The sequence below is a fragment of the Podarcis vaucheri genome, assembly GCF_965113315.1.
Source record: "Podarcis vaucheri genome assembly, chromosome: 13".
NCBI classification, from domain to species: domain Eukaryota; kingdom Metazoa; phylum Chordata; class Lepidosauria; order Squamata; family Lacertidae; genus Podarcis; species Podarcis vaucheri.
The window spans coordinates 27402835-27474257 of NC_138751.1; the positions used below are offsets into that span (position 1 = coordinate 27402835).

At 43.0% G+C, this 71423-nt stretch overlaps 7 protein-coding genes and 1 long non-coding RNA gene across 8 annotated transcripts in view; 1 reads left to right on the forward strand and 7 right to left on the reverse strand.

Moving 5' to 3' along the window:
* Positions 1-676: 676 nt before the first annotated feature.
* LOC309516601 (olfactory receptor 6J1-like) lies at positions 677-1462 on the reverse strand (the record flags this gene model as incomplete). The annotated part of the gene is made up of 1 exon (XM_082195361.1): positions 677-1462. One exon carries the CDS (start codon positions 1460-1462, stop codon positions 677-679), a length of 786 nt encoding a protein of 261 aa, XP_082051487.1.
* A 3736-nt stretch (positions 1463-5198) lies between these two features.
* Positions 5199-6188, reverse strand: LOC309516602 (olfactory receptor 5AR1-like; the record flags this gene model as incomplete). The annotated part of the gene is made up of 1 exon (XM_082195362.1): positions 5199-6188. One exon carries the CDS (start codon positions 6186-6188, stop codon positions 5199-5201), a length of 990 nt encoding a protein of 329 aa, XP_082051488.1.
* A 2953-nt stretch (positions 6189-9141) lies between these two features.
* On the reverse strand, positions 9142-23696 carry LOC309516603 (olfactory receptor 10A7-like; the record flags this gene model as incomplete). Its single annotated transcript, XM_082195363.1, has 4 exons — positions 9142-9733; positions 14273-14490; positions 19648-19814; positions 23690-23696. The coding sequence occupies 4 exons, from the start codon at positions 23694-23696 to the stop codon at positions 9142-9144; spliced, it is 984 nt and encodes a 327-aa protein (XP_082051489.1).
* A 233-nt stretch (positions 23697-23929) lies between these two features.
* On the reverse strand, positions 23930-24886 carry LOC309516604 (olfactory receptor 10A3-like; the record flags this gene model as incomplete). Its single annotated transcript, XM_082195364.1, has 1 exon — positions 23930-24886. The coding sequence occupies one exon, from the start codon at positions 24884-24886 to the stop codon at positions 23930-23932; it is 957 nt and encodes a 318-aa protein (XP_082051490.1).
* Positions 24887-31064: 6178 nt separating this feature from the next.
* LOC309517240 (olfactory receptor 5B21-like) lies at positions 31065-32027 on the forward strand (the record flags this gene model as incomplete). The annotated part of the gene is made up of 1 exon (XM_082196380.1): positions 31065-32027. One exon carries the CDS (start codon positions 31065-31067, stop codon positions 32025-32027), a length of 963 nt encoding a protein of 320 aa, XP_082052506.1.
* Positions 32028-32689: 662 nt separating this feature from the next.
* Positions 32690-50905, reverse strand: LOC309517215 (cytosolic phospholipase A2 gamma-like). Its single transcript, XM_082196348.1, has 15 exons — positions 50753-50905; positions 49351-49462; positions 48517-48659; positions 48066-48264; positions 47045-47162; positions 46026-46166; positions 45569-45622; positions 45071-45103; positions 44136-44264; positions 42774-42899; positions 42465-42506; positions 37055-37147; positions 36461-36615; positions 34957-35128; positions 32690-33929 (listed from the first exon to the last, which is right to left on the reverse strand). Exons 1-15 carry the CDS (start codon positions 50770-50772, stop codon positions 33778-33780), a joined length of 1689 nt encoding a protein of 562 aa, XP_082052474.1. The 5' UTR covers positions 50773-50905; the 3' UTR covers positions 32690-33777.
* Positions 50906-51804: 899 nt separating this feature from the next.
* LOC309517329 lies at positions 51805-54369 on the reverse strand. Its single transcript, XR_014213194.1, has 3 exons — positions 54202-54369; positions 52496-52546; positions 51805-51826 (listed from the first exon to the last, which is right to left on the reverse strand). It is a non-coding gene; the product is annotated as an uncharacterized lncRNA (long non-coding RNA).
* A 16297-nt stretch (positions 54370-70666) lies between these two features.
* The window catches only part of LOC309517231 (olfactory receptor 6B1-like), a gene marked incomplete at both ends in the record, with an annotated part of 990 nt that continues 233 nt past the window's right edge, over positions 70667-71423 (reverse strand). The window contains one exon of the mRNA XM_082196370.1: positions 70667-71423. This exon is cut by the window's right edge and continues 233 nt beyond it. Within this exon, the coding sequence (XP_082052496.1) occupies positions 70667-71423 (757 nt within the window).

Sequence of the window (71423 nt, forward strand, 5' to 3'; positions counted from 1 at the left end):
GATGGTTGGTTTTTGACCAAACAGTATACAAGTCTTGTTCAATAAAATCACATTTAAAAAATGAGGAAATCATGTATTAAGACCAACTGAAAATTTGCAAAATATCGAGCTGTGTAGAATTTGAGAAAAGATGGGGGAATCTAATGGAATCATCATCACCATCAATCATCCAGTATGGGTTAGGGAAGAAATTTCATGTTCGTTCAGTTTCCTATTTGCCAGCCTTCATTTCTCTCCATTTCTGAATCACTTTGTGACTGCTTTATTATTTTCTAAAGTTGTTATAAAACTTCATTTTGGAAAATAAAAAAGGAAGTGCAGTGAAGTCCTACAGTCTTTGCCAGTGTTTCATGTGAACTTTCTTTAATCTCATCACCAGTGAGTGAGAAGTGGAGTTACACCTTTTTGATGTCAGCATGGTATTGGGATTAGGTGAGGCAGGGGCAGAGGCTGGGCAACTCTAGATTGGTGACATACCTATAGGATGTTGCTGCAAAGCTGGAGTTCCCCTAATTTCTCCACCACACAACTCCATCCCCATCCTGGAGAAATCATTGCCAATGCACTGCCAGAACAGTAGCACCACCACTCTGCCCTGCCCACCCCATGTTATGGATTCATGAGATTGTTTCAGCCACATCTTGAAAAAAGATATGTAAAACATGTATTCCTTCCATCATTTATTTATTTTCATGTGTACATTTGAATGCAACCTTCCTTCGATTAAGTCTCTCAAGGCCTCTTTCACCTTTTCATTTCTCAGAGTGTAGATAAAAGGGTTGAGAACAGGGGTTATCACCGCTGTTAAGATGCTCAACACTTTCTTGAGATCTAGGGATGATCCCTTTGATTGGCTCAGATACATGAATATGGCACTTCCAGAGTAGATGGAAGCTACAGTGATGTGGGCACTACAAGTGGAAAAGGCCTTCTTCTTCCCAGTAGCTGATGGGATTCTCAGCACCGCAGTGATGATTGAAATGTAGGACACTGTTGTTAATACCAAAGATCCCAGAAGTACAATTATAGCAATTATGAAATCTAGAAACTCAATATGGTGTGTACTGGAGCAAGAGAGAGCAAGGAGTGGTTCAATATCACAAAAGAAATGATTGATGATATTAGAGCCACAGAATGATAGTTTTGATATAGCAGAAACAGGCCAAATCACAAAAATGAATCCTGCCAACCAACAAAAAACGACAAGCCATGAGCAGAGCCTGAAGCTCATGATTGAAGCATAGCGTAGTGGATCGCCTATTGCTACATAGCGATCAAAGGACATAACAGCCAGGAGTATAAACTCTGCCACTCCGAGGAATAAATAGAGGAAGCACTGAGTTATGCAGCCATAAAATGATATTGGTTTTGTTCTTGAGAGGAGGTTAGAAAGTGTGACTGGGGTGATGGATAATGTAAATACTATCTCCAGGATGGACAAGTTTAAGAGGAAGAAGTACATTGGCCTATGAAGACGAGAATCAACTAAAACCAGAACTGTAATGGTCAAGTTCCCCAACAATGACAATGCAAATACCAGTAAAAGCAGATACAGTGGTGCCCCGCAAGACGAATGCCTCGCAAGACGGAAAACCTGCTAGACGAAAGGGTTTTCCGTTTTGGAGGTGCTTCGCAAAATGAATTTCCTATGGGCTTGCTTCGCAAGACGAAAATGTCTTGCGAGTTCCTGCGGGTTTTTTCCCCTCCCCCCCCTTTTTCCCAAGCTGCTAAGCCGCTTATCAGCTGATCCTAAGCCGCTAAGCTGCTTAACAGCTGATCCGCTAAGCCGCTTATCAGCTGATCCGCTAAGCCGCTTATCAGCTGATCCGCTAAGTCGCTAAACCGCTTATCAGCTGATCCGCTAAGCCGCTAATAGCGCTAATCCGCTAAGCTGCTAATGGGCTTGCTTCGCAAGACGAAAAAACCACAAGACGAAGAGACTCGCGGAACGGATTCTTTTCATCTTGCGAGGCACCACTGTAGAAGAAGATTATCACTAAGTGATTGGGAACTGGGATGCCCAGAAGAACAAACTCATCAAATGTGCTGTAGTTTTCTGGGTGCATTTAGGTGCAAACTGCAAATAAGAAAGGATCAAAATGTCATGAAACAAAGGCAATTGATGAATTAATACTTTAAAAATAGAAAGTCCCACATCTTATCAGCTGTCTCACAGAATTGACCTACGCCTTCCTGGACAGCTATGAGTCCAAAATAACTCCCAGGCTGAGCACCTGGTCCTTCAGGGGCACAGTTGCCCCATTCATTATTATTTTTTATAGACATCTTTATTGGGTTTTCAATTAGTTTACAGCCATCCTTTTCATACAAATCAATATTCACAATAAACAATTGGACACTACGAACATTCCAATGTTTAACATGTATGCATAAACTAAAGAGAAATTTAATATTATGTTACTTATCTACTTATTTTGTTGCTACTTTGTTTGCACCAGATTTCCTTCCACCTCTTACTTGGGTCCTTGGACTTCTATGCTATATGCCTTTCCAATTGTATCTAAGATTCTATTTAAGCATGAAGAATCAAGCATAAACTTCTAGCACTATTTAAGAATTGTGGCAGCAACTAAATAAAGAAGTTTGAAAATAGTATGTTACAGTATGTTCTTTTAGGAAGAAGGTAAATGCTCATGAACCTAATAATTAGATACTGAGCAATTTTACTGCCTACACATTATTTTAACTGAAGTGAAGGAATTAAGAGTAGTGCATTAAACTTTAGCTTTGACTTTCCCACCCTCATTTAATAGTTTACAAACCAAGACATTTAGCTGATTTCCATCCTTCCTACAAGAATCTGGGAATGAAAATTTCCTTAGAAGCATTTTACCCTTCTTCTGAAATTAAAAGCAAAGTTCTGTGTTCTGTCAGTTCTTGGCTCAGAAACATCTCCACCTGATGAAACAGAACATGACTACAGTGACTCCAGTGTTTCAAAACTCAAACATCTAAGCAGGTTTCATCCCAGAGGGAGTAATCAGGGAATTTTACCCTAGGCAAAAAGTTGATTCACTTCCAAAGAGAATGCCAACTTTATCTTTTCAAAATTATTATTCTTTTGATTAATCCACTGAGATGTGACTACAGAAAGACATTGAACTTCTATGGAGCTGTTTCCTGAAACAATCAGATGGGATTCTGGAATTCAAGGGATTCATACTTGTTCAGTGATTCATAAAATAAGTTTATTTGCAGATATGGAAAGGTGTCTGGTTCACAGTTAAGTTTGCAAAACCAGAGATTTTGCCAGTAAAAAGTGAGAGTCAGCATGGAGCTATTAAAGTCCAATTTTGTTATGGATAGTTAGGGAATAGCAGAAACATCTGGGGGTTATATTTTAGTTAATATAAACACATTCATCAAATTTATACATAGTAAGGAAATATTATTAAAACAGTATAAAATGATATGAATTAATTGGAAACGTAAGTTTGTCATTAAATTCTACTCATAGTAGTCCTACTGAAATGGATGGACCAATTGTCATGTCTGTTAATTTCAATGGGCCTACATATGACTAAGATTAGATGCAATCCTTTAACATTATTTGTACATTATGAGTGAATAAAATTCTTTGTTTTAGGTCTCAACAATTCTAAGATACATTTTAAAAAAGAATCCGAGAAATAGGCATCTTCCTCACACAAATGGACAAGCAGATACACAGCTTAGCGCGACTCCTGGATCTAGTGCTGTCACTCGAGGCTCAGGTGGCCTTGGTGGCGCAGAATGCCTTCCGTCAGCTTTGGCTGGTGGCCCAGCTGCACCCCTATCTGTACAGGGATAGCCTAACTTCTATTGCCTATGCTCTGGTAACCAATTAGGTTAGGTTACTGCAATGCATTATACATAGGGCTGCTTCTGAAGATGGTTTGGAAACTTCATCTGGTGCAGAATTTAGTAGCCAGGTTGCTCACCAGGGCAAGACAGTTTGAGCATAGTACACCAGTCTTGAGGATCCAACTGCACTGGTTGCCAATTAGTTTCCAGGCCCAATTCAAAGTGCTGGTTTAGACCTACAAAGCCTTAAATGGCTCAGGACTGCAATACCTTAAGGACCGCCTCTCCTTGTATGAACAAACTTGGTCCCTGAGACCATCACCTGACACCTATTTTCATGTGCCTATTGCACAGGAGGTCCAGAGGGTGGCAGCACAAAATGGGTCTTTTCTGCAGTGGCTTCTCTTTTGTGTTATGCTCTCTTCAGGGATGTTTGCCTGCAACCTTCATTACATATCTTCAGGAGCCAGGCAAAAACGCTTCTCATTAACCAAGCATTTGGTTTTATCTGATTAACATTCTATGTCCTTTAAATGTGTTTTTGGGAGGGGGGTGTTATTAGTTTGTTGCTGTTTTTGTCCTTTGTTTTGTCTTCTCCTTTTTTATTTTTTCTATTGTGAACCACTTGTGATCTTCAGATGAAGGGTGGTATGCAAATTTAATAAATAAATATGCATAATTAGAAATAAATAAACTACATTTGACATCTATCCCCCAGAATTAATATTTGCACTTAACATGTTTTTAGGAGATAAAACGAAATTGTTCCCCAGCTTCTGGAAGTTTAGTAGATGGCAGACAAGCCAATTTCACAGACGCTGTCAAATTTCAGTAAAACCTCTGGTTTCATGCCACTGGGATAAGCAATCTTCATAAGTAATTAAATGGGCCAAGGAAGTGGAGAAAGCAGGCAATCAATGATATAGAAAAAGGTTTGGAATTCGCCTCTTCTTTGTTAACTTTCCACCAATAACAGGAAAACAATTTTTTAAATGTAAAGACAAAATGGTATCATTCACTGGCAAAATGTATTGTATTAACAAGTTAAGCTTCAAAATGTACTGTATTCGCCTCCACAAAAGAAGGCTTCCTTCATACCCATATTCCTGGAAAAAATGTTGGGCTGAATTCTTTGGTCCTGCTTGATATGTGTGTTTTTTTACATTAAATAATCAGGTATAACAACCAGCTGCAAATGTTCCTATATAGATCAGAACTGGCCCCGTATCCATGGGTGCCCCCCCCCACAATTCTAATGCACCTCATTAGTCTCATAGGAACATGTACAGATCCCATTGATACATACTTTCCAAATCACACAGCAGAACATTTTATCCCAAGAAACAAAAGCAAAACATTAAATATGAGAGATCATCACAGCCACATCTAATTTATCAACTAAATTGTTGTAGTTTTCCAATCTGGATTCTCAAAGGCATTGGGCAAGGTGGGCATCTTCCAAGGATTTTCCCCAAAGCTTCATTTACATCTTTGTTCCTTAGGCTGTATATGAGGGGGTTGACCATTGGAGTGAGGACAGTGTAAAAGAGAGAAAACACTTTGTCAAGATGCCTTAGGATGCTGACTCTTGGGAGCATATAGACCATTATGAGTGTTCCATAGAACAGGCTGACCACCGACAGGTGAGAGGAGCAGGTGGAAAATGCCTTCTTCCTTCCAGTAGTGGATGAGATTCTTAGGATTGTGGCTATGATATAAATGTATGAGGTCATGGTGAGCAGGAAAGGAGGCAAAGTGAATGTGCAGGCAAAAACAAAATTTGTGAGCTCCATCCAATAGGTGTCACTGCAGGAGAGCTTTAGCATGGGTTTTAAGTCACATATATAATGATCTATTTCATTGGGGCCACAGAAGAACAACCATGACATTGAAATGGTTGTAATGGTGCTGACCAAAAACCCACATACCCAAGACCCAGCTGAGAGCTGGAAGCACAACTGTCCATTCATGAGGACTGCATAACGCAGTGGTTTACAAATGGCTAAGTACCTGTCATAAGACATTGCAGAAAGGAGATAACATTCAGTTCCTGCTAGGCAAGCAAATACGTAATACTGCACAAAACAGCCTGCAAATGAAATCTCTTTCAAGCCGGTCAAGAAACTAGCCAGCATTCTTGGGAGAACAGCTGAACTATAGCAGATCTCCAAGCAAGACAGATTCCCCAAGAAGAAGTACATTGGAGTGTGAAGGCGTCGGTCAGTCACAATGAGCACGGTGATGAGAAGGTTCCCACAAAGGGTCACCAAGTAAATAATCAGAAATACCAGGAAAAAAAGACCTTGCAGTTTAGGGAGATGCTCAAATCCTATCAGGATAAATTCTGTGACAGTTGTTTGATTTCCCCATCCTGCTTTCCCCATAGGTTTCTTTCTGTGGGAGGATGAAATAAACCATCAGATCTCTTTGAGGAGGAGCAACAATTTAGTCAACAAAGCTAAGACAATGGAAGCTCAATTTCATCAGTCTCCTTCAACTGCTGCAGAAAGTGCAGAGAGAGATTTGCCTCACAGTAGGATATGTCTCTGTCTAATAATGCTTTTGTTTCATTTTGTTTTTAAACACAGTCCTAGTGCCCATATCTGTCCCCTTAACCAGGGATAGTGGGCCTTTCCTGTGGGCCTTATAGTCAACCTTTCAGTGCCCTCATACCATGTGGGACCCAGTCCCTAAAAAAAGAACCAGTTCACTAAAAAGAGAAAAGAGAAGCACTTTACCTGAATCACAAGTGTTTAATAAAAGCTGCTATGCTGTCAAAATCCCTGTACTGCAGTTTTCTGGAAAATTAGTGGTTGACATGCAGCTTGGTTTTCATGTAGGATGTTCTCTTTTAAATCACCCTTAATCTACTCAATCTGCTGCCTGCAGTTCCCATTGAAACCAAGCAACTTAAGGCTGACACTGTCTCTGGATGTGCTACAATATGCTCTAATGTTGGAAACAAACTACTTAAATAAATGAGCCCATTCCGATCTACAAGCAGAATGAAGAAACTCCCTTTACAATACTTCTACAGTGTAATTAGCAGATGCACTGTAATGATCACTGCTAATTATAGAGATAGAAAAATATTACACCTGTTGTTAAATGGCGTTTCTGTTGCAAATTTATTAAAGAAAGAAAAGCAGCAAAAGCACAGCAAAAGAAAAAAAATACAAGGAATAAGGGGGGGATCAACTTACATTAACAATACAAGAAGCATCAAGTCATCCATCTTAATTTACACATACAGATTGATGCATGCCATCCAAATGTCTCAACAGGAATCCAAACAAAGTTGGTGTTTAAACAAAGTACATTCAAATATAGTAAGGGTGTTCAGTTCTTCAGACCATTGCATAATAGAGGGTGAGTATTTATCCTTCTGGGTTCAGAGTACAAGCCTGAGGTACTAAGGTTACTATAGGAATAAAATTCATGAACATCCACAAATACTGATGATTTCACCAATACAAATGGACAACAATCACAAAGGAATTGTTATTATTAATTTTTTCTCCAAGGAACATGAAGTGGCATACATCATTTCCCAACTCCACATTTAGTACCCACAAAAACCCTGTGAAATAGGTTACGCTGAGAGACGGGGATTGGCCCAAGGTCACCCAATGAGCTTTATGACTGCGTGGGGATTCAAATCTTGTTTTCCTAGCTCATAGGCCTCAATGAGGTATTTCCAGCATTACAACTCCAGCATCTATCTGAGTTAGACAATACCTTCTTGTAGGGGCATTATGGAGTCCAGTACAGACAACCCGTTTTAGGTTGCCAGAGTAGATGTGGAACAAGGGTGGCATAGAGCAGGGTGTTTCAATTGCATGCAATTACACACAAGCACACAATTACCTGGAAAACAATCCCCACACAAAATTGGGAGCTGCCTGTACACCCAAAATATTTTTATTTTTTTGCTGAATCAGTCTCAATTTTAGAACTGAAGAAACATTTTTTATAAATTCTAAAGTGAATTCCAATTGTTTAGGATGTTCACTGTAAACAAATGCAAAATGGTGCATGTTGGGGCAATTTATTTTCTTAATTTCACATAAACACTTCCTGAAATTCTTTTAAGTGGACATGCCAGGGATAGAACATGGATGCAGTGCTGGATTTATGTATAGGCTAAGTAGGCTGAAGCCTAGGGCCTCTAAATCTAGGGGGCCTCACCAGCCTACCCGCTCCCCAGCGCGCAGTCCTCCCTCTCCCAAAATTGCAAACCCAAGACTTCATGCGAGGGCAGGTCAGCTCGGGCCTCTAAATCTAGGGGGCCTCACCAGCCTGCCCTCTCCCCAGTGCCACAGTCTCCCCTCTCCCAAAATTGCAAACCCAAGACTTCATGCAAGGGCAGGGCAACTCAAGCCCAGCAACTATGAGACTCAGGGCTAGCCAGTGGGGCTCAATTTGAAGCAGTGGGGCACAGCGCAACTTGCTGGAATTAACAAATAAGAAAGTTTTCAGAATTTAAATTCTAGATTAAAATTGATTACTTCATTGAGAAGGGGATTGTAAGAAAAACACTGGGGCCTAATTTGAATAGTAGTGTGCCTGGTATCTGGTGGGCAATCTCATCCTTTATTTCCACACTGTGGGTGCAGAACAAATCACCTGTCAGGAGAGTTATGACATTCAGGTGAGGGTCAGATGCCTTGTCAATCCCAGCAGGAATATAAAAGGATGACTGCCCTGGCCAGGCCTTCACCTGTGGTTTTTTTAAGAATAGCATTACAACTTCATTTTCCGAAAAAATAATGCTTATTCCACAAAAGGTTTACAACATTCAATTCAGTGTTAATTTTATGCACTTTTTAAAAATCACCATGGTATTTACCAGTAATATCTTATGTTGTTTAGAGGAGAAATTCTGAATTTTTTAATGTTCAAGTTATGATTCCTTTCTTAAATTACTCCCATTGTGTAAAGAATAGTTTTAGGACACATTATTAAAGCTAAGCATTCCTAAGCATTACTAGAATTCCTGCATACATAGTGGTCCCATGAGCGCTACACGTGGGGAAGGTTACTTCCACTGTCCCTATTTTGTGGGCACATTTCAATCACATAACAGCAATTTAAAATTGTACAATTAAAGCAAAGTTGGTGTTCCTTTATCTCCCTTCCTTCCTTTATTTATTTGACTTGTTAATTTCTTGTTACCCAAAGGTCTCCAAGTACACATACAAGCATTTTAAATACACACACTGTATCAAATTTGAGGTGGATTTTTAAGTAGAACAAAATGATGGCTTACACATTCAGTTTACCGCTGTTCAAAATGATGCACATTCATTTGACAACTATTTTCATTTATTCTGATCGTTAAAAGACTGGATCTGTCATGAAGCTGGTGAACTTCCTAAAACCTTTCCACATGGCTTCCTTCACTTCCTTATTTCTCAGGCTGTATATGAGGGGATTGACCATGGGGGTCAGGACTGTATAGAAAAGAGAGAAGATTTTCTTCACATATCTGAGATCCCTGGACCGTGGGAGCATATAGACAAGCATCAGCGTTCCATAAAAGAGAGCCACCACAGTGAGGTGGGATGAGCAAGTGGAGAAGGCCTTTTGCCTCCCAGTAGCGGAAGGGATTCGTAGGATTGTGACGATGATGAAAATGTAAGATGTTAATGTGAGTAGAAATGGAGGCAGTGTGAAGGCACAGGCAAAGATGAATGCGGTCATTTCTACAACATATGTGTCGCTGCATGAAATTTCTTTGATGACTGGGGACAAATCACAGAGGTAATGATCAATTTCATTAGGGCCACAGAAGGACAATGAAGACACTGAAACGGTTGTACTTGTGCTCACCAAAACTCCACTTGCCCAAGACACGGCTGCCAGCTGTAGACATAATCTACCATTCATGAGAATGGCATAGTGCAATGGTTTACATACAGCTAGGTACCTATCGTAAGACATCACAGACAGGAAGTAGCATTCAGCACCTCCGAGGCAAGCAAATATATAAAACTGCACGAAGCAGGCTTTTATGGATATACTTTTTCCCCCAGTCAAGAGACTTGATAATATTCTAGGCAGGATTGTTGAGCTATAGCAACATTCCAAGAAAGAGAGGTTCCCTAGAAAGAAATACATGGGGGTGTGAAGATGTCGATCAGTCACAACCAACAAAACAATGAGGAGGTTCCCAGCCATGGTCATCAAGTAGATCACTAGGAAGAGTAAGAAAAGAAGAAATTCCAATTTATTAAGGTCTCCAAATCCTAAGAGTATGAACTCAGCAATAGTTGTTTGATTTTGCTTCTCTCTCTTTGCCAATGGCATCATCTGGAGAAAATCGAACACAAAATATTTAACATTATTTCATTATACCAGACTCATTCTCATATCCTTAAACTCTGAACCTATTATCTCTCCAAAGGTTGAACATCAAGTCCTTTTCTTTACTCAGAAGTAACATGTTAATGACAAGTCACTGTGAACTTTCAGTATTTCGCAAACTAAAGTTTTGATTGATTGATTGATTGATTGATTGTCTTCTGCTATCTGCTGCCTGTGACATGTCCCGTGAAACCTCACTACAGATGCGAGAAAATCCAACTTTGCTGATATTAGCAGGGATCTTACAGTGGGACGTATGAATATAGAAGAGAACCAGGCTCTTTGTTTTCATTACATCAGTCTTTATCATCAAATAGAATATCTCTTCAAGAGCACAGGGAACTGCTGCCTGGGGATGCTTGAGAAATGCAACTTTTGTGAATTCTGATTAAAAAAAACTAAGCAGATCCACACAGCCCAGACTAATTTATTTGCTGGGGTTTAGTAATCCACTTGGTTTCATATTTCCTGAATGTTCAACTCATTTGAAAAGTGTGTCAACATCTATTTTAAATATGTATTTATAGAGAAAACACATTTGAAAATACATATTAAATGCAATTTTCACGTGGCTATTAATATAGGAGAGCACATGTAAAACTGACAGAGACCAAATGTAGACTTATTTATCCAGCTATATCCCTGCTGCTGCTAGAGACACAGAAAGTAATGGATGTTGCATGTGCAATTCTGCCAACAAATTTCCCTTTGTAGGCTTCCAGTCCACGAAGCCCGGAATACACCATCAACTCAGTGTTGTGAATGGTCCATTCAGTTTGGGGAAATATTAGAAATCAAAGTTACTATGAAACAAAATGCTGCAGTGCTGTTTTCATATATAGTTGGATGGTTGGTTGGAATGCTGCACTCCTCCAAGTTATTTCATTTCCATCTCGCTCCCCCATGGTGTCCTATTTCTGGACTACTAACCATCCTTGGGGGTTTGGGGGGGTCTGTTTAAGGTCTTCTCATTCAGGGTCTCTACTCCCTTCCTACAGTATTGTTTTGTATTTCTGCGAATCTTCAGACTTTTACAAGCCTGCTGATCCCTCCCTCTGCATAAGTGAAACCAGGTTGACTAAATAAGGACCTGAACTCAGAAATCACTATATTGTGGTGTGTAACACAACAACAGCTACAACAGCTAGAATAATAATGTATAAATCTATGATTCAGTCATTGTAAGGAAAACTGCAAAGTTCTGGTTTAGTTATCTAATTGGGATTAGTGTGGAGGTATAGAAAAACTGTGAATGGTACAGAGAAATAAATAGACAGAATATTTCCCCACTTTATCTCTAATTTGTTTAAGGATATTTTTTAATTCCATGTTTTTAAGTGAACCAAGCTGATTGGCACTTTTTGGACTAATGAACAGTTTAGAACTCAGTTATTTGTCAGTTTTCACAATTCTCTGAATTTTGTGATACACATCTTGGCTCAAAATGCATACAATCTAAAATTAAAATATGTACAAAATATGTCTTTTAGGATACAGTGTGTTCAGAAATGCATTTTTTATGGGAAATACTTTAAAATGTGAAATTTTTATGCAGTTGACAACTGCACATTGATATGGAAACAGGATGGAATGGATGCATGACTGAACACATGCAAAACTAATGCAGAGAGAAAATAGTTTGATTCTTCCATCTATATGTATATAACATTAAAATTCAGGGTCATCTAATTAAATTGATTAGCAGTACATTCATGGCAGACAAAAAAAAAAGCTCCACTGTAGAAAACAAATTATTAATTCATGGAATATGCTGCTACAATGTATGCTGATGGCCACTTACTTAGGCTGCTTTAAAAAGACATCAAGCAAATTCTTATAGAACAAGGAAGGGGAACCTCTTTCAGCCTGGTCACATTTTCTCCACGTGTCACATACAAATGGCAAAAGTAGGAAGGACAGCAGATGTGTCTTTTTTCTTTGTACAACTGGTTTTACTCTAAGCTATGTACAGCCTAGTGAGAGATGGTATGGCTTGAAGCAAGGCTAAGGGCTAGGTGGAAATCTCTGAAAGGCTGCATTTAGCCTCCAGGCTTGAGGTTCCCCTACTGAGATAGTTAGTCAGGGAAAGTGTAAAAGAAGTACCCACATATGAAACTTTTTTTTTTACCTTAATGTTGAATTTATATCATGACAGAAGGATTTATTCTGTAACTCAAGGCTGCATTGTATTCTTCTGTTCTCTATAGAAACACTCATGACTTGGTTGATCTTGCTCGAAATTAATCTTCATTGATTCAGTGTAACTTACTTCCAGGACTGCAGTCATTATCTCTCATATCACCGCAGTATATGAGCCCAATAATACTGTATATAAATTGATTCTGATATAGTCCTTAACATTCCTTCCCCCTTCTGTCTTCCCACACTATTCTGCAGAGTTTTGCTTTGGTAGCTGTGATGTCTATGTAGTGTCACAATATGTTGAATGTCTCCATTGGGTGGTTATTTATGAACCACACAGAAAAAGAATATCCCTTGACTATTCTGTTAATAGGTATATCAGTCTACAGAGGATAATATTTTCAGAAGGAAATTTTGCATTATCTGACGCAGAGATACATGTGTAATATATGTGATACTCTAAAACACTGTAGAAACAAATGGGGACTCAACAGCTGTAAACAAAAGAAAAGAAAAAGAAAAGAAAAACCATAAAGAGCTGTTTAGGAAAAAATGGAATATTTTATCCCCCCCCTGTTTCCATTATATAATTATTCTCAGCTGATGTGATCTCCTTCGGTAGTTGTCAGTGGTTTGAGACAGAGCCCTTTGGATGCTTGCTTAATTTAAATAATGCATCTAACTATGAAGAAAGGCTTCAGTTCATTGGTCTGCCCACCTATATTGAGTTAAGAGAACAGCTAATGTGGAATTTAGAGTGAAACTGAGGATTCTGTCCTCATGGATCTGGTGTTACTTTTGGCATCAAAGCTAGCCTGGTGTCTTATTTATCAGTTTTGTTTGATACGTGAGCTAGAATCCTTTTTTTAAAGAGGGGAGCATGCACCTACTTACTTAAGTAACCTCTGGCTCCAAGTGGATGCTGTGGCCCACCTCTTAGGCGGCGTGAAATATGGGAACATATACAACTAATTGTATGCAGCCACACAGGATACCAAATGATTCTAAGAACAATTCAAGATGCCCGTTTTTGAACTACAAAATCACCTTTGACCTGCAGTGAAGAGACTATCTCACCCTGGAGCACTCTGTCTATATTAAACTATGAAGATAATGAAGAGAAATATTAACCCTTGGGCCACTTCCCCATAAATAAATCCATCAATAAAAGAGCAAATAAGGTTTTCATTTTAGTCATAAATTTTAATAGATGATTGCAGTTGGGGGGAGACAAGCAGGAAATAAATGTGTCTGCATGTTGCAGAAATTAATTGCAGGGATATCAAATATGAAAAAGTGGAAACATCTATCCAACGGATACAATTGATTCACACCGTAATTGTTCTCCAGTTCCATTACAACTTAAAACATGGTGTTCTAAAAAGTTGAATAGGCTGTGAACTTCCTAATAACTCTTTGTAATGCTTCCTTCACCTCTTTGTTTCTCAAGCTGTATATCAAGGGATTGACCATGGGAGTTAGGACAGTATAGAAGAGAGAAAATATTTTCTTCGTGTATCTGAGTTTCCTTGATCCTGGGAGCATATAAACTAGCATCAGCGTTCCATAAAAGAGGGCCACCACCGTGAGGTGAGATGAGCAGGTGGAGAAGGCCTTTTGTCTTCCAGTGGTAGATGGGATTTTGAGGATTGTAGCGATGATGTAAGCATAGGAGGCCATTGTGAGAACAAAGGGTGGCAGGGTGAAAATGCAAACAAATATGAAGGCAGACAATTCTACTAAGTATGTGTCAGTGCAAGAAATCTGTTTTATGTCTGGTATGACATCACAGAAGTAATGATCAATGATGTTGGGGCCACAGAAGGATAACTGTGATACCCTAACAGTTATGCCTGTGCCAACCACGAGTCCACTTACCCAAGATCCAGCTGCCAACTGCAGGCACAGCCTACTGTTCATGAGAGTGGCATAATGTAATGGTCTGCACACTGCTAAGTACCTGTCATAAGACATCACAGACAAGAGGTAGCATTCAGAACCTCCCAAGCAAGAAAATATAAAAAATTGTGTAAAGCAGGCTTTTATAGATATAGTTCTTTCACCGGTCAGAAGTACAGTCAACATCTTGGGCAGAATTGTTGAGCTGTAGCAGGATTCAAGAAAGGAGAGGTTCCCTAGGAAGAAGTACATGGGAGTGTGGAGATGTTGGGCAGCCATAACCAAAAAAACAATGAGGAGATTCCCAGCCATGGTGGCCAAGTAGATCGTTAAGAAGAGCATGAAGAGAACAACCTGCAGATTGAGGAGATCTCCAAATCCCAAGAGTATGAATTCAGAAACAGTTGTTTGATTTTGTCCCTCTCTGCTTGCCACGGGCTGCATCTGGAAAAAACAGAATGCACCACTTACAACTGCAAGTTGGTGTGTTGTCTTGCAAATCAACATTTTAAACCAGAGGAAACTCTTCACAACACTGTTCACTCATCCTTTTAGTGGAAGTGGTTTTGTACTTCCTCGCCTCATTTTGGGCAAAGGGAGATGGGAACACATGGAGCTAGACTCCTGACGCTCTGGGAACTTGACCAATAGGGGAGACCAGGATGAATGCCTTTAAAATGCCTGTCACCACATAGCTTATTTCAGGCCATCACAGCATCCCTCCCAGCTAGCCTTTCATATGAGTAGAAAATGTTTGGCTGTTCTCCGACTGGCTTTGAGTTAATCTCTACTTTTCTGTATAATGAGCATGACAAATTTGTGTTTTGACTTATTGATTGTGTTAATTTCTTGTTTGCAACATGGAGATAGTGTACATTGCATATATTTAAAGTACACGCAGACCCATGGAAACATTTGGAGAGACTTATTGGACTAGATACTTAAAATGCATCATGAATTTGTTCTTATTATTTCTGACCTTAAGTTTCTGTTGTACCGTTTCCTAAGAAATGACAGGTCAACTGCTATTGTTGCTTCCTGCATTTTAAATTATGTTTATTGCATGTGTGTGGGGGGGAAATATGATATTTTTGAATCACAAACACTCAAAAGAATCCTTGGAACACAGCTACAATTCCCAGCACTCTTGACAAGCAGTTTCCAGTTTTTGTGTTTTGAGGGGGTGATGGGCTCTAAATGAATGCAGTCTTAGACTTTAACCAAGGAGCCAAGATAAAGTCTATAGGTAGCAAAAGTGGTTGAAAACAATGATAATTAATTATGCAGTCTATTGGTTTTTAATGGAAAGTAGAAAGAAAATTAAGGCCACAATCCACACCCACTTACCTGAGACTAAGCCCCATATACTTTAGAGTTAACATGGTTAGAATTGCAGCTTTATTGCATGCAGGTGGCATCTAGTCACAAAAACTTACACAAAATCAACAAGCACTTTAGAAAAAAGCGAAGTGATGAGGCGCCTATCAGAACACTGGGAATTACACATCAATGTCTTTCTAAACAATGCACATTGCAAAGTAATTTCCCCCCTTTTTTGTTACAGATAACTAAGGCAAAAAGCATTCATAGCAAGAAGAAAATCCACTTAATATCAACTTTTCAACTGATTCCTCTGACTTACTTAGTTATAAGATCTTACAGGTATATGGCATGATGACCGTCCTAGAAAACAGCTATTGCATTCTGGGATTGCACAAAATTTTGGAATCACTTACTCTATGTCCTGTCTCTATCCCTCTATTAGAAACTTTTTTACCCTGCTGCTTCTTTCACAGAGTCCTGCCTTGTTGCTTGCAAATTCATCAGTCCATAATGAGATCATCTCTACAGAATTATTATTTATAATCTACCCAGCAAGGTAGAAAAAGTCCCTTGGCAGTTCTGATAACAAGTGATATTAATGCATGGATAAAGCAAAGGAACAAAAGGAATCAAGAGTTTCAGAGAAGAGTAAACCCATGTTATGTTACCTCAACAACAGAAACCTCCATGATTCTCGTTAGTGGCACCCAGGGGTGGAGGAAGGGGGGTGCAGTGGAGGCGGGCCGCCTTGGGTCTCACCCACTGAGAGGGGTGACAAAATGCCAGGTGGCACTCACTGCAAGGCCTGCAGCGCGCCCGAGCCACGTGTATCTCCTGGGAGTGACGCGGTGGCTTGGGTGCCAGCAGGCTCCGTGCTGCCCCAAGCGGTCCACTCAGTGCCTCCCCCCCCCCCAGCTGTACGGTGGCTGAGTGGGAGGAGGCAGGCAGACTCCTCGGAGGCCCCGTGGAGCATCCTGCCCCGGTTTGCCCCACCCTGTGGGTGGCTGGCTCCGCCCCTAGGCATACACGCTGCCCCAGGCACCCGATCTGCTTGCTCCACTGCTAGTGGCACCCTTGCCCCTGAGATGTCAAGGAAATAACTACATAACTTGTAGAAGACATACAAGGGCAGCCCTGTATTGGGAAGTGTTTAATGTTTGATGTTTTACACTATGTTTTATATATGCTGTAAGCCACCCAGAGTGGCTGGGGAAACCCAGCCAGATGGGTGGAGTATAAATAATGATGATGATAATGATGATGTCACAAAGACAAGTTTGAAAGAGATGGTTATAATTCAGTTCTTGTTTCTGTGTATTTCAATTAATTCTGCCCATTTATTAATTATATATCTTTACTCTTAATCCACTTAAATACCCAAGGTTAGTGCTGACAATTTGATATACTGTATATTGGATTAAAAGTACATTTCATTTTCCTTCTGAGTGTGGACAAAAATATCTTATAGCACAGTGGACAATACTATTAAAATACTTGTTCTGCAGCTTTAAAATGACCTGTCAAAAGAAAGGAACTTGGTGACATTTTTCTGCCACACATGTTAAAATTGACATATGGGGTGGGGATGGGGGTGGGGCTTTTGCACCCATTGCATTCAGCGTAGCTTCTGAATAAAAGCCCAACAAGTATAAAGGGTTTGTGCACTGGTCCATTTGCACAGCTGGGCACTTGTCACACATATGGAGCCTAAATATAATGAATTTAGGTTGTTCCAGAAATTATGCTGAATGCATGTAGGTGATGAAATAAATGATAGCAGGGGTGATTAACAATTACATGTAGTCATCATGACATTTGGAAAGGGTTTGGGCCATTAGACGGTAGCAAAATAACCATCGTTTCACAAGACTAATTGTTTTTAATTTAGAGCTTGGCGCTGGGTGCTGTTGCTATCACTTTGCTGTTGAATCTCACTACAGTGGCACCTCTGGTTGCGAACGGGATCCATTCCAGAGGCCCGTTCGCCACATGAAAAGAGTTTAAGCCGCAGTGGCGTGTCTGCGCACACGCAGGTTTCAATTCACCGCTTCTGCACATGCACGTGACGTCAGTTTGCACTTCTGCACATGCACGAGTGGCGAAAGCCAGAAGTAACCCTTTCCAGTACTTCCGGGTCGCCACGGGATGTAACCTGAAAGAACGTAACATGAAGGGGACGTAACATGAGCTATGACTGTATAAAGAAAGGCTTCAGTTCATTGGCCTGCCCACCTATATAGAGTTAAGAGAGAATCTAATGTGGAATTAAAAGTGAGAAACTAAGGAAAGTTGATACTGCTTCTTAGAGTTGGTAGAAAATACAGAATACATACAGAAAACACCAGGTCTTAGACAGACACCTTTTATTACAGAACACACACACACACACACACACCCTTTCCTCTTCAAAACATCAAAGTTGGAAACATGACTATCTCAGGTACCGGTATATTAATTTTCCTGAGTATACTTTGTTCATAAGAAGAGCCTGTGTGATCATGCCAGCGGCCCATCTAGCCCATCTAATCAGATGCCTGTGGGAAACCCACAAGCAGAACCAAGTACAACAGCTCTCACCCCTCCTGTAGTTTCCAGCAACTGGTGTTCAGAAGCATAATGTCTCCTGCCATGGAGATAGAGCACAGACATTGAAAGCCTTGTCCTCCATGAATTTGTCCAGTCCTCTTCTATAGCCATCCAAGCTGAATAGCCATCGCTGCCTCCTGCAGGAGTGAGTTTCATAGTTTAACTAGGGGTTGACTAAAGAAGCACTGTGTTTTATCTATCCTAAGTCTTCCAACATTCAGTTTTATTGGATGGCAATGAGTTCTAGAATTATGAGTGGGGGGTAAAAAACAAACTATCCACTTTCTCCATGTTATGCATACTTTTATAAATGTCTATCATGTCACGTTTTACCTTTTATCAAAACTAAACACTCCCAAATGCTTCAACCATTCTTAAGAGGAGTTGATCCAGCCCCTTGATCATTTCGGTTGCCCATTTTTCTGAACCTTTTCCAACTCTACAATACCTTTGGTAAGGCGAGGCCACCAGAACTACGCATCATATTCCAAATGCAGTCACACTTTTGATTTGTGTAAAGGCATTATAATTCTGGCAGTTTTATTTTAAATCCTTTCTCCTAAGAATCCCTAGCCATTATATATCCATTTCCTAACCAAAAATCCATTTGATAAAGGAATCTGTTATGTGTAAAACAATTAGGAAAGAGCAAGAAATAATTCTCATAATTGCCTCATAATTTAATTTAGTGAGCATATGCATGAAGTGTGCATGTGTGTGTCAGTGTCATGCTGTAATGTAGAATAGAACCTTCCTGAAGCCCATTTTCAGGGACTTCTTCACTTCCATGTTTCTCAGGCTGTATATGAGGGGATTGACCATGGGGGTCAAGACTGTATAGAAGAGAGAGAAGACTTTCTTCATATGTATTAAATCCTTTGACCGAGGGAGCATATAGACAAGCATCAGACTTCCATAATACAAGGCAACCACTGTGAGGTGAGAGGAACAGGTGGAGAAGGCCTTTGTCCTTCCAGTGGTGGATGGGATTCTGAGGATTGTGGCTATGATGGAAATATAGGAGGTTAGGGTGAGGAGAAAGGGAGGTAGGGTGAAAATACAGGTAAATATGAAACCTGATACTTCAAATAAATGAGTGTCACTACAAGAAATATGTCGTAAGCTAGAGCTAACATCACAAAAATAATCATCAATTTCCTTGGGACCACAAAAGGATAACCATGAGAGTGAAAAGGTTAAGCTTGTGCTAACCAAAACTCCACTCGCCCAAGACACAACAGATAACTGGAGGCTCACTCTGCCATTCATTAGAGTAGCATAGTGGAGCGGCTTACAAATTGCCAAGTACCTGTCATAAGACATCATAGCAAGGAGGTAGCATTCAGCACCACCCAGGCAAGAAAAGATGAAAAACTGCAAGAAGCAGGCTTGAACAGATATACTTTCCCCCCCAGTCAGCATGCATGACAACATTTTAGGCAGGATGGTTGAGCTGCTGCAAGATTCCAAGAAGGAGAGGTTCCCTAGGAAGAAGTACATGGGGGTGTGAAGATTTCGATCAGTCACAACCAGCGCAACAATGAGGAGGTTCCCAGCCATGGTCACCAAATAACACAATAAGAAGAGCAGGAAGAGAAAAATTTGTAGTTTAAGTTGATCTCCAAATCCCAAGAGTATGAATTCAGAAATAGTTGTTTGATTTTCCCATACTTTCTTTGCCATGTGTGCTGCATCTGGAGAAAATAGCATGGAGAGTAAAGTTAATGGCTTCACTGTTTTAAAGTAAACTTAAAAGAGTCTTACATTTAAGTAACTTGCCTATATAGTGAATAGGTTTTTTATTTGACCATTTCTATAGTCAGACATTATTATTACTACTACTACTATTACTATTATGTCTTATTTACACATCTCATTCACACTTCACACAACTAATGTTGCTTAGAAAAGAAAAATACATAAAACACACTGCAGTCCCATTGGTAAAGAAAAAAAGGTTCCTTACTAACAATAACTGCATATTCACAAGGATGGTTTTGGATTCACAAGGATGGCTTCATATTTTGCTTAGATCTATCTGTAATGGGATCTATTTTGCTTTATCTTAACAAAGTAAAGTTTTCCACTGTTTTTAAAAAGTGCTATTTTATATCAATCTGCAAAAAGGCTTTGAAATATGTGTTCCTGCTTCATCTTCCCCCCTCCAGCATTTAGTGTTTTTTCTAACAGAAATTTTCCTACCTCTCTCTGACCCATCAAAAGAGTTCTGTTTTTGTTTTACGGATGCCAAGGCCTACATTAATCCACAATAAGGTGACTATATAGAATTGTTTATACTGTATTCCGCATCATGAAGTTGAAAGTGTCCCCAGACATTTATGATAATGAGCCTTTTACTTGTGGGTAGAAGAAATGCATTTAAAGAAGCAAGTTTTTCCAAGGGGAGTAGAGCCCTTTTCCCTCAACCACTTCCTTTGGGATATGAGCACATAGGGGAGACACAAGGACAATTATTATTGTTGTTGTTGTTGAAAAAGATGGTTTCACTTAATTTCAGGTTCCATATCTTATTTCTCTTTATCATGCATATAACTTGCTCTCACAGAAGGCAGGGATAAGACCACCGGCTTGGATGGCTGAAAAGAAGATTAGACAAATTCAAGGAGGAAAAGGCTATTGAGGCTACCAGACATGATGGCTATGCCTCACCGCCACAGCTGGAGACAGCAATGCGTCTGAATATCAGTTGTTGGAACCTGCAGGAGGTGAGAATGTTCTTACGACTGGGTCCTCATTGCAGGTTTCAGTAGCAAACAGAGCTGTACACAGCCCCCCAGTCTAACACTGGACCACATAATGTGTTGACCCAGCAATGGCCAAACCAGGGACCACCAGCCCAACCCCAGATATGTCCCTGGAGACAACTGTGCTGTGGCTAATGCTTAGTGAGGGTTTTAAAGCCCTAATTACACATACAGTCGAGAGATGCAACATAACCTTCATCTATCCCAGCTGAGAGCAGGGCCTGGGTGCAGGGAAGGCTTTTGCAAAGCAGCACCCACAGCATGAAACACCCCCTGCTCTTGCTCAGGAGAGGAAGTAGTGTTTCCCGTCCCTCCTTCAGTCTTTTCAAGTGTTGCTTTCCAATAGCCTTCCTCTGATTTACCTTGAGAAGCAAAACCCTGAAGTCCACAGAATTGAATCCTCCACTCAACAGCTGTGGAGAAGACTGCTGCAGTCTTGATCTGATTCAGCCCTAGTCCAGATTCACCCCCCAATATATATATATATATATATATATATATATATATATATATATATATATAATATTATATTATATTATATTATATTATATTATTGCCCAATTTGGTCAGGATGCAGACTTCAGCCAAATGTAGTGCACAGCTGTAGTAATAAGGATTAGGGTTCTTTTTAGGCCTAAAGTGGTTCTTTCCTATTGTTATAGAATACTAAATACAGGAAGAAGGGAGAGGGTGACATGATGGAAATTTAAGAAAGTGTTCCATTGCTGGTGAATTTCCACAGAGCCTCTCCATGCTCTTGGATGTTTGTTTGTTTTTGCAGGTTTATTGGCAACATGGCATTGATTCAATATTAGTGTGGTATTTGTGGATTAACAATGGGTTGTACACATCATTTCTCTTTATTAGTCATTCTTCTCCAATGCTAGCGTATTATTGATGTTCTGGAAGGGCACTTTTGCAATATAATTCAACAAAAGTGGGACAAAAATAAATAAACCCTGCCCTGGAACACACATTCTATGAAAAGTTACAGGATTTTTTCAGAAGGCTATGGGACATAAATGGATTCAAAACAAGACATTTATATCCAGCCCAAACCAGTGTTGAATTTAACTGCAGATTTGAGTATTACATATAACTGCCCCAATGTGATCATGAGCAGAAAACAACATGAATGCACAGATAAAAGGATGTCTAAATGCAGAGTAGTCGGTGAAGTTAGTGTTGTGTACAGAGATGGACAAATACCAAATTGCGAAATGGATGTATTGAAATAGACAAAGAAAGAAGATAGGTTAACGACACCACTTCAGGTTTCAGTGGTGAGGTCAGGTTTCACATCAAAGTTCACAGGCTTGCACTTTGATATATTCAATATTAAACTGCAAATAAGTGCATTTCTCTGAAATCATCAGTCAGACAGGGTTGGGGATATAATTTGTATTATTCTCCAGGTTTGTTAACTTTTTTTCTAGGGCAGTGTTTTTCAACCACTGTTCCGCGGCACACTAGTGTGCCGCGAGATGTTGCCTGGTGTGCCGTGGGAAAAATTGAAAAATTCGAAAGATTTTTTTTTTAAAAAAGTCACATTTTCGCCCACTAGGCGGGCGCTGGACTGTGTCACCCTATTTCCCATACATCCTGGGTGGGGATGGGATCGGATGAGAGCGGACAGGCGGTCCGCTCTCATCCGATTCCCCATAGAGAGCAGCGGGGCTCTGACATCTCCCTCTCCGCACACAGTGGTGGTGTGCCTCATGATTTTTTTCATGAAACAAGTGTGCCTTTGCCCAAAAAAGGTTGAAAAACACTGTTCTAGGGAGTCCTAGAAAGAAAGGGAGTTCATCTCACTTCACAGCCATTTCTATTTCATAAACAAATAGCCCTTGTGCTGTGGCATGCTTCACTTATGGGTGCTTTTATAATTGCTTCTGCAGTGTTTTGTTTGTGCAGAATGTCTGCCTGATGAACTCTTTCTCCCCCCCCCCAACCCTACAGTGTGAGCGTGTGTAAGAGAGAGGGCAGGAGATGGAGGGAAAGAAACTAAGGTGTCTTCTGCTGTCATAATTGCCATGCTGGTTATGCCACTGACTACTGCTTCACATATCTACTTCTTGGGAGGGTATGCAGAGAGAAATAAGCCCAGATGGAACCAGGACTCAAGGTTCTGGGGCCGGGGGTCAGGATAATCACAGCACAATTCATTCAGAGAATAAACTCAACTGCATTTTTAAAAAACAAAACAGGACAATCAATTGATTCTTAATGGAGTAACTTCTGTTGCAATCCTAAGGCAAGGCTGCTAAAAAGAACACACACACACTGCATATATTTCTTTTCAAATTATTTGGAAAATAAGAGCAGGATATTTTTAAAAAAGCATGTTGTTGCATTAAGGCATTCACTTTGTAGTACATATGTTACTACAGAAATGACACGAATATAAAACTAGGAAATCTAATCCTTACTGCATTATGTGCACTGCTAAAGGTTACAAAGCTGGAAATTAAACTGCTCACAATCCTGTGGGGAAAAATCCATGCATGGAGGGGGACAGTGGTATCATACTTACTCTCACTGCTGCAAACATCACATGTCCCAGATTTTGTTTGTATAGGCGAGTGAAAGAGTGTCAAAAGTCAGATACCAGATACAGATGTACAGAACTGTATTAAAGTGGTACTTTATAGGCATATTATTTTATACAGGTCAGACATCTTAGGCAAGTTAGTAGAATGACATCAGGATTCCTAAGAAGTATACAAGAGTCAGGGACAGACTTTGGTCTTTCAAATTTCAGTGGCACTCTGTGCAAGGCCAAAATCTGGCACCCCACCTCTTACCTTCCATTCTGCTCAATTGACTACATCATAGTTGCAATGCCTGTCTCACTGTCCTAAATCTTCCTCTGTGAGAGTCCATGTTCTTCTTCCATAAAATGACAAACTTCTAAGCAAAAATATGCTCTGAAAGGGGCTCAAAACCCCAGAGACATAAAGGAAGGAACAATAAATATTTCAGTATATTTATGAGTACTGTAAATTGTCAGGTCATTTAATCTGCTGTGCAGATTTATATTAATATCATGGTGTGATGTAGAATATAAACCCTCTGAAACCCTTTTTCATGGCCTCTTTCACTTCTGTGTTTCTCAGGCTATATATGAGGGGATTGATCATGGGGGTCAAGACTGTATAGAAGAGAGAGAAGACTTTCTTTATGTGTTTTAAGTCTTTTGACCGAGGGAGCATATAGACAAGCATCAGAGTTCCATAATACAAGGCAACCACTGTGAGGTGAGAGGAACAGGTGGAGAAGGCCTTTTGTCTCCCAGTTGTGGATGGGATTCTGAGGATGGTGGCTATGATGAAGCCATAGGATGATATGGTGAGGAGAAAGGGAGGTAATGTGAACACACAAGTAAATACAAAGGCTGATAGTTCAAAGAAAGTTGTGTCACTACAAGAAATATCCCTTACATTAGAGCTAACATCACAAAAATAATCATCAATTTCATTGGGGCCACAAAAAGATAGCCATGACGCTGATGAAGTTAAAATTGTGCCAACAAAAAATCCACTAGCCCAAGACACAACAGATAATTGGAAGCTCACTCTGCCATTCATAAGAACAACATAATCGAGTGGTTTACAAATGGCTAAGTACCTGTCATAAGACATCATGGCTAGGAGATAGCATTCAGTTCCAGCCAGAGAAGAAAAGATGAAAAATTGTAAAAAACAGGCTTTTATAGATATACTTCCCCCCCCAGCCAGGATGCTTGACAACATTTTAGGCAGAATTGTTGAACTATAGCAACATTCCAAGAAGGAAAGGTTTCCCAGGAAGAAGTACATGGGAGTGTGAAGATGTCGATAGGTCACAACCAACACAACAATGAGAAGGTTCCCAGCCATGGCCACCACGTAGATCACCAAGAACGGCAGGAAAAGAAGAACTTGTAGTTTAGGTAGATCCCCAAATCCCAAGAGTATGAATTCAAAAACTCTTGTTTGATTTTGCGATACTTTCTTTGCCATGTGCGCTGAATCTGAGGAGGGAGGGGACAGAATAATACAGTTCATGTCTTCATTGTTTCAAAGAAAAAAGCAAAGAAAGAGACTCACATTCACCTAAACTACCTGCACAATAAGTAGAATTCTTATATGAACAATACCTAATTTAACCATTTTAATGGTTTCTGTGAATGTTTCTTGCAAAATGTTAAAGAATTACACTTAAGAAAGTAGGCTTCAGATTTTCAGCAAGATGTTTCACTCAGTGATGGAGAACTGTTGTTTGACTATAATTTTCATTATCCCTAATCCTTGGCCATGATGGCTGGAGCAGAAAGGAGATGCTGTTCCACAACATTCTGGCACCAATAGGATTGTAAACCCAATGGGAGCAATGAGAAATAAGAAAGAAGCATGCTTGAAGAAATCCAGAGGGTTACTTGAGTACAAATAGGTATTAAACAAACAAACAAACAAACAAACAAACAAACAACTCTTGAAGAATTTTCTTCCAAAAACACAAAACAGCTTGCTAGGTACTGACAAAATTTATAGCTATGAAATGTACAGCAGCAGTTTGAAAAGAAAAATGGAACATGGATAGGGGGTGGATAGTGGAATTCCCTGCTTAGAGAGAATGTTTAGATGGAATTGTGAACAGGAGCATTTGTTTTAGGAGGAAGGATAAACCACAACATTTTTTACAAGTCATATAAGATAATATTTCTAAGTGGTAGATCACATGCTGAATAATATATGTTTAAAATTAGGGTGTCCCCTCCGCTGAATCCATCTATAATGGGGTCTATCTTTATTTTTTGACCTTATCAAAAACATGTTGCTAGTTTTATCTGGAAATAACTATTTCATTATCACATTTTGAAAAATGCTCCCGTTCCCCCCCGCCGCCTTTAGAGTTTCTTCTAACAACGATTTGCTTACCTCTCTCTTCCTCTTTGAAAGAGTTCTGTTTCATGGATACCAAGGTCTGCATTAGTCCAAAATAAGGTGACTATTTATATAGAATTGTTTATATCCTGCATCATGAAGTTGAAAGTGTCCCCAGACATTTATGATAATGATCCTTTTATATGTGGGGAAAGGAAAGGCACTTAAGGATGCAAGATTTTCCAAGGGGAGTATGGCACTTTCCCTTCAACTGCAATAACTTCCTTTGGGCTAAAGCAAATAGAATGTCCCTATTTTCATGCGGAATATTGGAGCAGTCCCATTACTACCTGATGCCGTTTCCCACTCCCAGGATCTCTCTCCCCTCTCAACACCTGTTGACAGAAGAGAGTGATATATCAGCATGAGGGTGGTAAAGAGAATTGCCCCTGCTCCTTGTGGGTCATCACCCCCATGCAAGATCTTCCTCCATTTCTCCCCCATCTATATATTTAATTAGAGTTTTAAACCCTTAATTAAACATGAGCCCCACTCCCAAACTTCTTCAGGAATGGATACTGAGGGGGAGGAGTGATGGTCCACAGATTGACCCACACGGTGGGTAGGGTTGCCATATTTCAAGAAGTGAAAATCCAGACACAATTGTTGAGCTTTTTCTATATATATATACAGTGGTACCTCGGGTTACATACGCTTCAGGTTACATACGCTTCAGGTTACAGACTCTGCTAACCCAGAAATAGTGCTTCAGGTTAAGAACTTTGCTTCAGGATGAGAACAGAAATCGTGCTCTGGAGGCGCGGCAGAAGCAGGAGGCACCTTTAGCTAAAGTGGTGCTTCAGGTTAAGAACAGTTTCAGATTAAGAACAGACCTCCGGAACGAATTAAGTACTTAACCTGAGGTACCACTGTATCTCTCTCTCTCTCTATATATATATATATATATATATAAAATTCCCAAAGTGGCTGAGCCACTTTTTTTTGGAAAATCCAATCAATTCCACCACTGAAATCCCAGTAATTTCAGTAATGGCACCCTAACTGTGGGACAACCTGATGTCTCCTAGATTGGAGCTAAGGATGCTGTGCACAGTCCTAGTCTTTCCATAATAATATCATCATTGTTTCCTTTCATATTGGCTCTTAAAGCAGATATGCTTCATCCCTTCAAGGACTCTGTGGGGTTGGGGTGAAGCCTCCATCTGCCTGAATCTTAACTATGCCCATACCATCAACTGTCCCAGAAAAACCAGAACATACCATTTTTTGTGCAAAAGTGCAGTGGCCATTTTGCCCACAGAGATCTCACCCCACAAAAGTGTTTTTGGGGGGTTACGGTTTCACGTGGGTCACTTCACTTGCCCAGGAGCACTGCCCAGAAGACACACAGCCCAGTTTCTGGCCTGGAAATGTTGGAGGATATGCATGTCTACTAATGGGGTTTACTCCCAGGTAAGCCTTTGAGCATACTGTGCCACTCTTCAGTACAGTGCATAACTATTGTGTGGGCCTCCTCCCGTTGTGTGACATCACATACAGGCTGCCTGGCCCCCACCCAATGTTGGGTGGAACCCAGAGCGCCTGCTTCTATTCACCATATGGGAACAGTGATCTTTTCCTCACTGTCCGTGAGCAATTGGGTAATGTGGGTGTAACTCCTGGGAATTGGTGGGCTGCATGTGGTTGGTAGGTCATGAATTCCCTTCCCCTGCCCTAAAAGATGATAAAAGATTTCTCACTTCCTTTAAATTTTGAGATGAATTTGTCAGTCTAGCAGAATTTGAAATAGATGTTAGTTCTGTGTCCTACAAATAGGACTAAGGTTTCAACTGCCCTCATACAAACACAATCACTTGTTGCTCCCAACCCTTCCAAATGAGACTTGGAGAAATGGAGTCAGTGAGTAATATGCATATACAAAGACTTCTAAGTCCTATAGGGCATACAGGACTCAGGGCTCATCCACACCTCCATTTGCCCCACCACTGAATTGGAACAAATGGCAATTTAGGTTTTCTGTGGATTGCTGTTTGTTCCGATTTAATGCTAAAGAGTAGGTTTTCAGGGGGAAAGTGGCAGGGCAAAGGCAAAAATGATTGGACCAATGTCTAGAAAGCATAGGACAATTGGGAAAGGTTAGGAAAGAAAGAAAGGATACATATGTGCTGCTTTTTGAAGTCCGGTTCAGCTCGCAGGAATGCATAACTGAATCTTCCTGGTAAATACAAAGATTAGTGCTCTAATCTTTTCTGCAACTTTTACGATCAGAATGTTAGTACCTCTTTCAAGTAATGTATGAGATAGGAGATGTACCAGGCTTACAAATAGTTCATAAGTTACTTATTAAACTTATGTCAGCTACACTAATGCCACGATCCATAGAAATGAACCATGTAAGAAGTCCAGACTAGCAGCCATCATTACAAACCACCCCACCCCCCACAATACACATGCACCTTTGCATGTCATGAATATTAAAGAAAAAAATGTTCCATCAGCAGCCCAGAAAATGCTGTTTAGCACTCTCTTATTCCACCAGGGAGGTGAGACTTAACCCATCTATCAAGTATCCTCAAGTAGCTTTTCCTCATGTGTAGAGGAAAAGACAGAAGGGTAAAGGATCCATCTTACACCTGTTGCCACTAGTTCCCTAAATAACACAACTGTGAACAAAAAATGAAAAACCAAACAGTATTCATCTTTCTTGGATTTGGAGACCTCTGGGAATGGCACATCCACCTCTCCCTACATTTTCAACATGACCGGGAAACTTTCTGGGAACAAGAACTCACTATTCAATGTACGTTTGCAGCCATCAGCCTATGCTGCTTGAAGATATGGGGTGACAGAGAGAGATCCATACAGTCCTGCAATCCTAGAGAGAGCAACCACTTTTGGCTCTGACTCCATCCACCTTCAGCTCTGGCTTCCCATACCATCAGCTGTGTTGTGTCCTATTGAGTTCCCCCCTGCATTAATGACCCTTCATAGTGAAAAGGTTTCCCACAATGGCTATATCCTCTTTCTTCCTTATACTTTTCCCCACACTCGCTTTCTTCCTTGCACTTGAAATGCTGCTATTGTCAGGAATGTGGCTCACCAGAGCACAGGGGAGGAGTCAGACTCAGAAGTTGAGCTAAGTGAGAGAGAGAAAGACTCTGCAGATGAGAGCTGGCTGACAGAGCCGAGAAGGGGCAGTTTGACCCCCCTTCCCGAAGAAGACACTGTTAGCTATCATGAAGTGGGAGAGTTGGGAGGCAGCCAGAGCGTTGCTAGGCAATCAGCAGATAAGCAGAGGACTGAGACTGTGTCAGATGAAAGTTGTGAGGGGCAAGGCCAGCCTCTCAGCCCCCGTTCTAGGAGACTGGATAAGATCAGATGACAATGGAAGGGCAAGAGGAGAAGGGCAGAAATTTGGCTTTCTTTCTGCTATGGAAATGGCTGAGTTCAGACTGACCAACTATCATCAATGCGAGCAGGCGAGAAGCTGTGCTCTAGATGTGTTGTTTTTGTAAATAAACGTGCATAAAACTGCCAGAGAGTCATTACTTCTTATTGGGGCTTGCTTGTCTGCCTGAGATCATTACAGCTACAATATGATAGAACTGACAGTTCTAGGTACACTGGAAATAGCAATCCTTGGAAACTAGTTTCTCACCAACTTTCTCTCAGCAGTATTCTACCCACTGCAGTATTAAAAGACCCTTTACTGATCTGCTAAAAGAACAGACTGTTTCTCATGAGAGGACAAGTAATTAATCCAGATGGGAATTAGTGCAACAATAAGTGAAGCAATGGGAAGTTAGCTGAGGATAAGAACAGTACCAGGACAACAGAAGTCCATAACATCATATTTGGTTGAATGAGGTGACATCAGAGATGTGTATGGGAAAGGAAGACAGTTGGCATTGATTGTTCACTCCCTTTTAGTGAAGGAATAAAAATACATCAACAGTAGACCTGTTTAAGGTAAAGGTTTTCCTATTTCAGTGAATGTTTTATATAATGACCCAGAGCAGAAAAGAAAGCCATGTCTTGCCTGGATAATGGAGCTTCAGATTTTCAAATTGTAAGGTGCATCAGATATTCAAATAGCTGAGGTCCACCTCCAAGGGTCTTCTGGTGGTTCCTTCACTATGGGAAGGGAAGTTACAGGGAACCAGGCAGAGGGTCTTCTCGGCAGTGGTGCCCTCCCTGTGGAATGTCCTCCTGTCAGATGTCAAGGAGATACAGAACTACACAACTTTTAAGAGACATTTGAAGGCAGCCCTGCATTGGGAGGTTTTTAATATTCGATGTTGCATTGTGTTTTTGTGTTTTGCTGAAAGCCACCCAGAGGGGCTGGGGAAACCCAGCCAGATAGGTGGGGTATAAATAAATTATTAGCAGTGCTAGTATTAGTATTTTAGTATTATTACGGTTGGATCCAGAGATGTTTCCCCAGACTGATTAAGCTTCTCAGGATTCAACCCATATTAAAGGGGGCTACCAAGACGGAGGCATCTTATGCATGATATATAGCTTTAATACAGATGGTATAGAATATAGGAAGGAAAGAGTGAAAGCCAGGCAATAACATCACCTGCAGAGGCCCATAAACCTCTGGGCAGTGGGAATAACGTGTGTAGGAGAAAAAGGCAGAGAGAGACCAGCCATTAGTTCCTAAACATATTTAATTTAATTTATGGCATCTTCCACAGACATAAAGGTTTTCATTTGTTTTTGTTTGTTTGTTTGTGGGAGAGGAAGAATACAAATGTCATCCTATCAATGCTTTCTGATCTACAGCATGCATGCGACTGAAAACTAAAGGCTTTTTCAGAGACCTGGCAGAGTACAGTTGGTTTTTGTCTGTCTGTGTTCACCATGATGTCAATCATTTCTATGTCTGCTGTAGGTAAACACTGCAGGAATGCTGCAGAAACTGCGGCTTGGGTGAAATATATTCAGAGCACAATCACACTTACTCTAATGAGTCCATCAAATATTAATTATATAAAATTCTTAGACCATCAACAACACTGTGATGATGTGGAACAATACATCTAAACTATCTGAAAATGATAGTTCATAACTTCTCTCTGTATTTGAAATGAATGAAATGGGGGCAAAGAATTGATTGGATCCTGACTTGGTTCAACTAAGGGCCTACTGAAATCACTGGAACAACTTAGACAAGGCTCACCTTTAGTCCCATTTATTTCAGTGGCAACTAAGTGCAACTACTTTAAGCATATAGATTTGTAATTATTTTTGAATTCTCTTTGCACATACTGTTTCCCTAGGTAATATTATGAGAGATATGGAAATGAAAAACCAAACAGAGGTTGCAGAATTTATTCTTCTTGGATTCGGAGATCTCCGGGATCTGCAGATTCCCCTCTTCCTGTTCTTCCTTTTAATCTACATTGTGACCATGGCTGGAAACATTCTCATCATTGTACTGGTTGTAGCTGATCGACGTCTTCACACCCCCATGTATTTCTTCTTAGGGAACTTGTCATGCCTAGAGGTTTGCTATAGTTCAACCATCCTGCCCAGGATGCTGGCCAGTTTCCTTTCTGGCAATAAAATCATTCCTTTTAAGGGTTGCATCATACAATATTTCTTCTTTGGTGGCTTGGCTGGCACTGAATGCTATCTTCTCTCTGCAATGTCTTATGACCGTTACTTAGCAATATGCAAACCCTTGCAATATGCAGTACTTATGAATAGAACGGTCTGTCGACGTCTGGCTTGTGGATCTTGGTTCAATGGCTTTCTTGCCAGTGCCATAGTAACATTGTTTATGTCACAATTAACTTTCTGTGGCCCCAACATACTCAACCATTTCTTCTGTGACTCTTATACTATTCTAAAACTCTCCTGCAGTAATGCACAACTTATTTTTACACTAATATTCCTTCTGTGTTCTGCGTTCACTCTTCCTCCTTTTCTTCTAACATTGACTTCTTATATCTGCATCATTTCTAAAATTGTGAGAATTTCATCTGTTGCAGGAAAACAAAAGACCTTCTCGACATGTTCTTCTCACCTGACTGTTGTGACCATTTTTTATGGGACACTCATAATTGTGTACATGTTGCCAGAAACCAAAGACCTGGTAGACTTGAACAAAGTCTTTTCTATGGGTTACACTATTCTTACACCTTTGGTGAACCCTCTCATCTACAGTCTGAGGAACCGAGAGGTCAAGGAGTCAATGAGAAGGGTTCTTCATAAGTGTTGGGTACAGCATGGGTTGAATAAAAACTGATTAAAAAGCAAACAAACATTGGGTATTCTGTCCATTCTTTTTGAAATGTTTTGTATGGATATATTTAAGATAAATTTATGGTTCAAAATTAACTACCACCGGGATTTCAGTTAGTGGTCTTTGGGAAACTAACTATTATTTAAGATTGTTTGCCAGGTAATGTGAATGAGCCAAATGGGCCTAAGATCCAGCCCAAATCCCCACTCTCTGGTCTCTCCCCCAACCCTTTGGGGGATTTACACCAGCATTGGCTCAGCCAGCTAAGTCCGAATGAGCAAGCAGAGTACCTGTGGCTGAGCCAGGGTTGGGAACTTAACCCTAGTTGAACCCCACTGAACCAGGAATCAGCTGGCTGATCCAGAGATCTGCTATCTCCTCAGCTGCTCATCCTGGCAGACTTCACCATAGGATTCCCCCCATAGAAACTCACTTCAGTTAAGTGTTTATATGGCTTTTGAAGGTGAAGCTGTTTAAAAATGAAAAATGAGAAGGAACTGTCAATTTAGCAAGAACTCTGTAGTACTATTCGCTGTGGAAGCCATGGGTGATGATTTTGCTGCCATCCTGTGGTCAATCATGAGATAGCTGCCTATTGAATTGTACCAAAAATCAGGGTTCCTTTGCATTGTTTTCGCATCAGCTCAGCAACAGATTGTGTGGATTAGAAACTTTATTTGCATTAGCCACAAGCCATTGCAATCAGATAAAATATACTGGGGATAAAGCTAAATAGTTAGCTATAAAAAATACATTCTTGAGGTTTACATCAATACGAATGGCAGAACTGATACATGATCCTTTAGCCACAGATTGTACATACCACTGCTGGTGGGAGAAACAAGACAGCAATAGATATTTGCTTATTGAAAGTTGGAGTTTTAAAATTCAAATTGAAAAATTCTGTATTTTGGTATAATCAAACTTCTGTATAAGCTCTGTGGAAGCAAACATGAATATTCAAGAAATAGGTCATTTGGAGATTCCAGTTAGGAGACCAACGAAGTGGATTTGGATCAGACATTAAACCAAAACAGACTTTGACTAGTCTCATCACGAGCACACACAAAATTGCAATGAACAAGAATTCTTCATTCCTTCTGTTTATTATGCATATGGTGCACAATTTTTGTTCACCTGGTGCAATATGAAGAAATTAATCAGCAAATTCTTATTAGTACTTAAAACAGAAAAAATATACTTAACAGAAAAATACTTCAACAAGATAATATCTACTTTCCTTCCCATGACAACTGAGTGAAAAGTATTAAATTTCATAAAGCAAAATATTACTTTTTAATTTTAAAGGCCATTTTTAAAACCTACTCTCTGTATGCTTTTAAAAAAATCAGAAAAGTTTTTGTATGTTATAAATGTCTTTTTGTAATTCATGTTCCCTGTATCCTTGATGACCTCTTGTCATCAATTCTGTTGAAAAACTTTTATTTTTAATAATATGTTTTCTACAAAGACAAGGTTAGGATTAAGAAAAGTGGGGGGGGTACTCTTTATAATACAAAGAAGAATGTGTTTTTAAATGTGAAGCAGCTGAGAAGGAAAAGGCAACATGCATGGCAAAATACAATAGTTATTGGGGGGGCAAACTTTTTCTTTAGAAAATACTGTTTTCTAGTGGAGACATTAGAAGCATGCTGCAAAGAATCATGTAGTGCTGAGTAGTTCCCACTTAGAAAAGAGGTGAAAGGAAAATGTTGACCAGAACCTCCAAACTCAAAATTGGAATGAAAGGCTGTTAAGGAGCCTGCATGCTTTTCATTGCCTGCAGGATTCTTCCTTTGTTATTCCTCACATTTGCTTTTGCTGCTTCTAGGAGGTTTTTGACCTCCTGCTCCTTGTAAGACACTTTGAGGGTGGAATATTGTTCTCTCCATTCAGCTACTTTATCTTTAAAAGAAAGAGGATGTACATAAGCAAGTGCCTTGCTATTCACTTGGAAACACTTTGTATAACACTTAACCACACATGTTCTTCAAAGCACCTATTACATAAACAGATGGGGCAGGAACATGTCCAGCTTATATTATATAGGCTGAGCTATTGACTGTGGAGCTAGTGAGAACTCCAACGTTAATCCCAGCTATCTTAAAAACAAAACAAAAAAAACTTCAGTAGAACTTGAACATGGAATCTGCCCCCCTCAATTTTATAGGAACATAAGATTCCTGCTGCATCAGACCAAAAGGCCAGCATCTTCCTACCAGGGCAACCAATTATAACAATTATTGGGTGAGCCAATTTCAGAAGGTAGCAATTTGGCCAGAGTTGCCAGATTTATCTTCCAAGGATCAGTTAGATCCAAGGAGATCATTAGCCCACGCTAAACAATGAAATTTGTTTTTAATTGTCTGTAATGATCTTTCATTGCTCGGTTCGGTCCCAGCGCCTGCCAACCTAGCAGTTCGAAAGCACCCCCGAGTGCAAGTAGGTAAATAGGGACCTCTTACTGGCGGGAAGGTAAACAGCGTTTCCGTGTGCTGCGCTGGCTCGCCAGATGCGCTGGCCACGTGGCCCGGAAGTGTCTCCGGACAGCGCTGGCCCCCGGCCTCTTGAGTGAGATGGGCGCACAACCCTAGAGTCTGTCAAGACTGGCCCGTACGGGCAGGGGTACATTTTAATGATCTTTCTAATGCCGTAACCTGCCCTGGGACCTTAGAGTGAAGGTTGGACAATAAATAAATGATCAAAAACAATAATAAATGCATGCCCCTTTCCAGTGGCATAGCGTGGGGGTGCAGGGGAGGCCGGCCGCACCGGCCGCAACATCTGGGGGGGGGGGCGCTCGCACTCGCAGCTCTCTGCCCCCTGCTAAAATCCATGGGCTAGGGGGCACAAATTACTTGCCTTGCCCCGGGTGCTGACAACTCACGCTACGCCACTGCCCCTTTCTAAGCAATCCCCAAACACAATATACCTTTGCAGTTCACTGTATTGAAGAGTGGGAAATGCATGACAGTTGGAGAATCATGTCCTTGGAAAATGTAGCAGTCATGGGGACTGTCTTTACTTTTGTCCAACTCTGAGACATCAATATCAGGAAAAGGAAGATGATTTTCCTTGCAGTACAGGACTGCTTCTTTGACAGTCTGTGAGGAGAAGAAAACGCAGGAAAGGAATGTGGAAATTGTTGTCTGAGCAAAACACCCCACTGGCGGTTGCCCAGGAGAAAAATTGTTAGGGGTGTAAAATTTCAACACATGGTTCTGCCCCAATACTTCTGTCATTGGGTTCCATTGAAAATGGCTTCTCCATATGAACCATGGAAGTGGCCTCTCCAAACAATGGAACAACTCTTCTTATCTCTGCAACTGCAATCTCGTTGGTGATGTGCATGCCAGTAGGCAGTTGGATGCATATGTGTGCTCCATCCATTTCCCTCCCACAACCTCAGATGCTGGCAACCCATGCTACACCACTGGGGCACCATTGGTGATATGGCTCTGCAGAGAGATGTCACCTCTACACAGAAAAGACTTCTGATCTTTCCACTTAAAAAGAAGTAGGTATAGCAACCTTGATCAATGCAGGGGTCCAGATGCCTGGCCGCAATGCCACCCACCAGAAAAGGTGAGTGGACATAGCAGCAATATCAAGGCACAGCAATTGCCTGTTGTCTAGACTAAACCACCCTTACTCAAATTCTGGTGACCCATCAGAGGCCCAGTAGCCTTGAGTCACCTGTGTGGCTTATTACACTTTGTTTCTTCTTTCCACGCCCAGAACACCACTATACCTGCTATACTAGCCAACTAACAGAGACTTAAAGCAGGGACAAAGGCAGCCTTTCAGATTTCTGTATCTGGCATTTGCGAATCCACCCCTTTTGCATGTTCTTTTTTTGTCTGGCAAGAATGCTTCCTTAAACTCTGACAATGCTTCTGGCTTGACTAGATGGAGGCTGGAGAAGGATTGTGTGTGTGTGTGTGTGTGTGTGTGTGTGTGTGTGTTTGCGTGTGCATGTGCATGTGCATGTACAGGGGGGGAAAACCCCTACCATGTAAAGACAAAATTAATGTTTCTCATTCCACTTTTGCTACTGAATCTGCTCACTTGCCTTTTGGCAAGTGTAGTGTAGTGGTTGTAAAGCAGGTGACCCCTGAAAAGTTTTCTACAAGGGTATTTATCCCCTGAGCTGTAAAAAAAACCAAAAAAGGTCACCACCTCATTTAAATTGAAGAAGGGAGAAAGAAACAGGGAGCAGCATGAATGGGAGAAAGAGAGGTTAGGGATTGTCTGGATAAATCAGGAATTATTCTCCAGCTGAGATATAATGTGCAGTATTCACTTTTTTTCTTGGAGGTGAGCATTACAAGCCTTTGCATCTCATCACCAATCCTGAGCCCAGTGAGCTTTGCTGCCAGCACTGATACGGTAATTAAAAAATGAAATCTCATCATGACCCAACGCAACAAACCTACCTCAAAAGGATTTCCGCTGCTAAAGTCAAAGGAAAGAATGAGTTTCACTTCCCGTTCAGGACGGAGGACAAGCGGATAAGCAGAATTCATGGCTATACCAGCATCGGCCAAACGAAGTTCTTCCTTGCCTGTGAGATTCTTGTCATTAAGGCTGGCTAAGGGGAGAGAGTTGGGTATTACCTTGATAATTTGTTTTCAGGAGTTGTTTCATATGCATGCATTCCCTGCCATCTGGAGAGGTGTCAGGGCAAACTAGACACAGTGTGTGAAAGCCTCTTGCACAGATTCTATGGCCAAGGCTATACAACCCCGCCCTCCCCCAATGACCTGGCCAGCCCTATGTCCATGTTGTAGTGTCTATTTATTTTTGGCTGCTAAGCAGACAGTCTAATGCTTGCTGGGTCCTCTCCCCCCCCCCGGTACTCCATTTCTTTCTATTCTGTCCTCCAAGAAATTCAAAGGGTGTTTCTGGTTCTTCCCCTCCAAATGTATTTTTGTAAGTTGCTTTGAGACATATTTGTAGAAAGTGATGAACAAATAAATACTAACACCACCATCATTACAATAATTAATGGTGTGTCTGGTTTTCCTTACAGTATTTGTAAGTATAGTTGGAGATGGTCCCCCATTTCCATTTGAAGAGGCAATAAACAGTTTTTGACAGTATTCTCAATGTATCCCATATACCTGCAAAATAAAAACTAGATTAGAAATGAACACAATGTCTGAGAATTCTATTATTATTATTATTATTATTATTATTATTATTATTACTTTTAAAACACATTGAAAGCATGTCCCCCCCTTCAAGGAATTTGTAATTTACCCCTTAGAGAATTTAAATTCCCATAAGCCCTTCACAAACTACAGTGCTCAGAATTCTTTTGGAAAAAGTCCTTAAATGTGCTTTAAATGCATAGCATATAGGCAACCTATATGGTGGCTGCTTCACACAGCATGTGGTACAGCTCATCCCTGTTAGATTATCCCAGTTGTATAGAAGGCTACCAGTTGTATAGAAGGTGGTAACTGAAGCTTAGCTACATATTAAATGCATATCAGTGTCCTAGGGTCCTTGCTTCCTTCTCCAGGCTTATTGCTTAGGACTACACACACATTGGTCATCACGTTACTTTCCCTGAACTCTGCCAGAAGGGGTAGGGATCTCAGTGTATTGCCAGCTACGTTCCTTCACTGACAGGGGATGAAAATGCCGGCATAGAGAGAGAACAGATAAGAGTAGAAGGCAGAGGGGAGGGAGAAGAAGCAGGGAACGGCCATAACTTGATCCCTGGACACAGGGAAAACAAAAGAGAGAGCCAGAGTGAAAGAATGCAATGTATAGGCTCAGACAGTGAGACAGACACAGAAATACAGGGATTGCCATTTCCAAAATCTTGTAGGATCATGAGACTGGCCGAGAAATGCAAAAAGGACAGGAAGTGAAGGTGGGGGTTTTCCTGTTGGGGGGAAGGGGGCGGAGCTCAGTTCCAGCAACTGTGCTATCTGAGGATGATGGAGATTAGCGGAGCTCCAACCAGGGCTTTTTAAATTGGCTAATAAATCTGAATAATTAACTGCTGGAGTCATCTCGCGTGTGTGGGAGAGACCCAAGCCTCACATGTATATGATTCATTCACCTAACGGTACCAAAACACTACACCACTTGTAGGAGATTGTGGGACTGCTGATCCCTGTGGTAAGTGTATCGTGTAGCCCAGCTTTATGGGTAAAAAATGGGAAGGGTGACACCTAGTCCTATTATGAAGCCAATATGGTGTATAATGGGTAAAAAAAAGGGACCCCTGACCGTTGGGTCCAGTCTTGACCGACTCTGGGGTTGCGGCACTCATCTCACTTTACTGGCCGAGGGAGCCGGCGTACAGCTTCCAGGTCATGTGGCCAGCATGACTAAGCCACTTCTGGCGAACCAGAGCAGAGCATGGAAACACTGTTTACCTTCCCGTCAGAGCGGTACCTATTTACCTACTTGCACTTCATGTTTTCGAACTGCTAGGTGGGCAGGAGCAGGGACCAAGCAACAGGAGCTCATCCCGTTGCGGGGATTCGAACTGCCGACCTTCTGATCGGCAAGTCCTAGGCTCTGTGGTTTAACTGCTACAGCATAAGAGGCCTGAGGGAGGCCTCCGGGACACGGCTGCTGTTGCTGCTTGTATGAGTGCTGGGAAGACCGCTCCCTCTCCTGCCAACTCCATCCGGCCTAGGGGGCGGGGCCTGCACTACCACTACAGTTTCGAGGCCTGAGGAGCTACCGGCAGCAATGGACAAAATGGTTTTAAATGTTTTAATTGCTTTTAATTTGCAGCACCTTAAACGGTGCTTGTTGTTTTTTATATTATATTATTTCATTATTTTATTTTTGCTTGGGGTGGGATAAGCATTTAGTCAGCACTATTGTTTCTTGCTTTGTTTTGTTTTGTTCTGTTCTGTTCTGTTTTGTTTTATTATTATTATTATTCTGTTAAATTATTATATAGTTTGTATTTTGCTTTTTAAGGGGAAGAGTCATGGCTGCCTGGGAGTGGGCCTCAGCCAATAGATTGGGTGGGGCAGGTTCCACAGGGGGGGGTGTATTGGGACACCCGATCTCAGTGATCATGGGCAGGAGGAGGAGTTATGCTAAGACCAGACCATGTCATTACCGAGGAGGCAGGTTTAGTCATTGTTTGAGGACTATCCCTGCCTCCAGGTCTGGTCCTGACCGGAAGGATACAGTAATCAGCAAGGGAAACCCACATGACCTGAAAGTGTTGCTGTGCAATGCCAGGTCAGTGATGAATAAAACCACTGCCATCAACGACCTGATTGTGGATGGAGGATTTGACCTGGCATGTGTGACAGAGACCTGGTTGGATGAAGCAGATGGGCCTGTCCTTGCCGCTGCTTGCCCACCAGGTTTCTCTTACGCACAGCAACCCAGGTCATGTGGGCGGGGAGGGGGGGTTGCAGTGATTTTTAGGAAGTCATTAGTCTGCACCAGGCATCCTATTGGGAAGACCCAGTTTTCTGAGTGCATGTTCTGGAATAGGGGCAGTACAGGATTCCTACAGTACATGTGCAATAGGGGCAGTACAGGATTCCTTTTGGTGTACCGACCTCCCCACTGCACCAAGGATTCCCTGCCCGAGCTGCTTCAGGTCGTGGCGGATATGCGCCTGGAGACACCTAGCTTGGTTGTCCTGGGGGATTTTAACATCCATGCCGACACGACCTTACAAGGGGCCGCTCGGGACTTCATGGAAAGCATGGCCTCCATGGGGCTGTCCCTGAATAAGTTTGGCCCAACTCATAGCCATGGACATGCCTTAGACTTGGTGTTCACCTCTATGGATGTTGGTGATCTGACACTAACTAAAAGCGAAACAAAAGAAGTGCCATGGTCAGATCACTTCCTGGTGCAACTGGACTTCTCCGCAACCCTTCCCCTCTGCAGGGAGGTGGGACCGATTCAGATGGTCCGCCCCCGCCACTTAATGGATCCAATTGGCTTCCAGAGAGTGGTAGGGGATGCTTTATCCCAAGTTGATGGCCTTTCAGCTGATTCCCTGGTGGCACGCTGGAATGCGGAGTTAACCAGGGCTATTGACTGTCTGGCCCCGAAGCGCCCTCTCTGATTGCATGGAGCCTGGACAGCCCTGTGGTTTTCCCCGGAGCTGAGGGTGATGAAACAATCGTTGAGACGGCTAGAGTGCCGGTGGCGGAAAACTCATTCTGAACCAGACCGGACACGGGTTAGAGCTCAACGTCGAGCCTACCAAGTGGCAATGGCGATGGCGAAGAGGGCCTTCTTCGCCGCCTCCATTGCATCTGCAGAAAACAGCAGCAGGAGACTTTTTCAGGTGGTTCGCAATCTATCGGAACCACCTGTACCACCGGGGCCTGGTAGGGACCCCAAGATCTCTTGCAATGCTTTTGCAAAGTTTTTTGCAGATAAAATCGCTCAGATTCAGAAGGAGGTAGACTCCACCGTGGGAGCAGGGCCAGGGCGGGAGAGTGCTAGATTTCTGTCTGGTCCTGTTACATGGGATCAATTCCAATCTGTTACCTCTGAGGATGTGGACAGGCTGTTTGGACAAGTGAAACCGACCACCTGTCTCCTTGATCCTTGCCCATCCTGGCTGATAAAAGCGAGCCGGGAAGGGCTGGGCGATGGGCTCTGCGGGGTGGTGAATGCTTCCCTCTGTGAGGGAGCCTTCCCAGACCCCCTGAAAGGGTCATTAAACCGCTTCTTAAAAAAACATCTTTAGACCCGGCCAATTTGGCCAACTATCGCCCAGTCTCAAATCTGCCATTCTTGGGCAAGGTGATTGAGCAGGTGGTTGCTGAACAACTCCAAGCACGCCTGGAGGAAACCGACCATTTGGATCCCTTCCAATCGGGATTCAGGCCTCACCATGGGACTGAAACTGCCTTGGTCGCGCTGGTTGATGATCTCCGGTGGGCTAGGGACAAAGGTGAGAGCTGTTTCCTAGTTCTGTTGGATCTCTCAGCGGCCTTTGACACCATCGACCATAACATCCTTCTGGACCGTCTAGAGGGGCTGGGAGCTGGGGGCACTGTCATACAGTGGCTCCGCTCCTTCCTCCTGGGCCGTGTCCAGAAAGTGGTGGGGGGGGATGAGTGTTCAGACCCCTAGGCTCTCACTTGTGGGGTGCCTCAGGGTTCTGTCCTCTCCCCCATGCTTTTCAACATCTACATGCAGCCGCTGGGAGAGATCATCAGGGGGTTTGGACTGGGTGTTCATCAGTATGCAGATGACACCCAGCTCTACCTCTCCTTTAAATCAGAACCAGTGAAGGCGGTGAAGGTCCTGTGTGAGTGCCTGGAGGCAGTTGGAGGATGGATGGCAGCTAACAGATTGAGGTTGACAAGACAGAAGTAATGTTTTTGGGGGACAGGGAGCGGGTTGGTGTGGGGGATTCCCTGGTCTTGAATGGGGTAACTGTGCCCCTGAAGGACCAGGTGCGCAGCCTGGGAGTCATTTTGGACTCACAGCTGTCCATGGAGGCGCAGGTTAACTCTGTGTCCAGGGCAGCTGTCTACCAGCTCCACCTGGTACGCAGGCTAAGACCCTACCTGCCCACGAACTGTCTCGCCAGAGTGGTGCATGCACTAGTTATCTCACGCTTGGACTACTGCAACACGCTCTACGTGGGGCTACCTTTGAAGGTGACCCGGAAACTGCAATTAATCCAGAATGCGGCAGCTAGACTGGTGACTGGGAGTGGCCGCTGGGACCACATAACACCGGTTCTGAGAGATCTGCATTGGCTCCCAGTACGTTTTCGAGCACAATTCAAAATGTTGGTGCTGACCTTTAAAGCCCTAAACGGCCTCGGTCCTGTATACCTGAAGGAGCGTCTCCACCCCCATCGTTCAGCCCGGACACTGAGATCCAGCGCCGAGGGCCTTCTAGCGGTTCCCTCATTGCGAGAAGTGAGGCTACAGGGAACCAGACAGAGGGCCTTCTCGGTAGTGGCGCCCGCCCTGTGGAACACCCTCGCATCAGATGTCAAAGAGATAAATAATTACCTGACATTCAGAAGACATCTTAAGACACCCCTGTTCAGGGAAGTTTTTAATATGTAACGCTGTACTGTTTTTAACACTGATTGGGAGCCACCCAGAGTGGCTGGGGAAACTCAGCCAGATGGGCGGGGTATAAATAATAAATTATTATTATTATATTATTATAACCCACAGTGCCACCCGCGTCCCATGGTGTATAGTACATACTGATAAATGTGTGATCATTCAAAGATATTTTGACTATTTTTATCGTACATGGCATTAATAATTAAATGAGTTCATGGTTTATAAAGACCCTTATAAATAAGTATTAATAAAATTAAAAGTGAATGGATATAAAACAATATGCATACCTTATAATCTTATTTTCACATCTGCAGATTCTCATCACAAACCTTTGTGATATACAAAATGTTGGTTTGAAAATGATGTATAAAATGTGTGAATTACTTACTTCTCTTTGTTTCTTCGTGATGCGTGAATGGAGATGTCCTAGCTGTCAAAAGCAAAGCATCATAGCATTGAGACTAAGGGATAAAATGCAATAAAACAGGTGCACTATAAGACATCTAAACTGTAAAATGGTTACAATATGCTTCTTGTAAATGGAGCAGAAGTTGATTAGGGTTCCAGTCCTTCACATTTATGTAGGATCAAACTCCATTGAACACAGTGGGGCTTATTTTTGAATAAAAATGTGCATATCTAAGATTGCTCTATAAGAGAGTTCTTTGGAAGTTTTGAAATTCATAGCCACACTTACCTGCAAATTCTTGAGTAAACATGTCAGCCAGGGTCAAAAACTGTGCCACTCTTCCAGGCTTGTCTAGAGTGTTGTGTTTGTCCTTCAATAAACTGAGGAAGTTGTAGGTGTTGCTGCCTGCTTGATCTATCAAAGAACGTAAGATGAGACTGGAATAATGAAAAAGCATATCCATCTAGTCTAACCAGATTAAAATTAAGTTTCACAAAACTAAAACTTTTGTAACACTTGTATTTCACATTTTTAAGATTTCAGCCTTCATTCTCAAATACTCCTCCTCCAATTATATTTGGAGGAATTCCAGTATAGGGAAGAATTGCATTGCACTGCCACCTAAAGTGAAGGCTCAAGGCAGTCGTACGGTATCAGGGGTACCAACCTGAATAAAATATTGAGGGGGCCCAAGTAAGCCCCACCCCACATAATTGATCACATGAATGGCAATTGATCATTTGAATGGCAATGTCCATCAAATTTGGGGAGGGTGGCCCCCTCAAATATTTTCTTGAGGGGTGAAGCCCCCTTGGCCCCAGGAATTGGCTCCACTGTATAGTACAAATATGTCTCAACTTTATCGATTAACCTATAGAGGAGGGGTAGGGAGTCAGCAGCCTTCCAAATATTGTTGGAATCTTACTCCTATGATCCCTGGCCAGTCTGCCTGAGGCTTTGAGGAGCTAGGGTCCAACAACATCTGGAGGACCATAGTTTCACCACTTTGGTAATACAGTGATCAAACTTACTAAAGACTCAGCTACCTGCAGGCAACTCCTCCCTCTGTGTTCTCACATGGGCAATGCCACCCAGCAATGGGCCTGATGTGGGTTTTCTACTGGCAACTTACCATGAAGATGAACGGAGGGGACTCCTCTAAATCCCCGCCTCACACACACATACATAGATGACAGCACATGGCAGAACAATGGTCCCAGGTCCCAAGAGCACCTGTCAACACATACCCTCTTGAGCTGGGTGGCAATGCAAGGTTGGCTGCTCAAGAACCCCCTACTTAATTGGTACCTACAGCAAACCTTGCAGGGAAACATTTTCTTTGCCTGCATGGTTTGAAATTAAATTACACAGACCGAGGAAAATGCTTAACCTGACACCATGGCATTGCCAAGTGATTGTCAGGTGGTTGCCCCTGCCCACCTGCCAAAGTGTCCCTTGAGTGTCGAAGGAGATCTGAATCTAGCTGGTTGGTAAGATTCAATTCTCCGTCATTGATTTAAGTCATGGGTACAATTTTCTGCCATAATCATAGTCCTAATCACACACACTATACACTTTGAAGGGGTTGCTGGGAGCATGAAGATCTGTGTAGGAAAAATAGACACCAGTCATTCCTCAGCTTCCTCTTACCTTTAAGAAGTTCCATGATGTTTGTGATGTTTTCATCCTGATGTTCATGTGTCGTCCCTTCCATGGCATGAATCAGGAGCTTTATTGCATGTGAAGCAGCCTGACAATATATACAGTGACAACTGGAAGCTTCAAAAAAAGCCCCAAAATGCAAGCAACAAGAAAGGAATAAAGCTGGTTGGGTTATTCCAAAAGTTAGGATGCAACATATTGTAGGGAATGTGACAGTGCTGATAAAAATGGGCAGGGCAGGCCAGGCTTCAAAATACAGAGAGAATAACATGCTAAATGAGATATGCCTGATTTATTGGATCATCCCTGAAATCCCCCCCACACATGCTGGCTCTAGTCAAGAAGCCCCAGCTCCTAGATGTCCCATCCTTATGTCACTGCTGGAATAAATGTATTGCCTATAAGATAGGTGAGCCATGACATCACTGACAGATTTCTCCCTTGGGAAGGAAACGTAGCAATAAAAAACACCTCAATTCAAAAAGTTATGCAAATGCACCTTAAATCCATTTCTTTCTGCAGCCTTTTCTAACTACCCTCCTCTAAACCTTTGATAGCTATGGGAAATGCAGAACTTGTCAGGGTTTCTATAGCATTGGATAACCCTTGCTGAAACACAGCCATAAGTCAAATGCAGACCTGCTTTTGCATAATACTTCAGGAGACAGCGATACTTCTCTTCCAGCCCAACAAATCTTTCCTGATAACAGAATGTTTTTCTAACTTAAATAGTGGCTAAGGCTGCTTCCACACAGGCTGACCTTCCTACCTTTGACCCTTTTTTTCAGAAACTACTTTCCATTTTGTGTAGAGCAAACATGTGCATATAGGTTTGCAAAGTTCCTGAATAAAGAAGGCATCAACAGATGTATCCTTTAGAGACGGGCTGATGGCAAAAAATTCAAGCAATGTCAAGGACTTACCTGAAGCTTGTTCTCCCAGATGTTTGATATAATCTGAAAATGTGAGAAGTACATTATATTTCCATAGCTATAGGAATATTTTATTAGATGGGGAATCTGTGTTCCTCCAGATGTTAATTGGGCTGCATTTTCCATTATCCATAATCACTGGCTATGCTAGCTGGGGCCCACAGGATTCCCATCCCTGTGGCAGAGAGAAGAATTGTGGTCAGGGTGAAGTGGCCCAGAGGAGCAGGGGACCATGGACCCAACCACTCCCCTCAAAAAAAGTGTTGCTGTGTACTAATACAAGTTGTCAAGTGTTGGCAAATTAAGTGAGGGCAGTCTGGCCGCAGTAGCATGTTAGTGTTGTAAGGACAGAAGGCCAGAGGATTTTCTTCAGGGCTCCACATAAGCTATGCAACTACTTCCAAGTGTGCACACATGGGCTGTGCCTTTGGAATCCATACCAGGAAGGAATGTTCCCTAGCTGGGTCCAATAGGCTAAACATACAAAACCTTCTATTTCCTTGACGTCTTTTTTGCGATCTGCAAATGAACTTCCCCATAAGCCTGAAAGAGAAGGAAGGAAATGGAAATGACATTTTCTAGGAAATTTGCAGGACAGCACTATGTTTAGTGGCATACATTAATCATAATTGTATGCCACTAATCATAGCAGAGGGAACATGCTCGGTCAGTGGCGTAGCATGGGGGGTGCAGGGGGGGCCGGCCGCACCGGGCGCAACATCTGGGGGTTAGGGTTAGGGGGCGCAAATCCACGGGTTAGGGGACGCAAATTACTTGCCTTGCCTTGCCTTGCCTTGCCCCGGGTGCTGACAACCCATGCTACGCCACTGTGCTCGGTTCAGTGCGGGAAGGTGGGGAATCACTGAGCATGTGAACTAGTCTGAGGTTTGGATACTGCTTGAATCTGTCGTGTTGCTGCCTCTTCCCCCTGTCAAGTCAGCAATACCTCTCAAGTAAGAAATGCTTTTTTCATTCTTCAGTATTCTCAGCACACCATTCTCAAATGTGCTGCCCAACAGCCTCATGTCAACAAATGCACCAGGGTGAAAGAATCCAGCATCATGGGGTGTGAATTCAAACCAGATACCTTTAAAAAAAGAAAAAAGAAAACCAGTGTCAGAAAGTGTGGGAAACAATTGCTTACACACATAGACTTCTTTTGCCGTATCAGCTTCTGTATTTGTCATGTTTCTTTTTGATGTCTTACAAACTATTGTTTATAGAATTTTCTATTTAGTTAATTGGCTGGCTATGTTCTGTCTCCATTCTGTTTTAAGCATATGCGGCACCGGGGTGCAAAGATCCACCTGGTACCCCCCCCCCAGCTTGCCAAGTCCCAGGCGTGCAGGAGGGTAGAGCCAGCTGGCCGCCTCAGTGTCTTACTGGCTTGGTCACCCCCAAACTCATGGTGCAGAACTGCCCGCAGCAGAAGAGTCCACCACAGTACTCTGACCAATGGGCTGGCTCTTCCCAGACTCAACTCTCAGGCCCTGGACTCTTGGCCTGGAGCCTCTGAGAGCCGGGAGCCCGGGTGCCCCACACCCCTAGTGCCTATGGGTAAGATGGCCCTGCTTGGAGGCATCTGTTCAGCCTCTGTGAGAACAGGATGCTGTTCCAGGTAGTCCTTTGGTCTGTTACAGAAGGACTCATCTAATGTTCTTATGTTAGTTCAGCCCACTGTGTCAATTGCATTGATCCAAGGGCAGTCTCCAATAACAGCTGCACATGCTCCTTGGATACGTTTAACACACATAGAGATTATTGATGGAAGAGTATAACAGTTGGGTTATAGGCTATCTTAATCAGGCTCCAAGGAGACCCAATGGACAGTGATTTCAAGCACAGAGAAGGCCCACAAACATATGGATAAGATCCAAGCCCTTTTAAGTTGTATTGATTTCAAAGGGAACATTAGGCATCATGAGAAATGGCCATATATAGTTGCTGATTTGTTTTGTTTCTTACCTGGATGGGTTTTACTGGTGTCATCTAATTTGTTTGAATCCACCGCCGCATAGATGGGGTAAGGAACTGCCCCATTAAATGAGACCATCCTTTCCTTGGACAAATGACCATAATCTAGCTGTAGAGAAAGCGACTCGTTAATGAGGGAGAATATTGTCCCAATGCAAATAACAGCTTCAGAGAAGGGATTTTTCCCAGTTCCAAGCAAGGAAGGCAAGTGTTAAGTTCCTCCTCTGTACCTGCTGCGATTTTGGTAAGTTATAAGCCCTGCCAGCTGATGCTATTTGCATTTAACAATAAACAAATAACATTTGAAAGCAAACACATTTTTGATCTCATGTGTAGCTTGACACGCACAGTTGGCGAGAGCTAGCAGGATTATAGCCTGAGATAAATTGCTATTCCTACTGAGTATGTCACATTTAGAACAGCAAAACTGATCACTTGGGTACTTCTGCTATGTACCAAGATGAATCAAAAGACTCTGGACTACCGTAGTTTTTATACTGTATTTTATGCTGCTTCTATGTTGTATTACAATTAAGTGTTTTAAATTTGTTGTTAGCCGCCCTGAGCCCAGTTTTTTGAACCAGTAAGGGTGGGGTATAAATAAAAAAATATTATTATTATTATTATTATTATTATTATTATTAGAGTAAAAATATACGTTGCTTGCCATTTTTGGTGGAATGATGGAAAATCTCTACAAGGCTTCCTGTAGGCAGTGCCTTGCTGACAAGCTGCACCATAAACTGCATCTGGATCTTCCTGCAGCCTCTAAATCAGTTTACTATGAGATCTGGAAGTGGTTGTGTTGCAATTGTGGTTTCTCAGTGGGGAAGAAGGAACATTGGATATACAAAAAGAGTTGGACTGTGGCATAGGTGTGTATGTTTTTTAAAAAAAGCTTTAAAAAAAGCATATACAATGCTTTTCAAGTCTCCCCCCCCCTGCAAAAAAACCCCCAACAACAATTCTGTGCAACCACAAAGTATCTGTGGAAAGGAGGTAGTATACTTGCCTCATGCAACATTGCATAGAGAATGACACTGCCCCAGAAATCGGTCAAGGAGTATGTCTTCTCTTTACTTGGTTCTACAAGGGCATCCAGGGATTTGCTGGGATCCCACGATTGATTTACAAGATTGTCACACATCTTTGCTTCCAAAATAGGAAGCTTTCCCATCCATTCCTCATGTTCATAGATGAATGACATACACCTTGGAGAAAAGGCAAAGCATTGTGAACAAAGCTTTGAAGAAAGACTTTTCCTGGAGGAACATTGCCAATCACTGTAGATAATGCTGAGATGGATATACCAAAGGCCTGAATCAATATGATACAATTTAGCATGTTCCTACGTTGGGCAGAGCTTTCTTTATCAAATCCTTTAGCCATTAGAGACAACCTAGGTTCCTACTTCTTCAAATGGTTATGCCAGTCATCACTGAATATAGTTTGTGTCCACTTACCAGGTAGAACCTGATACTCCACAGAGATACATCACAGCACCCAACAAATCCTCTTTCTGAAGTTCTCCCAGAATCCCTTGAAGTGCAATCATGGCCCGCAACCCTCCACCAGACCCTAACAGGGCAACATTAGGAACAGAACTCTAGGGAAACAGGGAAAGACAAATAACGGTCATATTTTGAAATATGTAATCACAAATACTTTTTACAACGTAACACCAAGTGGTGAAACTAGAAACAGATGGTGCATGGTAGCAGAAGACATGGTGCTATATTGGTGCTTTCCTAACCTGCTGTTTAACACCCCTCTCTAGCCACCTGTAAGCAAAAGCAATTTGATCAACAGGGAGACAGGAGACTGCTGCCATCCCAACCTGCTGTCTGCTACTGGTGAAGTTAAGTTCTGTAGGGAACAGTATATTCTCTTCCTTTATGAAATATTGATTGATTGTGTAGCTTTCGGAAGAACAATGGGAAATCAATTGCTGTTAGTTATTGCAATTTAAGCTTCCATAACTCAACTCTACTGTATCCCTAATTTCCTCTCCAAATTCTGCTTTCCGCCATCTTCTCTCCCAGCCTCCCATGTTTTAGCCACCCACCCACTCACTTTGCCTTTTGTCTATTCATTTTTTCAAGCCCCTTTGCCTTGGTCATTTGCCTGCATTGTCCATTTAGAGCACCTGAGCAGCTCAGCCAGTGACAGGCTGCCCCCTTTCCCCAAAATATCAGGGCTTTATGTACATCACTGGCAGAGATTGTGTCGCTATTATCCAAAGTGCGAGCACCGCCGCATCCCTTAAGCATATTGCAATATAGACCATTAAACTTTACCAGGGTGGTGTTGACCCCAAGCTTCAGAAAAGAATTGTGCACTTTGATTTTTCTTCTGCCAACAGCTGTTTTTTCTTCATCAGATACATCTCTGGAAATCCGGATCACATCACTAGTTTAAGAATAAAAGTCAACCATTTCAAAGTTGCTCATTCAAGTGGGAGTCTCTACCCCAGTCATCTGTGGAGCACATACAGACAACCCGCCATTTTGTGCTTCAAGTTTCATAGAAACATAAAGTCCACTCACCCCTTCCAGGTGACATGAAGATTGTGGCCCCGTGCCAACCCCGCCTCCATCCTCATTTCCATGGCTTGGTCTCTGGCTGCAGCGGCTGTCGGGAGGTGCTACAGCCTCTCCCCCCAGCCGCAAAATTCAAATTTGTTTGTCTGCAATTTTGGACCAGTCATGGGTTGGCTTGAGAGTGTGGCCATAGAGGGTTACACTCATGGAGTCTTCACTCAGGTCCACTCCCCAGGGATAAAAGCCTTTGCCCAGGACTGCAGTCGGCATCAAAGTAGGAGAAATAGTCACACTACCAGTGAATTTGTTGGTCCTGCCCAGCTTCTAGCCCCCTACAGCACCACTGAGTAACCATGTGGGGGAGAAAGCCACTGCTTTAGTGCTGGTATCAGGGTGTGTGTGTGTTTTGGGGGAGGAGCATGGGTGGGATAGCACAGTGTCAGTGATACCACCACCACCCAAATGAGGGTAGAGTAGGGTAGAGGGGAGCTGAACTTGGCTCACATTCAAAAGTGGCACCACTATCTGCTTCTGAAAGCATTTGGGGACCTGAATGGTGGAGTGGCTAGGTCAGCCTGGGGAGAGACCTCTATGACCTTTTGGGCAGTGCACAGCCTGGTTGGCTGCTGACAGGCATGCACCACCATCCTTCATGATTACTTCTGAGTGGACTTACCTGGCACGATCTCCACTACTACCAGATAAGCCAGCAAGTGTGTGAGGGCAAGATTGCAGGTGCATCAGCACTGCTGTTGCAGGGGTGGTGGTAACTGGTAGCAAGTATTGAGGAGGCTGCTGAACACTGGTGGGGAAGCTGAGAGCAATCGTCCCTGGGGCCCTGCAAAATCTGGAGCTGGGCCTGTTTAAAAGCAAGCTCCTTGGACACCAGCAAGAGCATGTTTCAAGCTACTTTCTGAGACAGCTGTATATTTTTCATGTCCCCCAGTATTTACAAGAGTGTCAGACAAATTAGTGGACCCTTCTGCTACATCTCATGCTAGAGAACAGTTCTGAAGTTAGGAAACATTTCTGCAATCCTACAGGGTTTCCCCTTTGTTTTTTCACAAAGGCAGCCCTCAGTTTCTTCACACAACCATCGGTTTTGCAAGAACAGTTCTGGTAATCGTTAGTTAGCAAACAACATCTGGATAAATATTACCTTTGGTTTGACCCAGGCATACATAACCTGTGACCTTTCGAGCTGAGTGAAGTTCAATAGACATGCTTGACAGTTCAGAAAGGCTATATTGGCTGCCTGTGTGGGGCTGCAGAAAGTGGATTTAAGCACTCAGAAGTCCACATTACTTGAGGAAACACCATAGCTCAGTAACAGAGCATCTGCATCTCCTGCATATGTAGCATCTCCTGAAAGGGCCGGGAAAGAGAACCCTCTCTAAAAAGTCTGGAGAATCACAAGTTGCTCAGTGCAGACAGTGCCAGATTAAATCTTGTGAAGGCCCCTCGGCTGTCGAAATCTTGGGGGGGGGGGCTCGCAAATTATCTCCTAATACATTTTTTGTTTTACCAAACAACAATTTTAATAAATCAATTTCAATATTATTTTGATCTGTTGTCATGGGGGCCCCTAAATGCTCTGTCTATCTGGCACTGCACTAAGCTAGATGGACAAATGGTTTGATTCAGTAGGAGGCAACTTGCTATGTTCCTATCACTGACTGGTGAGCTGTGTTTTGTTTGATAGGACCCACATTGTATTAGCCATGCACCATCCACTGTTACACGTTAGTGCATGCATAATGAAAGCAGGAGGCTCCAACCCAAATATATGCAGGTCCACTGAAGAGCCAGAAAAAAATCCCCACATACACAAACCATGCATACAGCTCAATGCACAGAGGGAGTACTCTCTGACTGATGACATGCATAAGTAGAGCCAGTTTAGAGGAGCATTCCTGCCATCTGATCGTGCCCCTGACATCCTGTGGGCTCCCCAGTATCAGCACCCATTCTCAGTGGGATCACCAGGAGTGGTGGCAGCCAAGCAGAAGTGCTACGAGCTGCAAGGGAGGGAGGCTATGATCCACTCAGCTTTCTCTGCTTCCCAAGCAGACCTTTTCTTGCAGCTCTTCACTGCAAGGTAAACTGCAACCGGTGGGCCCAAACCAGACAATATGTCAACACTGGCTGACCTTCAGCACCTCCAATGAATTTGAACTGTTTTGCCTTACCTTTGTTTAAGAGACAAGCTTTCTCCATTAATAGCCTCGTTTTCCTTTAAGAAAGGAAGAAACAGAAAGAAAATGTGAGTCTATAATGATTCAAAATCGGGGTGTGGGACATCAGTTCCTGAGGCCTCAATGTGGCTCCCCAGGCCTCTCCCTTGACCCCAAGCTACACCCCACTCGTTAGCCACCCTTGCTCTTCAGACACACCCCTCACTGCCCTTCTTCAGGTGGTTATTGCCTTGCTGGACTGTGTCATTAACTCTTACAAGGCCTCTCGCTTGCCTGGAGGACGGAGAGGGGTTGTGTGCAGAAACGAGCCACTGTACAAAGGCACAAATTGAAATGTGTTGATATTTTGTCTCTGGCCCTACCTACCACTGTCATGTGGCCCCAGAAAGTTATCTCAAAAGGAATGTGGCTTCAGGTCCCGTCCCCTCCAATATACTTATTTTCACCAATCCTTCTTGTGCATTGACAGTGCCATGTTGATTTCTTCAGGAATGACATTCTGCTAATGAATTTGCTGTTGTAGTATAGGATTGGTTGTTGCTTTTCTCTCTCCTTTCTTGGTCCACTACCCAGGTTTTGCTCACTTGCTCTGTATTTCATTGTTTCACATAAAATATGATTTCATGTTTTTTAAGGTCTCTAACAATTCAACTGATTTGGAAAACAAGAGGGAGAGGAGAATGTTCCATAATGGATAGATTTCTTACCATTTCTCTTCCTGCTTTGTTTATTGGGTAACCCACAGATTTCAGTGTTTTCTGTGACAAAGAAACAATTTCACAAAGTCTTCAGCATTTGTCTTACAGGATGTTTTCAGATGACCAATTTATTGAACATTCATGCTCATTTGTTTTCATGGAAATTAGACCATGGATTTGCACTGGCTTGTTTCCTCATTAATTTAGAGGAGTCCACACAACATCTTCCTCCTCCCATTGTTGACCCATAACTTTCCCCCTTTAACTCCAGACATTTTTGCTCCATGGAAACTTCCAAAATGACTAGGTAATGCACGCTTATCATTAGGGCAGGGGTGGTGGTGGTGGTGGTTTTGCCCTGATTTTCTTTTGGCAGCTCTTACTTCCCTTTGTTTTACCTTAGTCAGTCATCATGTAAATTTCGAGCAAGGGGCTGCTTCTGAAGGCTTTTGCTCTGATATTCTGATTTACGCTAAACTAATCAAGAGTTGAAATGACTATTGCACACAAATTATTGTTTATATAAAAGGAAAATGGAAGATAGAGAAGGGGATTCTACTCAGCTGCTTTTTAGCCATTGCCAAAGCTTGGAAAGTGAAAAGGGAGGTAAATCTCCTTCTGGGCTCTGCAACCACTAAAGAACTGTTAATTTAAAGCTTCTCTCCTCCTCCCGCCTAAAAAAAGTGAACTAATTTGTGCACAATTGGGATTGAGTTGAGTATGTGAATGGGTCCTTCTTTCATATATTAGCAAGCTGAAAAATTGCTGCAAGAAAACATGGGAACTAGAAGCAGGAGGATGGGTGTATGGGTTAGCTAGTAGTTGTAGATAAAAATGTGATGGAAATAAACTGTTAAAATGTCTCTTGCTGGTGACCCATCTTCCACTTTTACTCAAATGGCTGAAAAGCAGCTGGTCACAAGAAGTGGGAGGGAGGGAAAAGGACATGAGGCTGGAAATGGGGAAGGGTATGGATCTGGAAAAAGGAGCAGCAGTAGTCACCCACCCATATCACCTCAGCCCTAAAACCTTTGGGATGATTGCATAGAAATAAAATGATGTTGCAGCTGCTACCAAAGCAACCGTATTTCTCAGCCTCAGTATTTTATTAGGAGAATCTTACAAAAATGTACACTTTAGTCAAAACAGCAGACCAAAATGTGCTTATTAGAATAAATTCATACTTAAATGCTGAAGCATTTTCATGAGGTTTTTTTTTAAAAAAAAATCATCATAATTTGCTGTGGAAATGTGGTGAACTAAATTTAACATTGGAAAAACTGAAAACTGAAAGAACTTAATTTGACAAAGAGCGTGAGAAAAGACCTCTTGTATCAAGTCAATCCTTCTTCCCACAGTTGTCATCCAGGTGTGTCTTGGAAGCTCACAAGCAAAGCGTGAAGGCAATAGTCCTCTCCCCCACTGCTGCTCACCCATAATCTGTAAAAACTCATTGGGTGATGACCCTGGGATTAGCTCTTCATTAACAACCTTACAGATTGGTAGTGGGATATGATAACAAACACACAAGCATGCAGGATAAATTTGTGTGTGAGTCTAACAGCACACTTGCCATCTCTGAGGTGGTGGCTGCTCTCTTATTATAAGAGAATATTTTTTTAAAAACCCTCCCATTGCATATCATTGTGTATAATCCTCTATTTGCTTGAATCTATTCACGAGGAAAGACAGCAATCAGAAAGAGCTGTACTTACATTTCTATCCTTTGGAGACTGAGAGTTGGATGGACCACAGTGTTCACCTGGGGTTCAGTGCAATGATTCTCCACTCGGCCTGAATAGGTGTTGTGGAACAAGGAAGATATGTGATTGCACAGAGGACCTGAGTCATTTCATGTCTCGAGTGGCAGTAGTTTCTTTACATATAAGGTAAGAAGTTTTGCAATAGTTTCTGAAGAGTGACGAGCTATGTGCGTATTCATGCATCACTTCCATCAGCACTTATTTACAAGGGGCAGCCCCCTTTTTTTCCTGGTACCTGTCTTTTTGGGTAACTGCAGTTTCTTATTTGTCCTTTTTTATCTCTGGGAATTAGTTGGGGATTATAGAGTTTGACCTTGAAGTTATATCTTTAAAGTGTGTGTATATCAGGGTTGCATCTTGTTCTTTGTGCATTGCATACATATAAACTAGCAGCCACCATTTCTCCCCAGAGGCCCATCAGAATGATGCTACAGCATGTGATTCTAGTGTTGATGTCATGTTATCCCAATGGCTGGGGGGGGGGGAGTATGACAGCCGCAAATGGGCAACTGCCAGGAGAAAACACCACCGCTACCAACAGTAAGCTCCCCATCTTTTGTAAAAATGTTACTCTCCACTCTCTTGGCTCCCTCAGTCTAAAAGCGGAGATAAGCACCACACCACATAGTCGAATTTGACTGGACTTAACCATCCAGGGGTCCTTTACATTTTGACCTTTACTCTCCCCTCCAATCAATTAAAGGTACTGTACTCAGTGTTTGCAACCTGAGAACTGCATTGTAAATTAGGTAGAGGACTTGTTTCAACACTTTTACAGTATATGTGTGCATTATCTAAAAGAAATAAATCATTTTTCTTTCAAACGATTGATTTTCTTTCATTCAGATTGAAAAAGTTAACTGAAGTATTAATAAACAAAAACTCATACGCATAATGAGTTAACTATAAAACACTGTGCAACTTTATTCGAAAAGTAAATCACAGCTATTTCAATAGGACTTACTTTCTAGTAAGTATACACAGTGTTGTGAATTGGGGGGGAGGTGGGGAGGCTATATGCCTGAGTACCTTCAAATTCCTGGACCCAACAAAGATTCAATAGCTGATATTGGTAATGGCCCCTAAGTATGGTTTGTTAAGGTAACAAAGGAAGTGACTCTGTGCCATAGGCCAAGTGGGTATACCCTCTCCCTCGATTCTCTGGTAGTTAGAAAGACAAAACACCAGAGTTGAGGTGTGAGAGCTAGAAGCTAGAAATTAGAAGCAGCCTGGGCAGCTGAGAGATGGAGTCATGTCTGATTTCTGCTGGAATCCAAAGCTGTTGCTATGGGAAAAGCAAGAACTTCTTGGGGTGCTAATGCTGGGAGCCCCTCTATCATAGGCTCAGGTTATATATATGTATATATCATATCCTATATCATATACCATATCATATACCATATATCATAAAAACACCAGTCTTCACTGTTCCTTGTTACAAAAAGAAGCACTGATCCTGGGTAAGTTCCTGCAACCCCTGGAATCTCGTACCGCTCAGAGATAGGGGTAGTGTGCAACAATAGGATTGTAACACGGTTGCTGTAATCAGATGGCTATTTTTCCGTCTATATCGTATTGAGGACACATTGAAGGGTGCATCTAACTGAACAACAGCGGATAAAGGTAAGTGGGTTTCCTTATCCGAAAGCATGGCAAGGGAAAGTGGGATGAAATATCTACTATCAACTGTGCAGTGGGAAGGATTCCAGGAGAGGGGATGTCAAATGAAGACCGCCTCAGGGCCTGTTCCACCTGCCCTCACCCCTGTTCTACCCTGGATTCTGTATCAGCTGTGCTGTTAGAAGGCTTCCATGGGAGAATGAAAGGTCTGGTAGGAGGGGGTAGTATCTGGAAATAGCCCTAGCTTTTTCATATTCCATTTCTGTAGGAAGGATCCTGATAACTTTTAAATGTGTTAATATTGTTTGCTGCTTGGTTTGCTTTAAAAATGCAGTTTTAGGTTCCCTTGTTCACTGGCTTGGAAGTATCTGTATCCTGAACAGCAGGTCATATATTAAATTGCAACAAAGTAATAATGGATAATATAATAATATATTTGCAAGGGGGTCAAGCAAAGTGAATGGGAAGGAAGCAATCTGCAGTTATGTCATAGGCAAGTATTGTATGGCTCTTGATGGGGGGAAATGGAATTGGAGGGGAGTGAATATGAAAGCGAATATTATTTATTGTGAAAAAAATTCTACCTAGCATTTTATCTATAATAATCAGGAGGCAATATCTGGTACATCAGGTAAAGAAGCAAAAAACATACAAGTTCAGTATTAACCACCACCTTTTTATAGACACACAATCTGAGCACTTTCCATCCTTCCCACTAAAAACTTTGCCACGAAAGGTACAGTATTAGAAGGGCTCAGGATTTAGTGCCTGGGGGCAAGAAGCCATGAAAGAGTGGTGCTTTCCTGCTACAATCTTGACTTCAAGAGTGAGTATATGTATGTATGTATGTATGTATGTATGTATGTAAATGCAGGATTGCAGCTCCTTTACTTCTGGTGAAATACGGTAGTTCACATGTTGGTTACTTCATATGTAGTATCCTGCACTAACCACAACAGTGGTGTACTTGACGGTGTATAGGATGTGGTTCATTGCATTACTGTCAGTGGCGCCACAGCCTGGCCACTTCCACATTGTTGAAACAATCAACAATAACATCCGTACACTTCTCTTACTTTTGGAGATGACGGAGGCACAGGCAAATAAACTACTAATCTGTCTACCACAGGACATGAGAAGGCCTGAACAATGGGGCTGTTTCTGTCACTTCTTATTAATTAGCATTCAAAATGGTAGATTATCTGTTGTCTGTTGTGCGTTTGATTTTGTTCTACATGTGTAGCTCACCCCCATGTGAAATATGTTGCTACTGACAATTTAAAATGATTGTGCTTATTCCCAAAGGATGCAACAAAAATCCTTACCAAAAGAATGCTAGTTATGAGGATGAGGAATTCTCTCTAATACAGCACATTTGGGGGGTGGGGACTACAATTAAACCGAATGCTGTCAGCTATAATATATACAACCCAGATGCAGTCTACTGCACTTAGCTTCTTCAAATTCTTCTCATAGGTACAAGTTTGCTGAAGACTTTTCTAAAAATGTCTTTAAACTCTCTGTTCCTCAGGCTGTAGATGAAGGGATTGAACATGGGAGTCAGGATTGTGTAGAAAACAGAGAAGACTTTGTACATATCCTTCAGTGTGTCAGTCTTTGCTAATATGTAGACTATGATAATGGTACCATAGAAAATGGTGACCACAATAATATTATAAATATTTTGCGTCTCTATGTTGGGTCAAAATAATGATCATAATATAGATACCAGATAGACCGATAAAAATGGCCATGTTGTTGAACATAATCAAAATGTATGTGAGCAGAAGTGGGGAACATAAACAGAAATTGGCAACATCACTCTGAACACATTTCCTGCTGTTGCAGTTCATTTATTTCTAGCTTTTATGCCTGATGACATCAGAAGGTCAACACTCTATATAATCTTCATTCGATTTTAGTGAAAAGGCAACTTAGCAATGCCCTCTATATTATTTCTTTATTTGCTCTTGTTATACCAGTGAAATTGGCTTAATTCCTACAACCTTAACACACACAAAGAAACACACACACGGGGTGTGGAGAGACAGATTTATCTGTCACTGTTTCCTATTATTAGGGCTGTTGTGCCATATGAAGAAGTTTACAAAATGAGGACAGACCACAAATTAGTCAATGGTTGCTAAAAAAAATTTAAAAAAGAAAGTGTCTATGAGGAAATGCATATGGAGACAGAGACAGAGATTTGTCAAATATGAACATACCTGGTAGCATTTGCTTATGTAAATACATGCATGTAAGGCAGTGGAGATAAACCTTTTTTCTCAAGAGCTCTGCATCAAATCTGAAGTGCCTAGTGCTTGGCAGAAAGTTTTGACCGTCGGAGCTGCAACATAAGATTTGTACAATTCTGATGTATTTACAAACTCTGACTCCTGAAAAATGAAATGAAAGTTTGACAGATTAAACTTCTTGGTATCATCTCTGACCGTTGGTATCTTTCCAAGACTTTACCTTCCATTGCTTCCACAAATCAGTGGGAGTTCATTCAGGTATGCTGTGTAGGGATTTCAGACCAAGTGGCATATTATACAGTAGAAATATGCTATAATATGTAAACAACAAAGTAAGGCTTAGATAAACATCAGGAAACACCAGCTGCTGCCACCACAAATTTTATGAGACTAGTTCAAGCACAAAACCAAATAAAAAAGGAGAGAAAACTTTTATGCATTACAGAACACAGCCTTGAACACCTAAAACAGAATACATCAAGGGAACACTAATTTCACATTGCTTCAGACTACTGAACAGTCCAGTCCAGTCTAATTGTCAGTAGCTCTTGAGCACCTCAGGTGGGTTGGGGTGGGGGCTGTCTCTGCTCTGTCACTTGAATAGTTTCACCTGTAGACTGAATCTTGGAAGGTCTACAATCCTGAGTTATATCCAATGATACAGGGGTGCCAACTTAATTAAAATATTTTTTTGGGGGGGAGGTAAGCCCCACCCAGCATAATCAATCACATAATGCAGTGCATGCACACCATTTGAACAGCAACACCCATCAACACTGGGGGCCCCAGCCCTCTTAAATATTCTCTTGGGGGGCAAAGACCCCCTTTGTACCTAGGGGTTGGCTCCCATGCGATGATAGTTCTACTCAGAGTTGACACATTGAAAATAATAGCCATGACTATGGTTAAGCAATTTAGGTACTTAACTAAAATGGTTATACTCTGAGTAAAACTAAGTTGAACACAACCATTTGTCCCTTGCCTTATAATGAACGAGTACCCATATTTTGCAATGTTTAACCAGTCCCATAAAGGATCTCCTAGCCCCTGTACTATAAAATAGCAGAATATTTGCAGCAGCTACTGAGAGAGGTCAACACTCCATCAAATAGTAGAATTGGAAGGGACCCTGAATGTCATCTAGTTCAACCCCTTGCAATGCAGGAATCTCAACTAAAGGATCCATGATACATGGTCATCTAATCTCTGCTTTAAAACCTCCAATGAAGGAGAGTCTACCACCTTCCAAGGGAATCCGCTCCACTATCAAACAGCTTTTGTAATATCCCTAGAAATCTCCCTCTCTTTCAACCTCTCACACACAAACCTTTGTACCTTCAGGGATGTGCTCCCCATCAGTGCTTTGACCTCTTCTTTCAAAGTATCAGGACAGCTGGATATAGATCCGTTGGTACTTTTCCATTTCTTTCCTCAAACAAAATGTGTGACTACAATAAAGGTCTGCGCACAGCATTCCAACCTACTTTCTCTGACTACATCTTGCAGTTCTTTATTTTTACTCTGTGAAGATGTAAATTTTCTGGGCAGTTCTGCCAAAGGGAGTTCTAAGTCAAGTCTCTGGTGAAAGTTCCTTTCAGAAAATAAAAGGACAAAAGGGACCTTTCAATGGAATGTTTTACATTCTCACACTTCCCTCCCTCCATTCTATAGAACGGAAATAAGCATCATGGGGAAGGGAAAAAAATATGCCCAATTATATGTGACACATGAGGCACTGCATCTACCAGGGAGATTGCAGGCCTACTGCAGGCCTGGCAGAGTTGGACGGGGGAAAACAACTTGAAGAAAGAGACAATGCATGTGCTTTTGTAAACGAGGAAAATCTTTAATAAAAATTATTTGTGGAAGATGCCTGTGACCTCCCTAGCTTGCATCTTTCCTGCAAGGTGCATAAGTGTACCCTTGATAGCAACTTTGTGGATGCTTTCACTCTCCTAAGGTTCCGGCTTCAGGGGGCGGGGGTCATGGTGTTACGAGACAAGGGCAAGTTCTCTTGGCGACATAGCCTCAAGAAGCATGTCAGGAGATCCTCTGATAACTGGGTGCGGGGTTATCAGGTGTTCCAGAGCGTTTTCCAGGTGGCCTACTCCAAACAAGACTACTGGCACCTCAACAACCACATGGGTGTTTTTCTCAAGGCTCAGGTACTGGCTGGGGGTGCTGTAGCTATTGCCTTTGATGAGGCATTTTGCCAGCAGGCACAGCACAATCAGAATTCATAATGGGACCTCCATAATAACAAGCTCTGACTTGTTCAATCCAAAATATACTCAGAGTCCTTTGTTTCTCAACTCTATTTCTGCCAGCTCAGCATATTTCTTAGTGTCTCCTCTCCATCCATGGTTTCCTTCCCCTTCTCCAACATCATAACTCCACCATTGGGTTTGTTGTGGGATGATTAGCTGCTTGTGCGTAAAATCGTGCTCCCTCAGAGTTTGCGCGGCTCCACAAACCTCTGTGTGTGACAGAGCTCCTCAAACATGTCTGCTCTAGTCACTCGTAGAGTCCGACAGTGGCTGTCTGCGGAAGCGCTTCCAGCATAGAAGCTCCTTAACGGAAACGCGTCTCCTGGACTCAGGACGTGGCAGCTTCTGGCGAGGCATGGGTCTCCCTATGGGAGCTTCTGACACCTCCCCGCTGTTCTCGCTGGACGTGTCCCTCATCCCTCCCTCTTCCCTGCTAGTTCCTGCTTTGGCTGCTGCGTCTCTCTCAGCATTCATGAGATCCTCCTCCAGAGTACCCTCTCTCCCCCTGCTGGTCCCTGCTTTCGCTGCTGACTCCCTCCCAGCCTCTGTGAGCCCTTCCACCTCCCTTTCTTCCGATGTCAGTTCCCTGACATCCACCTCCCCTCCAGGGCCCCCTTCCCCCCCGCCCATACTCTCTCCTCTGGGCGGTGAGGAGATAAAACCCCGAAAAGAATCCTCTTCATCTTCAGACGTCTCGAACATTACCCTCCATCGGTCTTCGTTCCGGCTCGCTGAATCCTCCTCCTCCTCGGAATCAGAGAACCCCTCCAACTCTTCTTCTTCGTCGGTGGTGGCAAAGTATTCCCTCCGGAACCTCGCCACTGGCTGAGGTTTACGTCGGAATCTCTGATGAAAAGTTTCTATTAAAACCTCGTCATCTACATCCTCTGCCATGACCCAAGTGTTTTCCGACTCCGGCTCCCCTTCCCACATTACCAAATACTCTACTTGATCTCCCTTCCACCTGGAATCGAAAATCTCCGCTACATGGTAGCTGTGTTCCTTCTCCTCCATAGCTGGTCCCCTATTGACCCTCCCTTCTCTGTCCCCTTTATACGGTGACAGCAACGACCTGTGGAAAACTGGGTGCAGCTTCATGTGGTTCGGTAACCGCAGTCTGAAAGCCACTGGGTTGACCTGCTGCGTGACTTCAAATGGGCCCAGCCTTTTGGGTCTTAACTTCTTACAACCCCCTTTGAAGGGTAACCCTTGGGTTGACAGCCACACCTGGTCCCCCACCCTAATGCTTTCACCTTCCCTTCTGTTTTTGTCTGCCTGCCTCTTATATTCCTCCTTAGCCCTGTTTAAGTTAAGTTGGAGCTGGCGATGGATCGCTTCCATTTCTTCCACGAACTGTTCTGCAGCTGGAACGCTCCAGTTCTCCCCTTCCCCCCCTGGGAAGGCTCGGGGATGGCACCCGTGATTAGCCAAAAAGGGGCTCATCCCCGTGGACACGTTCTCTGCATTGTTGTAGGCAAATTCTGCCAACGCCAGCTTCTCCACCCAATCATTCTCTCTGTCATTCACATAACACCTCAAATATTGCTGGAGGACACCATTAGCTCTTTCCGCCTGCCCGTTGGTTTCTGGATGCCGGGCAGTTGAGAAATTAACCTCTACATGCAGTAAGCTCATGAGCTTCCTCCAGAACCTGGAAGTAAATTGTTTCCCTCGGTCTGAAACCACCCTCAAGGGGGCGCCATGCAACCTAAACACATTTTCTACAAACAATTTAGCGGTTTCTTCTGCTGTGACCGCATGTGAGCAGGCTATAAAGTGGGCCATTTTGGTTAACAGGTCTACCACAACCATGATGGCTGTTTTCCCTCTGGACCTTGGCAGATCAGTCATGAAATCTATTGCCACTGTTTCCCATGGTCTTTCAGGTGTGGGTAGTGGTTCTAATAAACCTGCCGGTGCCCGCCTCTCCCCCTTGGCTCGTTGGCATTGGTCACACCCTCTCACATACTCCCGCACATCTTCCCTGACCTTGGGCCACCAAAATTCCCTGGTAACCAGCCACATGGTTTTGTGTTGCCCAAAATGCCCTGCTGTGGGGCTATCGTGCAGTTGCTTGAGTACCTTCTCCCTCAATTCACCTTCAGGTATATATAATGCTCCCTTGTAGTACAACGCCCCGTTTCTCTCCTCAAAACCCCCGGGTTTGTCTCCCTCCCTCCTGAGACCCCTGAGTTTGTCCTGGGCGTATTCATCATGCACCGTTCCCTCTACCAGTTCCCTTTGCCCCACCAATGCCACCCCACACACCCAGCGGTCCTCTGGAATGACATGGGTCTCTTCGGGTGCTCCCTCCCCCTCCAAATATTCAGGTTTGCGTGAGAGAGCATCCGCCCTAACGTTCTCTGGGCCTGGCACGTAACAAATCTCAAAGTTAAATTTGGAAAACTCCTGGGCCCATCTCAACTGCCGTTGGTTGAGCACTCGCGCAGTTCTCCAATACTCTAGATTCTTATGGTCCGTGCACACTTGCACCTTATGTTGTGCACCAATTAGCAGGTGCCTCCATCTCCGGAAAGCCTCATGAATAGCCAGAAGTTCCCGGTCGTACACCGTGTAGTTCCTCTCGGATTTGTTCAGCTTTCGCGAAAAGAAGGCACATGGTCGCCACTCTGACTCCTCCTTCCCTGGCTGCAGAAGAAGAAGCACCGCCCCTATGGCTCTGTCAGATGCGTCTGTTTCGACCCTCAGCTTTTTTTGTAAACCCACATGCAGAAGTTGTCCTTCAGAGGCGAAGGCCCTTTTCAGTTCCTCAAACGCTCGCTCCGCCTCCGCAGTCCAAACAAACTTCTTTTTACTGCTGAGACAGTCCGTAATGGGCGCCGTCAGGTGGGCGAAGTTTCAGATGAACTTACGATAAAAGTTTCCAAACCCTAGGAACCTCTGCACATCCTTCTTGGTTTTGGGTGTTTTCCATTCCAGCACTGCCTGAACCTTGCCGGGATCCATGGCCAATCCCTTGTCTGACAGGCGGTACCCCAGGAATTCCACCTCCTTGGTATGAAACTGACACTTCTCCAGTTTCACCCACAGCCTGTTGGCTTGCAGCCTGCTCAACACTTCTCTGACGTCTCTCACATGTTGCTCCTCATTCTCCGAATACACCAACACATCATCTAGGAAGGCCACGCAATTCTTGTAGAGCAAAGGACCCAGTACGTGGTTCATAAACGATTGAAAGCACGCTGAGCCTGCTTGTAATCCAAAAGGCATAACGAGATATTCAAATGCCCCCAAAGGGGTGAACATGGTGGTTTTCCATTCATCCCCTTTCCTTATACATATCAGGTTGTACGCCCCCCTTAGATCCAGCTTTGTAAAAATCTTTCCCTTCCGCACCCTGGTCAAAATATCATCAATCCTGGGCATAGGGAAAGCCACTGGTTCTGTCACTGCATTTAACCGCCTGAAATCACATACAAGTCTCGGCTTGTCCGTGTGCTTTTTATCCACAAAAAACACTGGGCTGCCCCCCGCTGCTTTGGACTCTCTGATGAAGCCTCTCTTCAGGTTCTTGTCAATGAACTCTCGCAACTCCTGCATTTCTCTGTCTGACATGGCATACAACTTGCCTACAGGAAGCTGTGCTCCAGGGAGTAAATTGATCTGGCAGTCAAAGGGCCTATGCGGGGGTAGTTGGTCGGCTTCCTTCTCGCTGAACACGTCGCTGAGATCTGCATACTGTGGTGGTACCTTCACCTTCTCCATTACTGCAGTCCCTGCTAGGGTGGCTTGGGCCCCTGCTGAACCCTTTTCCCCTTTGCAGTGTTCTAAGCAATGTGCTGAACCAAAGGAAACCACTCTTTGATGCCAGCCCACCAGCGGATCATGTAGCGCTAACCAACTCATTCCCAAAATAATGGGAGCGCCTCCCAAGGTGGCCACATTAAACGCTATCAGTTCTGTGTGCCTTGCCACCCTCATTATCATTGGGACGGTCTGCAAGCTGACTCCTCCTCCCAACAACTCCCTGCCATCGATCGTGGTCACCTGCAGGGGGTTGCTTAAAGGGATCGTCTGTATCTGGTGTTCAGCGGCAAACTCCTTGCTCATAAAATTGCAGGAGCTGCCTGAGTCCAACAGCGCCTTTATCTTTAGGGGGTGTCCATTTTGCAGCTCTAGCGACACTTCAATCACTAGAGCAGGTTGAGGAGCTTCTGGCACGGGCACTTTCACTGCTCTTTGGCCTGGCTGCAGTGCCCCGACTGTGGCAACCAGGCGTTGGCTTTTACCTGCTCCGTTTCTCCCTGCTCTCCTCCCTCAACAGCTCCCACCATCCCTTGCCATTCCTTCCTCTGGGGGCAGACTCTGGCAAAGTGGCCTGGCTGTTGGCAGAGATAGCATTTCCGGGCGCCCTTTCCCTCCTTCTTAGCCCCCTCACTGGGCTTTGAAACTGCGCGCGCGCGCGCTGTTCCGATTTCCATCGGCTCTGCCGGCGGGAAAGCTGGCTCAGGAATGTCTGGAATGCGGAACTCCTTCCAACGTTCCCCTCTCCCTTCCCGCCTCTCCAAGGCTCTTGCCTCCTGGCGCGCTCCTATGGTCAGCGCAGATTTGGTCAGCTGATCCATAGACACCGCCCTGGGGCCCCGGGACAGTTCGTCTTTCACAGCCGAAGAAAGACCTTCTTCAAACAGCATCTGAATGGGTGCCACCGATAAATCCCACCCCAATCTGTGAACCAGCATGGTAAACTCAGTCCAGTACTCACGGACAGATCGACTTCCCTGCTTGCAAGCCATTAGCTGTCTGCGCACCACCCCTTCCTCAATATCGCTGGAAAACATGATATCCATTGCACGAAAGAACTTCATAGTGTCCTTTAGGACGTCATTGTGCGTTGCCATCAGGGGTCTAACCCAGTCCCTCGCCCCCCTTCTCAAGATGCCCAATCACGAACGCAACTCGCGATTCCTCATCAGGGAACTCATCAAACTGCGCATTAAGGGCATATTGCATCTCTGTCCTAAAGGCATGGTAGTCCTTGGGGTCCCCCCCAAACTTCTGCACCAATCCTGGTACCTTTCTGGGGAACTGGGTGGCTCTCCCCTTCTTGTCTGCATCCTGAGCCCTTCTCTCCTCAAGCCTCGCCGTCTGCAGCGCAAGTTGGATTTCCAACGCTCGGTATCTGTCTTCCAAGCTTGGACCAGCTCCAACCCCTGCTCCTTCGGTTCCGGCTGGGTCGCTCATGATGCTTTCTCCTGCACAGGCAGCGTACAGAGACTGTCGGACTGCTGTTGTGGGATGATTAGCTGCTTGTGCGTAAAATCGTGCTCCCTCAGAGTTTGTGCGGCTCCACAAACCTCTGTGTGTGACAGAGCTCCTCAAACATGTCTGCTCTAGTCACTCGTAGAGTCCGACAGTGGCTGTCTGCGGAAGCGCTTCCAGCATAGAAGCTCCTTAACAGAAACGCGTCTCCTGGACTCACGACGTGGCAGCTTCCGGCGAGGCATGGGTCTCCCTATGGGAGCTTCTGACACCTCCCCGCTGTTCTCACTGGACGTGTCCCTCATCCCTCCCTCTTCCCTGCTAGTTCCTGCTTTGGCTGCTGCGTCTCTCTCAGCATTCATGAGATCCTCCTCCAGAGTACCCTCTCTCCCCCTGCTGGTCCCTGCTTTCGCTGCTGACTCCCTCCCAGCCTCTGTGAGCCCTTCCACCTCCCTTTCTTCCGATGTCAGTTCCCTGACAGGGTTGTTTCACTCTTCCAGGAAACATTGTGGAGGTCCTCTCGATCTCATTATCTATTGCTTTACCATTCCATTCTCTAGTGGAAATCCTCAATCAGTATTTTTTCCCAGATACTCTGTAACTTCTCCAGCCTCAGCTTGTCCAGTACATTTTTATTCACCATTTTTTGCATCTCTGCAATCAGTGGTTTCAGTATTTTCACCATACTGAGTGCTTTCTTTGAGATCCACACAGTCCTTGCTTATCAAAAGTACTTTCCTAGCATTCTTCTCCCACAGCAGCACGACCATGTAGTTTCACATTACAATCAACAGATTCACCAGTGAGGTGGAGGATCAAAAATAAAGTGAAACAAAATCAAAACAACTCAGAGCTCCTCTTAGCTGTTTAGAAACTTTCGTAGGTACGTATATTTAAATAATGCTTTTTGTTCTATTTTCTTTTCAGCCCTCTAGTGTCATCTCCTCTTAAGTCCAGCAGTCAGGACTTATTTCAGATGAGCCGTTTAACCAGCAGACAGAAAACTTCGGTCATAATTTATAGCAGTTTCAGAAGCAGTTGAAGAAAGGGAGGTTTGGTCAATCTTTGCCCAAGGACTGACCCTCCTAGGGCTATTAAGTGGGGTTTGGACAAGATTGCAGTTCTTCCTCTTCCCAGTCACGCACCCAAACAGCTTCCTTAAAGGTTTCTCAGTCCCAAAGTGAGAGAGAAACCCTTCCACAGCACTGGAAGTTAATCCCTGTTATCTCTGTTCCTCAGAGATAATATGATAGCTAATAAAAGGTAAAGGTACCCCTGCCCGAACGGGCCAGTCTTGACAGACTCTGGGGTTTGTGCGCCCATCTCACATCTATAGGCCGGGAGCCAGCGCTGTCCGGAGACACTTCCGGGTCACGTGGCCAGCGTGACAAAGCTGCATCTGGCGAGCCAGCGCAGCACACGGAACGCCGTTTACCTTCCCGCTGGTAAGCGGTACCTATTTATCTACTTGCACCCGGGGGTGCTTTCGAACTGCTAGGTTGGCAGGCGCTGGGACCGAGCAGCGGGAGCGCACCCCGCCGCGGGGATTCGAACTGCTGACCTTTCGATCGGCAAGCCCTAGGCGCTGAGGCTTTAACCCACAGTGCCACCCGCGTCCCATGATAGCTAATGGTTATCATTAATCACCACCTAATTATGTTTGTCAATGGAGTCTCAAGAGGAGATATCTAATGAGCCATGATTCCTCCCCAGAAATCTGGCCTGATTTCCACCCAACACTGGTGTCTGTCTAAATTATTTCTGCTGCACTCACAAGCCACAAAATGCACCTTTCAGACTCTGAAAATCCAACACTGGTTATATCTAAATCCTAAAGAGAAATCTAGTGTGACATCTCTGGAGAAGTTGCTCTGCGAGGGAGTGCGGAATGGAGCTGGGAGTCTATCTGTTGTATGAGTTCTTTGATGCCCTTCCATGGAATCACACACTCCCCCCCCCCGGAAGAGCTGTACCCTCCTTTGGACAACACCAATCACAATAGTGATGTATGTGTTTCCTGAAACAGCCCATAATTTTGTAGCTCTGAATTTCCTTCACTGAGCCATCACTTGGACTGGCAGGTCCAAAGGTCTCCTACAACTCTCTCATTCCATGATCCCTGCATCTCAGAGTATCTCTCTATTTTTTATCCAACACTAATTACAGTACATGTAAATCTTAATGGGAAAACTAGTGTGCCATCTATTATCTACTGGCGAGAGCCAGGTTAAGAGCGGTAGACTCATAATCTGGTGAACCAGGTTTGTGTCTCCGCTCCTCCACATACAGCTGCTGGGTGACCTTGGGCTAGTCACACTTCTTTGAAGTCTCTCAGCCCCACTCACCTCACAGAGTGCTTGTTGTGAGGGAAGAAGGGAAAGGAGAATGTTAGCTGCTTTGAGACTCCTTTGGGTAGTGATAAAGCAGGATATCAAATCCAAACTCTTCTTCTTCTTCTTGAGAAGGCACTCTGCTAGGGATGGGGAATGAAGCTGGGTGGGTGAGTTTATCTATTGTATGAGTTCTCAGATATCAGGTTGACACCTGAAATTCCTCTGAGGCTAAGGGTGCACACATTAAGGCTCCAACCCCATGAATTCCCCTCACCCCCCCCCCATTTGCTGCAAGTCTAAGGTTGTGCCAAATAGCAGCATCTCCTCTGTTGGGTGCTTTATCTCAAACATAGGAGCCAACTCCAAGGGGCTGAGGGGCCTTCACCCCCCCAATAAAATATATGAGGGGCAGCCCCTCCCAAATTGATGGCCATTGCCATTCAAATGGTGAGCATGACTGTATCATGTGATTGATTATGCAGGACAGGGCTTACCTGCCTCCCCCAATTTTTTTCATCAAGTTGGCATTCCTGATCTAAAATAATAAAAAATGTTTTGAACAGAAGACCCTGAAGAGTGTGATTATATGCTGCAATAATTTAGGCAAATGAATTTTCATGCCAATCTTCCCATAGAGATGGGCGAATAAATTGTGGTGGTGTCACAGGACTGCATTTGCCAGCTATGTTCTCATTGGCTCCACCCCAGTCTTCACTCATTGAGTCAAAATATCTGAAAGAGAGTATTCACTGCAACTGGGAACCCTGTAAAGTCAGTGCCCTTTGCTGTACAGAGGATTCTTTTCCTTCTATCTTTTAAAATATTGTATTGATCTGTGAACAAAAGAATTGCAAACACAACAACAAGTAAGAAGATAAAGAATAAGAAATTTAAACCATAAAGCATCAGAGCCTGGAACGACAAAAGTACAAAGATGTATTGTGGTTCCAAATAGATAATCAAGTATTAATTCATACAAGGATCCCCTTTACAAATAATAAAGGTTTATAAAAAATAAAAATATACTTCACCTGTTAGTTCCATCATTATTAATAATAAATATTTTATGTAGTCTTAAAAGAGCCAGACATTTGCATACAATGATGGCACTGAGTGACCATGTTCCTCATTATTTTTACAAGAAATGAAATCAAGACATAAAATAGGGCTGGGGAGTCCTTCAAGCACTGCCTTTTAGATGTTTTAGTTTGCGTGTTCAGACCCAGAAACCTCCCCACTAAATAAATTTACACTTTACTCAAATGTTGGTTTTGGTTTTTGGCAGAATTTAGGCCACAACTTTATTGATTACAGAAAGTGACTGGTTGCATAGACTCTGGTTCGACTAGCTTCCTGCCATCCAGGCATCACTGACCCAGAGTTCCAGCATAGGTCAGCCAAGAGGGAACATCTGGAGAAGAGGAAAGCTGGGAATGGGCTAACTCTGCCACCCAAATGTCCCCCTGGACTCAGGCACGGGCACAACCCCCTCTCGGGGTTTGACCAAACCATCAAGTCATTGGATTCCTTTAACGGAATATCCTTCACATAGGGATGGCGAGAGTATTCTCCCATCCCTATCACCTGAACCAGGGCCTAGCCGCAACCTTACAAGTTGTGATGATTTGCTACGCGGTAGGCGAAACCCAAATGGCAACAGCCAATCAGCCAAGTGGGGGAAATTCCTGCCCAGAGACAGACAACACATGACGGCATAGCAAGGTCAAGTGCAAAGCCCTAAAAGTAGGGAGAGGTGGGTGGGTGTTCCAAATGCACACGCCGAAAGAGGAAGCTCTGGGTCATGTGCATGGGTATAAATAGGTCCCTCGAACTGTTTGGACTGCGTCCCATTGGCCAGATTGCACCCAGCTATGAGGGACCTACCAATCGGATGTTGTGGCTGAGCAGTCATACCCACCCACAACACAGGGTGTCGGTTTTCAAGGTCCCACTGCAATACGTGCCCTCTTTAAGGGAGGACCCGATTTCTGAGCTATCTTTTCAAGAATGGCCATTTGACAAATTCTTGAGTACCAGCAATAAATAATATATGGATTTGTAAACAAACAAATAAATGGTGGCATGCTGGATCAGATTTATGAATGATCACATGCAAAACTGACACAGCATGAAAACAGACTGATACATCTCTAGTTAGGGCACCCTTTAATGGCACATCCCCCCCCCAATGGAACAATATGATGGGTCATTGTAAGATAAATCAATGCCAGTTCATGGCAGGGTGGGGAGATATAATCTGCAGCCCCAGACAGTCAAAAGTTGTGGGACCTGTCTGGCATGAGGAATTCAACAGTTGTCAGAAGATGACACGTGTTAATGGTGCCTTGCCATTGTTTGGTACGAAGGCTTCCAGAATCACAACAAAATCTAAACCTTGCATTTCAGGCGGAGCCTTAAACCCAAGGAGGTTAAATTTCTGTCACAGTTGTTGGATTAACCCCATTTCTCCTTCCTATGGTTCATTTTATTTAGTTCTGTAGTCCCAAAAGACTACAAAGGGTGGAATACTAGGTTTTGGAAATCTTTACACTCTTCTGAGTGACATTATACATGTATATGCTCTGCATCTTTTAAAAAAGCAATCAGTGTTGTTAGTTTCACTAATATCACTGGTGGATTTTTGAAAATGCAAGTCGCAAATCACTTACTCCAAAGTGCTTCTATTGTTTTCAGTTTGTCTCCTCAGTTACAGAAGCATTTAGTTTTGCTGCATTTGGTTGCCTTCCATTGTTCTCTCAGACACAAATTTGCTGAAGGCTTTTGTGAGCGCTTGCTTGAAGTCTCTGTTCCTCAGGCTGTAGATGAAGGGATTGAACATGGGAGTCAGGATGGTGTAGCAAAGAGAAAAGATTTTGTTCAGATCCCTCAGTGTGTCGGTGTTTGGTAACATGTACACTATGATAAGGGTACCATAGAAAATGGTGACCACAATAAGATGAGAGGAGCAGGTAGAAAAAGCTTTCTTCCTGCCACTGTTTGTAGGGATTTTCAAAATGGTGTTGATAATACAAGCATAGGAGGTCAAGGTCAGTATCAATGGTGGCATGATGCCTGCGAATCCCACCACTGTCATCAACATTTCTGCCTGCTTGGTTTCACCACAGGAGAGCATTAACAATGGTGTATAATCACAAAAGAAATGGTCGATTTCATTGGGGCCACAAAAATTCAGATGTGATGCGCAGAATGCCGTAATTGCAGTAAGTACAGCCCCGATAATCCAAGGAGCAACTGATAACTGAACACATAGTCTTCTGTTCACGAGGGTTACATAATGTAATGGTTTACATATGGCTACATACCTGTCATATGACATCACAGATAAGAGGTAACACTCAGTGCAAGCAAAACAGCCAAAGAAATAGAACTGGAGGAAACACCCACTAAAAGAAATCCCATAATAGTCACTCAACAAGCTAGCCAAAAGTTTTGGAAGGGTTGTTGAGGTGTAGCAG

What these genes read in the sequence shown, in the direction of transcription:
- LOC309517215 (XM_082196348.1), bottom strand. Translation starts at nt 50,772, where the DNA reads ATGCCTGGGTCAAACCAAAG. An exon ending in AGACGTCAAGGAAATAGAAG is followed by an intron (nt 45,104 to 45,568) that starts GTTTTGTATGTT and finishes TCACATTTTCAG; the next exon opens with ATTATATCAAACATCTGGGA. An exon ending in TCACGAAGAAACAAAGAGAA is followed by an intron (nt 37,148 to 42,464) that starts GTAAGTAATTCA and finishes TTTATTTTGCAG; the next exon opens with GTATATGGGATACATTGAGA.